General features: G+C 32.5%; 2 protein-coding genes and 1 long non-coding RNA gene across 3 annotated transcripts; all 3 read right to left on the bottom strand.

Annotated features, from left to right (window-relative positions):
* Window positions 1–37,292: 37,292 nt before the first annotated feature.
* On the bottom strand, window positions 37,293–37,873 carry LOC124911286. The gene is made up of 2 exons (XR_007096606.1): window positions 37,576–37,873; window positions 37,293–37,469 (listed from the first exon to the last, which is right to left on the bottom strand). It is a non-coding gene; the product is annotated as an uncharacterized LOC124911286 (long non-coding RNA).
* A 4,985-nt stretch (window positions 37,874–42,858) lies between these two features.
* On the bottom strand, window positions 42,859–47,735 carry LOC124911920 (probable pectate lyase 12). Its single transcript, XM_047452454.1, has 5 exons — window positions 47,369–47,735; window positions 45,090–45,616; window positions 43,779–44,158; window positions 43,279–43,481; window positions 42,859–43,198 (listed from the first exon to the last, which is right to left on the bottom strand). The coding sequence occupies exons 1-5, from the start codon at window positions 47,548–47,550 to the stop codon at window positions 43,003–43,005; spliced, it is 1,488 nt and encodes a 495-aa protein (XP_047308410.1). The 5' UTR covers window positions 47,551–47,735; the 3' UTR covers window positions 42,859–43,002.
* Window positions 47,736–56,113: 8,378 nt separating this feature from the next.
* On the bottom strand, window positions 56,114–59,909 carry LOC124911893 (ras-related protein RABC2a-like). The gene is made up of 6 exons (XM_047452424.1): window positions 59,681–59,909; window positions 58,628–58,696; window positions 57,494–57,559; window positions 57,285–57,406; window positions 56,602–56,730; window positions 56,114–56,491 (listed from the first exon to the last, which is right to left on the bottom strand). Exons 1-6 carry the CDS (start codon window positions 59,817–59,819, stop codon window positions 56,384–56,386), a joined length of 633 nt encoding a protein of 210 aa, XP_047308380.1. The 5' UTR covers window positions 59,820–59,909; the 3' UTR covers window positions 56,114–56,383.
* Between the last annotated feature and the right edge of the window lie 12,180 nt (window positions 59,910–72,089).

Here is a 72,089-nt window from a genome sequence, read left to right as displayed (position 1 = left end):
AATACGACCAATTAAGCTTCGTTAACCAATATATCTCACTCCGCCAATTCCAATCCCTCCAATTATGCTCAGTTGTTTCCACTCTTTTCGTTACCTGTACTTGTGTTAAAAGGTTATGATCAGTTATCTTTCGATAATCATTATTCTTTATAATTGTTATTAACTTATGTTTAATAAGATTCATTTTTATTTAGTAGATAAATATTATAATCAAACACATCCTTATTATAATCAAACACAAACATATAAATACAATTCTTTATATAATCAATTACACAATCATATACACTTATAAATTAAACACAATTTCGATACTTAAAAACAACACACACTTGATTAACTTAGTTAGGAATTTAGACAATCTAATTATAAAGTGAAACACCAATTTGGTTTACAAATTAAAAAGTCTAATACCAAAATATTTCTAAATATCTTTCGGTATTGAATGGTAATACCGAAAGATATGCCCATATACACTTCTTTATGTAATCAAACACAATCATATACACTTATAAAATTAAACACAATCTTTATACTTAAAAAATAACACACACTTGATTAACTCAGGAGTTTAGACAACCTAAGATAGTGATAAACCAAATTAGTGAAAAATAAATACAGAAAAGTTTAGTAAATCATTCGGTTTTAATATGAAATAGCGAGAGATTTGTTAAATATCTTTGATAATGACTTTAACACAGATTTTTTGGGAAGAGACAATAACGAATGATATGAGTATATCTTTCTCTAATACCCCATACTAACACTTTGAATTATTTTCTGTTTTTGTGGGGAAGAGTCAATACCAAAAGATATGGGTATATCTTTCACTAATAACTCATCCCAACACTTAGAATTATTTTCTTTTTATAGAAGAAACAATACCGAAAGATATGAGTATATTATTCGCTAATAACCCATCCCAACACTTAGAATTTTTTTTTTTAGGAAAGAGCCAATATCGAAAGATATGATTATATCTTTCGATAATAACCCATCCCAACACTTAGAATTATTTTCTTTTTTTATGGAAAGACAATACCGAAAGATATGGGTATATCTTTCACTAATAACCCATTCCAACACTTAGAATTATTTTCGGTATTTTTGGGAAGAGACAATACCGAAATATATGGGCATATCTTTTGTTAATAACTCATCCTAACACTTAAAATTATTTTGGGTTTTTTTTTGGAAGAGCCAATAATGAAATATATGGGTATATATTTCGCTAATAAGCAATCCCAACACTTAAAACTATTTTCTGTTTTTTTGGGTAAGAGTCAATGCCGAAAGATATGGGTATATGTTTCGCTAATAACCCATTCCAACATTTAGAATTATTTTCTTATTTTTTTGGGAAGAGCCAATACCGAAAAATATGGATATATCTTTTGCTAATAACTCATCCTAATACATAGAATTATTTTTTATTTTTTGGGGGAAGAGCCAATACAAAAAGATATGAGTATATCTTTCGCTAATACCCCATCCCAGCACTTAGAATTATTTTATGTTTTTTTGGAGTAGAGCCAATACCGAAAGATATGGGTATATCTTTAACAAATAACTCATCCCAACACTTAGAACTATTTTATGTTTTTTTTAGAAGAAACAATACCAAAAGATATTTGAACGACTTTTAGTACAATGAATATTTACCGAAATATGTATATACATCTTTCGGTACTTCCCATTCCAACACTTAAAATTATTTTCGTGTTTTGGGGTTGGGGTATTCCCGAAAGATTTATAAAAACTTTCGGTGAAAAATCATATTACCAAAGGTTTTTTACACATCTCAGAAAATACTTTTAATAACGAAAGATTTCTTTCTATCGGGACCTTAATGAAAGATTTATATATCTATCGATAAAATTTGTCGGTAAAGGTCATTTTCACTAGTGTTATGTTATTTGTATAAAATTTAAATTTTAAATAAATTAAAATAATATTGTTACAAATATAATTTTTCATTCAACAATATTATTTTATAAGAATAATAAAAGATTTCAAATAAACTAAATATATTCGATAAGTTATTTGTTAATCTAAATCCTTATAACTTTATTCAAATTATATAAATTATATTTGAAATTTTCAAATTTTGAATTTTTTTTTGAAATAAAAATAATTGAATTGAGATTTTGACAATAATAAATGTAGGGAGATTTTGACAATAATAAATAAAATAATCCAAATAACAACTAATAAAGTTACAAGGATTATATAAAATTATTTTTTTATTTATAAAATATATTTATTTAATTCCATGAAGATTTTGACAATTATAATTAATTTCTAAAAGATTTTGACAATAATAAATAAAGTGATCCAAATATCAAATAATAAAGTTAGAAGGATCATATAAAAGTAAATAAAATTATCAAATACATTGGGTCAATTTTGTAATTATTTTCATCTAAAAAATGATTTGAGATTTTGAAATCTCATAAAACAATATTTGTATTTTGAATAAAGTTATAAGGATTTGGATTAACAAATCATATATAAAATATATTGGGTATTATCCAAATCAAATGGTAGAAAAAATTGTAATTTATCGTTACTTGGACAATTATTTCATGAAAATCGATAGAATGGACGACTCTCCTGGAAGGGACGAATCTAGAAAATTGAGTTATAGTGGACTTAAAAATAAAAAATGGGATAAATTAAAAAATAACATAAAAATTATGGATAATCATAAATTTTGCCAATTTTTCTATGAATTAAAAAATTAGAAAATGAATTAAATTGAAAAAATATGAGAGTATGGCGTAATATATATATATATATATATTTTCGGGTGGACTCCCTAATATAGATTAGATCCGTCACTTGTTAAATATTTCAACGTAATAATTATTCGTTGGAAAATATTTTTTGAATTTAAACAAAATAAAAAATACTCATAAATTATAAAAAAAAAAAACACTCAAAAAACCATATCAAACAAACTTTAAAAAATAATTATTTAGACTCAATCACAATTTTTTTTTCTTCAAAATAATCATTATTCAAACAACCTTATATAAAAAAAACACTCAAATAACCATATAAACAAACATTAAAAAACAATTATTTAGGCTCATCACAACCTCTTTTTTTTTTCTCAAATAATCAATATTCAAACAACCTCATAAAAGAACACTTAAATATTCATATCAAACAAACTTTAAAAAATAATTATACCTCTTTATTTTTTCAAAATAATCAATATTCAAACAACCTATAACCTCCTTATATATAAAAAAATTAGATTACACAGCATAAAGACTGAACATAAATATATTTTTATCTTACTATTATAAGGTAGGGCTGGGCTTAAGCGCGGTCTGGCCCTTTAATGTATCTGTTCTATTTCGGAGGATGTAGACATTGTTGGCCGAACCTCGATATATCTTGTATTCTTTATTATTCGTTACCATTATATATATTTCATAATGGTAAAATTAGATTCTTTCTCATCAGATTTGGGCTCAACACTTTAGGCCTTCTCGTACTTGACTTCAACTTCTTGAACCGATGCGATCAATTAAGCTTCGTTAACCAATATATCTCACTCCGCCAATTCCAATCCCTCCAATTATGCTCAGATGTTTCCACTCTTTTCGTTACCTGTAATTGTGTTAAAAGGTTATGATCAGTTATCTTTCGATAATCATTATTCTTTATAATTATTATTAACTTATGTTTAATAAGATTCATTTTTATTTAGTAGATAAATACTATAATCAAACACATCCTTATTATAATCAAACACAAACATATAAATACAATTCTTTATATAATCAATTACACAATCATATAAACTTATAAATTAAACACAATTTCGATACTTAAAAACAACACACACTTGATTAACTTAGTTAGGAATTTAGACAATCTAATTATAAAGTGAAACACCAATTTGGTTTACAAATTAAGAAGTCTAATACCAAAATACGTCTAAATATCTTTCGGTATTGAATGGTAATACCGAAAGATTTATCAATATACACTTCTTTATGTAATCAAATACAATCATATACACTTATAAAAGTAAACACAATCTCTATACTTAAAAAATAACACACACTTGATTAGCTTAAGAGTTTAGACAACCTAAGATAGTGATAAACCAAATTAGAGAAAAACAAATACATAAAAGTTTATTAAATCATTCGGTTTTAATATGAAATAGCGAGAGATTTGTAAAATATCTTTGATAATGACTTTAACACAGATATTTTGGGGAAAAGACAATAACGAAAGATATGGGTATATCTTTCGCTAATACGTCATACTAACACTTATAATTATTTTCTGTTTTGTGGGGAAGAGTCAATACCGAAAGATGTGGGTATATCTTTCTCTAATAACCCATGCCAACACTTAGAATTTTTTTTTAGAAGAGCCAATACCGAAAGATATGAGTATATTTTTCGTTAATAACCCATCCTACACTTAGAATTATTTTTTTAGGAATGGGCCAATACCGAAAGATATGAGTATATCTTTCGCTAATAACTCATCCCAACACTTAGAATTATTTTCAATTTTTTTTAAAGAGCCAATACCAAAAGATATGGGTATATTTTTCGCTAATAACCCATCTCAACACTTAGAACTATTTTCTGTTTTTTTGGGGAAGAGACAATATCAAAATATATGGGTATATCTTTTGTTAATTACCCATCCTAACACTTAAAATTATTTTGGGTTTTTTTGGGGAAGAGCCAATAACGAAAGATATGGGTATATCTTTCGCTAATAAGCAATCCCAACACTTAAAATTATTTTATGTTTTTTTGGGGAAGAGTCAATGCCGAAAAATATAGGTATATCTTTCGCTAATAACCCATTCCAACATTTAGAATTATTTTCTTGTTTTTTGGGGAAAGAGTCAATACCAAAAGATATGAATATATCTTTCTCTAATAACTCATCCCAACACATATAATTATTTTATATTTTTTAGGAAAGAATCAATACCAAAAGATATGGGTATATCTTTCGTTATTACCCCATCCCAACACTTAGAATAATTTTATGTTATTTGGGGAAGAGCCAATACCGAAAGATATGGGTATATCTTTCACTAATAACTCATCTCAACACTTAGGACTATTTTGCGAAAGATGTATATACATCTTTCGGTACTTCCCATTCCAACACTTAAAATTACTTTCGTGTTTTGGGGTTGGGGCATTCCCGAAAGATTTGTAAAAGCTTTCGGTGAAAAATCATATTATCAAAGGTTTTTTACACATCTCCGAAAATACTTTTAATAACGAAAGATTTCTTTCTATCGGGACCTTAATGAAAGATTTATATATCTGTCGGTTTGTCTGTAAAGGTCATTTCACTAGTGTTATGTTATTTATATAAAATTTAAATTTTAAATAAATTAAAATAATATTGCTACAAATATACTTTTTCATTCAAAAATATTTTTTTTATAAGAATAATAAAAGATTTTAAATAAACTCAATATATTCACTAAGTTATTTGTTAATCAAAATCATTATAACTTTATTCAAATTATATAAATTATATTTGAGATTTTCAAAATTTAAAATTTGTTTTGAAATAAAAATAATTGAATTGAGATTTTGACAATAATAAATGTAGGGAGATTTTGACAATAATAAATAAAATAATCCAAATAACAACTAATAAAGTTACCAGGATTATATAAAAATTATTTTTTTTTATTTAGCATTTTTAATTTTTAAAAAAAGTTATAAAATATATTTATTTAATTGCATGAAGATTTTGACAATTATAATTAATTTCTAGGAGATTTTGACAATAGTAAATAAAGTGATCCAAATATCAACTAATAAAGTTAGGAGGATCATATAAAAGTAAATAAAATTATTAAATACATTGAGTCAATTTTGTAATTATTTTCATCTAAAAAATGATTTGAGATTTTGAAAATCTCATAAAACAATATTTGTATTTTGAATAAAGTTATAAGGATTTGGATTAACAAATCATTTATAAAATGTATTGGGTATGATCCAAATTAAATGGTAGAAAAAATGGTGACACTAGTTAAATTGTTTGACTCCATTGTCAAATAGGAGATCACTCAATTAAACTAACCAAATAATACCGGAAGTCGAATTTTGATATAACTCAAAATAGTACCACTAATAAAATATTGTTGTTTTAAAAAACAGTTCTTATTCATAAAAACAAAATGAGTTACGTCGGTATTAAGGATTTCAAAACTTTGAGATTTGAAAATATGTCAATTCTTATTTATAAGAAAATTGAGAATTTATCAAATTTGATGTTGAAACATAGGTATTTTATTTAAAATATTTATCTAAAGTCGATCATTTCAAACATATTTCTTTGTAAAGTTTTTAGAAAATTATTTCTAAAATTCTTAGTAACAAACTTAGACCAATTATATTATTAATTATCTCCTCAACTAATATGTTTTCAGTGATAAAAATTGAATCAATGAAAAAAAATTCTTAAGAATTTTTTATTTAATATTAATAAGTCCAAATCAAAACAAGAACTTTTTCATAAAAAAATTTAATATAAAACTTTCAACCGTCATAAATTAAATTTTATCATATATAATAATTTGTATAAAAATATGATTATCATACAACTAAGTAATAATAATGTGAAAAGAAACATACCACAAATGGATATTGAGTTGTTGACAATGGAGTTATGTTAATTTTATTGTATTTTTTTTTTTATTTGAAATAAATATTCTAAAATTTGACAGTAACAAAATTTATTATTATTATTATTTTTTTTTGAGGTAACAATCTACTCAATTTAGCCATTATTCATAAATTAATATTTAATATATAAAAACAATAATTTTCTTTACAAATAATATTTTTTAAAGGACAAAATTTATTACATTGTTTTATTTAATCATGAAACCAAGTGATAAAAACAAAATTATTTTAAACTTTTTCTAAAACTGAATTAAACTTTAACCAATTCATCATCATTAATCTAAAATTAAGCTCAAATATTAAATAAAACAACTAAGAACACATTTAGCTATACATCAACTAATTTCATTTAATCAAATATTACATTTTATATAATGATAAATTTACATAAAAATAAAAAAAATCATATACAAAATCAGTTTCTAATTGTGACTGTGACTGGTCTTCTTCTTTATTGCTCCTCTTGATATTGGCATAACTTCTTTATTGGTCAATGATATAACTAGATGGACAAAGAATAAATAAATTTGGGTTAATAATAAGCCGAATAAATAAACTGAAAATATACAGAGTTAATCTTAAACAAATAATAAAAATAAATAATATACCTGAATATCTCTTTAACTTGAGGGAGGTTACGGGTGAACTAAGTACAATCTGACAGCCATAAAAAAACACTACGACTGAAAATTTGTACAAAACGAGATTTTTCAATCTCAAAATGGTTTCCCTTTACCCTATATAAACCATCATACACATTTAACCTATTCTTACAATTCTGATTTTATTTATGTATTGAAAATTTCTTTGGATTGGAAGACCCACATAACTCTCACCTATCATTTCCTAATCAGAACTGTTTTATGAAATATTGGAACAGGGTTTTGATAGAATTTTAGAGATCTAATTATAACTAAATGATGGAAGAAGAGGAAGAATGAATGAATGAATCAGAAAGGAATTTGCGAGAGAGAAGAAAAAATGAGGGCTTATTTAAGGACTGCGCCAGAGAGAACCTAGGTAAGAAATTAGGGTTTCCTTTCATCTGTTACTAGAGATAATAAGCCCAATTGCTATTATTTGACGTCGAATGTTAGTGTTTTTATTAAATGGGCCAAACTTTGAAGGTTATTATATTGCAAATCGTAACCCCAATAAAAAAACAAATTATTGGGTCTTTTCACTAAATAAACTCAAATTTTAAATTAGGTTATCAAAATTTTAATTTGATAATTTTATTAAATTCACAAAAATATTTTTTATTTTATTTTAACTTATTATTTTAATTTTTTCTAATTAATTTATCACGTTTTAAAATTAAATGATATTTTAAAATATTTTAAACATATTTTTTTAATTAAATATTGTTTTCGAGATATACGCATTCTAATTTATCAAAATTGGTTTAAGTAACTAAAAAAATGTGTAATCTAAAAGAAGAATTAAAAAAAAAATATATGAAAAGAGATATATTTTATATTTATTTTCAAAACAAAAATCTTAAGGATATTATTTCATGTCACTAATTTGAATATTGAACGTATTTTTGTTTTAATTTGAATATTTATAAGACATGACGTATAAAATTGTTGAATGCGATTTAAATGTCTTAAAATGTATTATTTCTAAAATAATTAAGAAAAAAATGAGAATTATTATTTTAGTTTTATAAATATTATAAAATATTTGAGAGGACTATTAAAAAAAATTATATGTGATATTTTTAATTAAAATTAAACAAATTACACTTCATTTTTTTATTCTTTTATATGAAAGCTTTTGGGATTTATTTTTTCGAAGTTTTCTCCCGAAAATGAAAATTTTCATTCATTCGGATCGTTTTTGAAGTTTTCTCTCGAAAATGAAATTTTCTAGGATTCATTTTCGGGACATTTTCTCTTGAAATTTTCAATGTTTTCTCCCGAAAATGAACAATTTGAGACATTTTCTCTTGAAGTTCCCGAAAGTGAATATTTTCGGGATGTTTTCCTCCCAAAAATGAACAATTTCAAGATATTTTCTTCCGAAAGTTAACATTTTTGAGACATTTAGTTTTCTAATTTTATATGTTATCTATTTATCTGTATAACTGTTTATCTGTTTAGCGACCTTTATGATTCATTTTTTTTTGTTAATTCGTAAATAATGAATGTTGTCGATTAATTATGACATTGTAATGCATTTTAAATTTGAGTTTTGGATTATGTATAAGTGTTTTATTTCAAAGAACGCAATTTTATAGACAGGCATCAAAATAAATAAGTGTTTTACTTCATTTTTCGGAACAAAACATCCTGAAAATGAACAATTTTAGGAGAAAACAAATCTAAACAATAAACAAATCTAATCAACAAACAGATCTAAACAATATTAAATCGATCTAATAATTTGGGTAAAAATGGAAGTCAATAGAGTCTCTAAAAGCAGCATTCTACACAGCATTATTCGACTTGTTATAAGATCTCGACTAGGTAGGAAATGATCCAACTTGTAAACTGATTCTCACAGATCTGAAAAAATGGAAACACAAGACCATTAACATTGAAATAAAATAAATGTTATGTATAACAAGATTTGAAAAACGAAATACCATTAATTAGGGTTTTGGGTTGGGAGATGATTTTCGCCGAAGGTGGAGAGGTTGGGAGATGATTTTCGACAGAGTTAGAAATGTTGGGAGATGATTTTCGTTGGAGTCAAAGACAAATAATTTATGGATTATGCCGAATTTTTGGTTTGGGATTATATTTATACTACAAAATAATATATTTATTTTTTCTCTCTTGCACATGTGGCACCAAGTAGTATTCGTGTTATTGTTTTCTCTAACCTTTTTTTTGTTGCACTATCATTCCTATATATTTATATTTATATTTATATATATATATATATTAACAAAAACCCCCCTTATCTAAAACAAAACATATCGATCACTCTTCAATCCTAAACCCGACTTCCCTAGTCGTTCATTTGACTCGTCTTTGACTCTAATTTCATTTGGCTCGACGATAATCTCCTCTCCCCCGCATGGCTTTTGGCCCAATATGAGACAAAGTGGTTTGTCCACCTCCACTTTGATGCTCTTCAGGCCTCTAATACTATTGTCCTTCTTCATTTTATTATTAACGAGGAGGAGATAATTTTATGATGAAATAATTTTTTTGACGTCTTGAATATAGTTGGCCCTGAGTTTTGGGCTGTCTTAGCCCTCGGTAGAAAAAATGATTTTTGTTGTTGCCCTAGGTATAGTTAAAAAAAACGATAAAAAAATATTGTTTTTGGTGAGATTTGAACTTATAAGTACATAAATATTTTAAGTTTGTATTTATAATTAATAAGTTACAATATTTTTGTTTTAAAAATTATAAATTTATCTAAATATTTTATATGTTTTATTAAATGGGTTGCCCTGAAAAAAGAGTTGTGTTGGGCTTACCTGGGTCGGCCCTTGAAGAGAAAGTCCACGAAAAATTATTATTTGCTTTGCCACCAGAGATTAGGGCTACAAATGAGTTAAGCTACTCGTGAGCCACTCACGAGCCGCTTGGTCAAAACTCGGCTTGAGCTTGACTTTGACTGAGCTTGAGCCGAGCTCAAACCAGCTCGTTTAAAATTCGAGTCGAGCTCGAGCTCGAGCTTATATAATGCTTGTTTGATGGCTTGTCGAGCTTTTTCGAGCCTAAGTATATAATATATATTTTATTTATTTATTTAATATTAAAACTCAAATAATATATTTTTTTTCTCTCTCTTTCTTTTCAAAGACCATATGAAGGCACACAATCCATAAGTAAAACCCTAATTTCTAACATATCCATGACTCTTCATCTAACCTAATCTTCTTCATCTAATAGCCTCTTCTTTTATTCTCATCTAACATAATCTTCTTCATATGTCTTTTCTTTCATTAATCTTCTTAATTTAATCGTCTTTTCTTTCATTCTTCCTTCATTTTCTCTTCCATCTTCACCATTTATTTCGCTCACTCTTCATCGTTCTTTCACTCTTAATCTTTTCTTCATTCATTCTTCACCATTTTTTTAGCTCTTAATCTCTTATTCTCTAGTCTTCACATATTTTCACTCTTCATCTATTCATTTTCTTCTTTTTTTCGTCTTCACATCGATCTCATTGAGAAGAGATTTATAGGTAATTAAATTTATTTTCACTTTTATGATAACTATTTTTTTTGCTTTTTATTTAACTTTGATTTTTTTACCTTAAGAAATCTAGCAACAAATGAAATCTAACAACAAAGAAAGGAAAAAATTATTTTATTGGTGAAATCAGAGGTAAGGTAAGTCTTGTTCATCTTTTTTATTATGTATTAAAAGAAATTTATGTTTATATATCTTTTTTTCATGTATTAGGATAAACTTAGACTTCGATTATTCTATACATAGGTTGGATGAATATATAGAATAATAACACTGATTCTTTATAATAATAAAAAAACTAGTTATAAAAAAGATGTTTATAAAAAAAGACTAGTTATAAAAAAAACGGAAATAAAAAAAAGTTAAATAGTTAATATTTTATTTATAATAAAAGTATATTATACTTTATATTGAAAAGAGATAAAAAAAAAAAGTTAATATATTATATATAATAAAAATAAATATTATGTATATAATCATTAGTATATTATAATAATATATTACGGATAAAAATAGTTAATATAATATATATATATATATAATGTTTATTATATATAATATTGAAAGAGATAAAAAATGAATATATTTTATATAATAAAAGTATAATATATATAATATTTAAAGAGAAAAAAAATTAATATATTTATTATTTAAAGAGAAGATTTATCAAGAAATTTTGTTGTCGATATCTATCTCTTAAAATAAGTTAAATTTTAGTTATTTATTTTAACCTTTATTTTTTATATAAATTATTTTTAACATTAAACACTTCATATTATTGAATGCAGGTAGTTGTACGTGTGCTATGATTGAAAAACATGAGTTAAAAAGATTAATATATGGAATGTTAAAACAATTTTTATTGTTTTGTACTTTAATTTTTGAATTCTATATTTTAGAATTTTGATTAGTAATGGTGATTTAATGTTTTGGATTATTATGTTTTAGAATTTTGAATAGTTATGATTGTTTTCATATTTTAATTTTGAAATATCATATTTTAAATTATTAATATATGAAAGTTTAATATTTTAATTATATAAATAAATTTGGTTTGAGTTCGAGTTCGAATCGAGTTCAAGTTCGAGTTCGAGCTTGAAAATTAAATTTTTATTCAACCTTTTGATTCGAGCCGAGCTTGTAGGTAATATAGTCGAGTCGAACTTGAGCTCAAATTTATAAGCTCGTTCGAGCTCGAGTTCAAGTCGAGCTAATAAATACTTAATCGAGTCGAGCTCGAGCTTCAGCAAGCTTGAGCTCGGCTTGGCTCACTTGTAGCCCTACCAGAGATACATTGTTGTTGCTTCTTCTTCTTGTGAAAGAATAAGAAGAGGAAGACCCTCCTATAACCACAACCAACGAGGACATGATGATGAAATTTTTTAAAAAGAGAATTTGGGGTGGATTTATGTTAGGGTTTAGGTGGGCCGAAACATACCTCGAAAAAAAAATAAACTATTTTTTTACAGTAAAAATGTGACATCACTCCAAATTTTTTAATTTTTTTCGATTTAATTCATTATTTGTTTATCTAATTTATAGAAAAGAAAATAAACATACATTTATCCACTCGTTTTATTTACAATTTTTTAAATTCACTTTAAACAAATTTCAAACCCACCCAGCTCAAATTTTCAATTTTTTAAATTCACTTTAAACAAATTTCAAACCCACCCAGCTCAAATTTTTAAATCTGTCTCTAAAGAGAATTTCTTCAGAAAATGTGGTTGATTATATAGTGATTACCCACAATTAACCGATTATCCGTATGTAACAATTCCAATCGGAAAATAGAGAGACATATTGTGAATGATCTGCGAGAGAAAATGATGGCGAGAAAAATTAGAGTAGAGTCGAAGAATATTAAGTGTGCGATGAAAGGGGAGGAGTGATATTGTATGTTTAGTTTAGGATGAGATTTTTTTTTGTTAAAATATATATATATATATATATATATATATATATTATAATATTAATTAGTTTACAAATTAAAATGAAGTGTCATTTTTTCTAATAGTGTGTAATTTATTTATTTTAATTACAAATGCCACGTATAAATATTTTAACTGACATTTATGTAGGGTTGAATGTCTAACTTGTATTAAATATCTCAAACGATGAAACTTGAAAAAAAGAAAGTTAAAAGTTTCAGTTCACTCTCAACAAGGAGCACCAATATGATAATTCTGTCAAATAAAAATACTATGGGAAGAAAATTGTTCATTTATTTATGAAAAAGTTTTAAATTGTTAAAATTGTGATAGGTAGAGCTTCATTTTACCCCCAAAGTTCGATTCATATTTAATAAAAACACGAACCAAATTTGAGCCGCAAATAACAGTTGGGACAAAATAAATAAGTTTTAAAATTAAGAATTGAGTTCTAAATCATTGTAATTTATTAACCCAAAATTGCATATTTTTAAAATAATATTACTTTAGATGTTGCATTGACATTAAGATGCATGACTTGTAGGTTGATTTTGTTCTTCAACTGAAATCATTTCTTTACACATGTTTTTCTTCTTCTGAATCATGCTTTTCTTCTATTTGATCTTCCTTTGAGGTGAACCTTAAAATCCGTGGAATCTTAAGATAATCATTTTGGGATATTCTTAATTAGGTTGTTATTCTAATTCTTGGTAAAGACATGTTATCTTTAATCCTCGCTAAAAATAATTATTAATACCATAAATAATGTAGTTTAGTGAAAAGGAACTATCCATTCCATTACTACAACTAGTTACAATTTTGAAAGTACATTAATCAAAATTTAGAAGAGTGGAAGAAAAAAAATTAAATGATAACCATCTATCTTAATCATGTTTTCAAAGTGTGACAAATTTTGCATCAAAATCTTGGATACGTTGAGAAACATTAAAACTCTTGTATATGTTTAGGGATGCCAATTGGGCGATGTGAGGCGCGGAATATATTTACCATTCCTGCACCGTTTTTATTTCGAGGATTTTTTTAATGTTATCCCCGCCCTATTCAGTTTTGTTCGATTTCGGGAATCCCCGCGAAAAACCGTTTTAATAAAATATTTTTAAAACAAATTACAAAATAATATTATATAAACCAATTTTTAATATAATATATAGGGTGATATATTAAAATTTTTATATTATTATAAAGAAATAATTATAACTCTTATAAAATATAGTGAATAAATAAATATATTAGAGATTTAATAAATTTAATTATGTTTTATAGTGTTCGGGCATAATCGGGGTGAGATCGGGGCGGAGGACACAAATATCATCCCTGCCCCATCCCCGTTCGGTTTCGGGGAAAAACCGTCTCAAATGGGACAATTCGATTTAGTTTTTGCGGGGCGGTTTTAAATTTTCATCCTTATATATGTTAAATCATTTTTAATGGAGATTCAAAACAAGAATGCTAGTATGTCATACAAGTTTGAAGACTATATTTGGATTAAAAAAAATCATTATAGACAAAAACTCAAAAAAGTAATTTACTACCTCTTGAGGTGTTGAATGTGAAAAAGCATAATGAGAGGAAAAAATCTAGTTTCTCGAATTCAAGTAAGAATGCAAAAACCTCGAAAGAAAAGTGTCATCCAATAATTACAAAATATTATTCAATATTTGATTAGAAAAATAAACTTAGAATGTTACTTCTTTCAATATGGTTTACAAATGATGTTATTCTTCAACTAACCTCAATGTGTAAAGTTATTCAAGTTATCCAATATGTTAATTTGATCACATCCCACATAATATTAGATTTAACATTCTTCAATGTTCAAATTAAGCCCAATTAGCACACTGACAAAAGTGTAATTTTGCAAAGTTATCACAAATTACAAACTCAAGAACAAATAAAAAAAATAGGGCAAAGGTTAATTTGCTTCTCCACCAAAGCCCTTCTTGCTACTACAACATCAACTTAGATATGGCAGTGTTTTTATAGAGACAAAGCAACAAGACAATACAACATAGCCGAACAATTGTCTCGTGGCGAAGCATGGCTGCCGAATATGTCACTATCTTTTTCATCTTCCGATGATTCTAATATCACCCCACCACCTTCACTTGTTATGTTTCCATCGGAAGTCCATTTCCATAGCTTGTTAGTTCTGAAATTTATATATAGAAATTGAGAAATCAGAAAAGGGTTAACCTGTGGCTAAGGCTACTAGCGTTCAAAGTGAGTTGATCGATGAACGAAGCGGATTTGGTTGGGTTTTGGGCTAATATTTTATTAGAGTTTATATATTGTAATGGGCTTAGGAGTAGAAGTTTGGTCTTTTGGATTTTGGTGTACTCCTATTAATAGAGACATTGTAACCCAGGGTTACTTTTGGACCATTAGTCCATGAAAATCAATATAATTGACGATTTCCCGAGTATGTATGCATTGTTTGTTGAACCTCGTTATATCTTGTGTTATTTATTATTTTTTATCATTATATATCTATATCTTCTTTTATCGTGTGTTTAGATTAGATATTTTATCTACAAGTTGTATCAAAGCATGTTTTAAGAATATTTATCATAATCTATTTGTAAAGATATGACGGACACCCTAACCATCATTGAAGAAGTTGTTGGATATTTTTACTTTTGTTGAAGATTGTTGGTTATTTGAGAAAACGATATTGGTTGTAAAAGGATTAGCCACTGTGAAGATTTGAGTTGAAATCTTCAATTGATAAGGAGATGTTAACGTTCGTTAAAATATTTCTTAATTTTGGGTGATGATTTCTTGAGAAGAAGAAAGAAGAAGACGATGGGTCTTTTATTCTTCTCAAATGCGCCAATGGGTGCAAGTGACAAAAAGTCGTCGTGGAGGCAGCGACAATAGAATGAAGAAGATGAGATTGAAAATTGTAGTTGAAAAAGGAGGTGGTGTGCTTATCCAATATTGTTGATTGTAGAAGACAGTTGATGCAACATGTAAAGGGTTTTTTGATTAAAGTAGGTGGATTTAATGTTCGTTTGCAAGAGTGTGGTTTTGATATGTGTGTATAAGGGCCGAATTTGGAATTGCATCAAACCTTGTGAGTATGTTTTGATTGGCAATCTCGGTAAGTGCTTGTGTAAAGTTGTGAAGTGGGTGTTGATGCCTCAAGGGTTCTACCAAAAATGGTAATTTATAAGGTATGAGTTGAGGGTGCACTAATCATATATATGGTTTGTTAGATTCTTTCTATGCAATATTTGGCTAGAAAAATGTGGAGAACAAATGATACATCTTCATGTTTGTTGAAAATTAGTTTGAGGTTTTATTATAACCGATTGTTGTCTTGGCATACATGAGTGACATTATTTCACTATGTTGAGAGTTTTGACTTGAAGAAATTCTCGGTTAAAATGAGTTTGGAGAGATTATTCTTTGGAAAACGGTTATTGAAGAAGTCAAATTAAAAGAGAGGTAAAGAGAAAATCTAGCATCAGATTTTTGTCTATTGCCGCGCAGGCTTCATCAAATTGACGATTGGAGATTCAAACGGAGATCGATTGCGCTAAAATTTTGTTGAGAGGGTTGATAACTCATTCCTCTATATTTTCAACTGTCGGATCAAGTTTAGACGTCTCGAAGTTTGTTTTTCTCGGGCTTAAAGTGTCTTCCTAATGTTAGTTTTATTTAACTTATTTGGGACCAAAAAGTTTGTATCTTTTTGGTTATGACCTTTTTATCTTATTGGAAAAGCTAATCAAGATGAAGACGGTGGTGAGATTATGTGCTTTACTTTTGACAAAAACATGACCGAGTATGAAAAGTTGTTATCAAAATGGTGTTTATCAATGACAACTTTGTCGACATGTTGATGGAGCAATTCTTCGGGTCAAATTACAAGATTTCATTGAGTTGGCGGGTGATTAAGGATTGACACAATTCCAGTTAACGCATAATTTGAATGAAAGACCGGGAATATGAAGACTAGTGAAAGACACTTATAAGTTGAGGTGGAGACATCTATAGAGCAACTTTTAAACGAACCAAGAAAAATCATTGGATTATCTTCTAATGTGAGAAGATAAATAAAACCTTGAGTGAAATTCCTAGTCATGAAAAGGGGGCTAGATGGGAGACTCGGATAATTGGAATGTGATGATTTTGTTACTTCTTTTGTTCTATATTAATCGTCTATTTATTTTGGATCATAGTTTAGATTAATGAGATGTTTGATTTTTCATCTTATTGATGAGATGATTTAGACATTGAATGAGATTTCTAGTCATGAAAAAGGGGTTAGATAAAAGGTTCGATCAATTCAAATGGAAGGATATTCGATTTCTTTCAAAGAAACTATTGATGATCATTTGAAACATTGGTGAAGATAATTGAAGAGAGATTATTAATTTGGAAATAATATTCTTGGATTGCTATGCTTTTTTGAATTTAAGAAACTAGTAGATTGCAAACTAATTTGTTAAAGGAGAATTATGAGGTTCAAATTGGTTGAGTATGCAACGTTCAAGGGAAGATGGGTGACAAATATTTTTTCAGATCTTGAGCTAGAGAAAAGAGATGTTGTGATAACCTAATTTATTTGTTATGAAGTGGACGATAAAGGTTTGTCTTGGGTCTTCTCTTTATTGATCGATATCGTATTTTGAGGAGTAGGCGATGAAAGTTCGTTAAGGGTGTTCACAGTTTTCGATAGATATCTGACTTTTGAAAAAATAGACGATGAAAGTTCGTCTTGGGTCTAATCAATATTTTGGTTTCAGTCGATTGTTGGACTTGAAAAATAAGACACTCAGTTTGTGTCAAACAAATGTAAAGATTATTTTAACCTAATAAAGAATTGTTAATTCTAGTTTCCGCATATGTCAACGGGTATGAACAAAGATTGGGAAGAGTTGTTGAATGTCTCTCGTCATTGAAATAACGTGGTTACCCAAATTTATTTGGTGTTATAAACTCTAAGATTTTATCTTTTAAGGGATTTTGAGTGGAAGTTGAAGTATAATGATTTATCTCGTGAATGGCTCGAGTAGTGAAGATTGATGTGTGGCTCATAACTTTTTGACGGCGCGATAAACGTGATGGTGAAGATTGTTATTCTTCTAAGGGCTCTTGAGTGGAAGTGAAGGTACGAAAAATTATCTGATGAATGGCTCCAGCAAAGGTGAAGATTGAAGTGTTGAACCCACTTAATTTTTTGATGGCTTGACTTTTGTCATGGTGGAGATTGATGGGTACGACTCGTGTATTTCCTAAGGGGCGTGAAATTCGTCAAGGTGGAGATTGTTGAATTTGTAATTTATATATCACTTCTCAATAAGCGCTGTATTCGCCCAAGATGGAGATTGTTGGATTTGGGGCTCATATTTTATTAGAGTTTATATATTGTAATGGGCTTTAAGTCTTTATTGGGATTATGAGTACTAATTTAATCTTTTGGCTTTAGGAGTACTACTATAAATAAAGATGTTAGGATCTAGATCGCCGCTGGTGAACCGGGGGTTGGACCGGTTAGCGGTTCACACTCGAAGGGTGGTGGTTAATCCGGTTAGAGATTAACACCGGGGTTTCAATACTACACAACCTGTCACAAACCCTTGAACTAAGTTCAAGCGCGGAAGAGGTTTGCTTTCAGATTGAAGCGGCACGCTAGTTTGATAGACAAGGCCGGTTTCGGATGATGGAGATTTAGAAATGGTGGGTCGGTTTTGGTAATCTGGATATTCGGTATGGTTAGTATAGAGTCGGTTTGGAGCGGTGTGGTTAAGTTAGTCGGTTAGATAATGAAGCCGGCAGAAAGTAAATAACAAGACAGATTTTATGGATGTTCGGAGATAAAACTCCTACGTCACCCCTTCCTCTCGAAACCGCGAGAAGGATATTCACTAAGGAATACAAGTACAGGCCGATCGAGACTTATTTCCTGCTCGATAACACTCTTACAATTTACACCGAAATTGTAAAACAAACTTTAACTTTCAACACTTAGGCTTTCTAAAACAGCACACTCTTATCACTTGTAGTAAATGCTCTTAGCGCTATCTCAATATCACACTGTTGTCCCTTGATGTCCCGCATTTACTCTTCTGCAACTGCCTCCTTTTATAGGTGAAATATACCAACGGTCATATTTCACTTCCTTGAATCTGATTGGCTGAGCAGAGGTGCAGTGATTCAGTGTTTCAGAGGTTCAGACCTGCGGTCGTTTCCTCAGACCTGATGGTCAACCTCAGACCTGGTGTTCTGTCTCAGACCTAGCGGTCTGTTCTTCCGGTGTGTAAGACAAACCTGCCGGATTTGTCTTTTACTTGATGTAGGCACTGTTTGTTGGACAGTTGTCTGTACTTGGAAGATTTCCTTTCTGTCTTATCCCGAAGTGGAAGGATCCGGTAGTACTGTCTTCTGCAGCCTACAGTCTTTCCTCAAACTTACATGAATATGGAAGTGTTCAGTCTGTTCCTTTGGTATCGTTCTCAACAGATACCCGAATTGTCTTCTTGTACTGGTCGGTCATTTGACTTGGCCGAATGTCTTTTGGTAGTGATGTAACCGGACTTCTTCCGGTTATTCTTGTCTTGTGGATGATCGGCTGTTTGATGATTCCGGTTTTGAGCTTTGGCCGATCCTTTCTTTGTGCGGTCACGTTTCGAATACTTTTGATCGGTTTGGTAGCTTGACCGGTTAGGTTTCTTTAGTCGGTTCTTTTGTTCATCCGGTCCGGTTCCTTGTTCCTGCATGGAAAGTTTATTTAAATTAGGTTTATTTGAACCGGTCTTATTTTATCTAACAATTTCTCCCTTTTTGATTATTTTATTTAAAATTATCAAAATTATGTAAGTTTGCAACCGTAGGCCGGGTGTTTTGTTTGGCCGGATTTTTGAAACTGACTTGGGAGAATTTTTCGAAAAATGTTTGAGAAAAATTTTGGAAGAGTCTTTATCTTTTATCTTATCAATTTCTCCCTTTTTGATTATTTTATTTAAAATTATCAAAACTAAGTAGAAATGCAAAATAAGGCCGGATTCAAAAATAACTTTATATTTATATATATAGATGACCGGAAAAGACAAAATATATAGAAATACTAAGGCTAATAAGAAAAGAAGGATAGTCCCTATTCAGAGTCCGTGAGTTCATATATGCTCTTCTTCTTTGGTTGCTGTCGACCGGTCGGTTCGGAAGATCGTCGTCTTGTAGACCGAGACCGCAGTTGTGCTTCGACTTCATCTTCGATTGGGTCGTCCTGCTGCGATGTACTTGGGATGACCGGTTCAGAGACCTCTCTGAGCAGCTCGGCAATCTGAACCTTCTTAAGGGCCTCCTTTTTAGGAGCTTCCCTCTTCCGCTTTTTCGGCGCTGAGGCGGAGGCGACCGCCTTCTTCTTCTCGTTTTCCTTTGCATAGCCTTCCAGCCTTCCAGCCTCCGTGTCTCCCTTTCCAACCGTTCAGTATCCTCTGCTGCTAGAGTGGCCACTTTTTCGGCAAACCCTGGGAATATGGCCTCTCCTCTTTTAATTTGCGCGGCTTCCTCTTCCGCTTCGGTCAGCTGAGTTGGGCGCGGTGCCTCCTTATCTTTTCCTGCTTCGGCATCCAGCGCATCTTGGACCCTCTTAGCTACTTGAGCATCAGCCGCTACAGCCGCGGCGTCCGCGTTCACCTTAGCCCTTAGAACTTCGGCCATTTGTTCGGAAAGCGCCTTCACTTCGGCCATGAGACTCCCATTTATCTTCTCAAGTTCGGAGACCCGGGTAAGTGTCGTGCCGATCAGATCCTCACTCATCGCATTCAGCCGTTGATCGGTATCTCTCTCAAGCCGGTCGAGGTCTTCCTTTAACTCGGAGGTCACATCCTCCAGAATTGTGGTTCGCTGAACACATTTATCTTGCTGATCCGCCACGTCCCACAGACCGTTGCCGAGGTCTGAGAGCCGTTCTTGATGGCTTTCCAGTAGATTCTTTGTGATGTCGGTGAATTTTAGGGCCGAATCAACTATCCTGCCGGATCTATCTTTGAACGGCTGAACCGCGGTCTCGTCGAACTCTTTAATGCGGTCTTCAACCCATTCTTTAGCAGCCCATTCTTTAGTAAGGTCTGAAGCGGTGACTTCCGGTGGTGGGGGAGGTGATTGCTCCGTGAGATTTGGATCGGCTCTTTCACTGGATTCTATCGGTGCAGCATTCTCTTTTGGAGGAGTTGAACAGTTGACCGGAAACCTTTCGATCTCGGGAGCAGTATAAACTGGTACCTGCATTCGGCTGCATATGGCTTCCAGCCGCTCGACCTCTTGAGTTAGTTCCCCTTTGGCTTTTTCAAGCCTTGCTAACACCCGCGGTGCTACGGTGTCCACCGTTTCCATCTTGTTGAGCTCTTCCTTAATTTTCCGGATTTTTGTCTTTAGTTTCCGAAGTTGAACCTTCGGTAACAAGAGACAGGTTCGGTGTTGTACCTCCTGGAGTGTGTTGGAGTTCGTAACGGTCATCATCAGTTCCTCCACTTCCTCCAGTCTGTTCATGCATTCCTCATCTGTGTGGCCCGGTAGGAGTTGTCTATACGGTGTATCAAACCGGTGCTCGTGCCACTCCAGGTATAGTTCTTCAACCGACTCGGCTTTTCTTCTGATGCTTTGAAGGAGTTTCCCAGTTAACCTATCGGCCTCTGCCTCTTCGGCCTCCTCCCTCTCCGTGTCGTAGCCTTCATCATCGGCTTCTTTATCAACCTCTTCTCCACCCTCGGTGGTCTCAGGGTTGGTGTTCGGTGCGGCATCCTTAGGGCTCTGGACCGAGCCGTCTTCATTGAGGACCGTTCTATCATCCTCCGTCTTTTCGGTGTCTGTTCTCTCAGAAGCCCACTCCTCATCTTCTGTGTGCCGAGGTGGGTCGGAGAAGGTTATCTTTTCTTTTCCTTTGCCTCCGGTCTTTGCTTTGGCCGGGGCATCTTTCTTTGCGGCTTTCTTCTTTCGGCCACCTGTGGAGCTGGGGGCCGGCTGTGTTCTTTCAAGGAATTGCCTTGATCTGATGAGGCAGCGTGTTGCTACCGCAACGCCGGGACCGACGTCGAGATTTAGGTGGAGGAAGATTTTACCGAGTGGCACGGCATATCCCCACGACCGGTTTGAGTCCGGTTTCACCATGTCCATTAGGTTACTGAACACCGATCTTGCCCAGTTGACCTCTTTTCCCTCCATCAGACCGATCAACATCTTGATTTTGTCTTTGGTGAGGTTGCTGAAGTTTCCTCCCCTCGCCTGAATCGCCCTTGCGAAGATGTCACACACCGGGATTAACTCCGGCTTCAACATTTGTTTACTCCCGGATGTTGTGATCGGCTTAGTGGTTGCCGATAGAATGTGGCAAGCCGCCTCAAAGGTGTCCTGCTCTATTTCTGCTGTTGCATCCTGGCCGGTTGTTGGGAGATGCAAGCTCTCGGCCACCAATGCTTCGGTGATCTCTATTCGTGAACCGTATACAGTCGCGGTGATCTTGTCGTAGGCGACTCTTGCGGTTTTGAAGAACTCTTCGACCGCATCTTTGTATATAATATGGGGACCGCCGAGGAAATATCCCAGACCGGTTTTAATTAGCCGGTCAATAACTTCCTTCGCCTCGGGCGTACCATTCAACCGGATTTCCTCGAAATCCACCTGAGAGTAGAGTCTGAACAAAGCCGAATCACGCCCCATGTTTAAGAATTTGAGAATGTGAGAGAGAGAACCGCTTCAAAAGAGTTAGAAAGCTTAGAGAGAGAAAGTAGATTCGCGTGAGAATGAAATAAAATGACCGAAGGTCCCTTTTATAGATGCGGTTTGGAAGCCCAACCGTCCCATCAATAATGGGAGGGAATTTTCCCTCCAAAATGGAAGAGGCGCCAAACTATGGGCGGTAAAACAAAAACGGGGGGGCGGCAATTTTGGGCGGGAGATTTCCCTCCAAAATCTTTTGCTTATGTCATTTATGACGCACTCGTTTCTTTGAAACCGATTGATTGAACGGTTTCTAAGTTCAATTGGTTATTTAGAGTGTTAACAAATTAGGCAGATTTCATGTGACCGGAAAAGAACGCGGTTATAGTTTGAAGATGTGACCCGGTTACTTAGATAAATGTTCAAAGAATTAAGAGGACACGGTCATTTAAACTGAAATGATATTAAAATTCAAGAAATAGCAGAGAAAGGAAACCGATATAAGATTCGGTACAGAGATAGGCATAATGTAAAGTACAGCCTATTGAAAAGACATTCTCCAGATTCGTTCTATTGCCGAATCCCTGTCGAGGATGTTTGAAGAGGAAGCCGGTGTGCCCGGTCCGAACTCTGGTCGGTACCCAAGAATCAGCTTGCTGATATGCGGTGCATACCCGAGACCTTTCTTGGTCAGCACCATATTCTTTAGGTTTTCCCATATGACCGATGACCAGTTGATGGCCGATTTGCAAAGAATGTGAGTCATGATGTTGTAGGTATTCCTAGAATACCGTTGATTAGGTGATTGACACAGAATTGACCGGGTCACAATTTCGAGCAGTAGCTGACCGTGACTAGCAAGTTGGGTTTTTGGCCCAAAGTGTTCCACCGGAGAGGGGGTGGCCGATAGGTATTGCGCGGTTTCAAATCCCGCAAGGTCCTGAATAGTCGGAAAGTCAGAGAAACCTTCAGTGGGTAGACCGAATAGTGAGGCAAATTCAACCTCATCGATCCAGAACGTATGGTCTCTGACAGTAGAGACGATATACTTTCCCCTGATGCAGGCGCTTCGAAAGAAGGCCTTGACATCGTCTAGAAGAATAGGACCGGCCTCTTCAAGAAATGGTTGAAGACCGGTTTCAACGAGAGAGTCATACATGAATTTCTGCTTAGTAGTACAGTCCCTCTCGCCCGTGCAAGAGTTAAAATCAATGCTTAGGAAGTTTCCCAGAGTTCTGCTCGGCATGATTTCGGTATTGAGAGAGACGAAATTCAAGAATATCAGAAGTGAGTTTGTGTTTTTCGGATGTGATAAAATGAGTAGAGGATGGCTCCTTATATAGGATCGGTTTTGGAGGGAAAATCTGAGCATTGATGGTCAGTTTTGTTTTATTAAGGAAAGGAATCTTTACCTTTTCAAGGCGCATGGGGAAGTGGCAAATTGCAAAGCCCAAGGTAGGTGTTAGTTGGGAAGTAACCAGTTTGGTTGGAAATTAAATGTGCGGGTGGTTGGGGGTTATCTCATTGATTGGAATTATCTCATTAAATGCACTTGAACATAACCGAGATTAATTAGATAGATGCCGAAAATAACAGAGACAATGCCGAAAATGGCATAAAGAGCGAACATGAAGTCAAGAAAGACACAAATAAAGCCGAAAGAGACATGGATAAAGCCGAAACGATCAAACTTGAGTTGGTTAAAAATACACCCGGTGCATGAAGCAAAACGACCGGGTGCAAGAAGGAGTGACTCAGGGTGCATAGGGGTTGACATCACCGTTGTGGCGGTTTCTTCTACTCCAAGCCCTCTCGAACCGCCTATAAAATGGGTCGGTTACTTCTTTGGTGAGCACCTGAGCTTGGTTCAAACCTTCGCCGGGACAGGTTGGGACTCCAAGCTCCTACAAGGAGACAGCTTAGTTGGGGGATGAAACCGACTGATCGGATGTCGACCATCCAAGTAAGGATGTCAAAAAGCACTCTGGACCAGTTTACCGGTGTGCCGGTGATTATAGCCGCCATCATGTTGAAGTTCGAGACACTGTAGGTATTTGTGACATCCCTTCCAAAGATGCTCTTACCGAGCACATCATTTAGAAGCTGATATTCAGCTCTCAAACGCGATTTTGCTCCATGGTCTTCAACTGGTTCGTCAGATCGGGAAAAGGCGATGGAGACCTCGGCCTTTACATCTGCCGGAATGTCTAGATCTGTTATCCCGTGTCTTGGCAGGCTAAGACACCGCGCAAAGTCCCGTTCGGTGAAGTCAAAGACAATGCCTCCCACTTTGGATTGGATGTGGGTTTCAAAGTGGGGGTGCCCCTAAACACCTTTGCGTGGTAGAAAAATTCCAGAATGGATTCCGGATAGATAGTATGTTTATCGTCTAGGAAACACTGAAGGCCGGTTTCCTCTAAAGACTTGATCATCTTATATATCTCATATTGATCTGTGGTTGAGCAGGATAGAAAATCAACCTGAAGGATGTTTGGAAACTGAGACATTTTTGCCTTAGTGAGAGGATGTTGTTTTGTCTTGTGAGTGTTGTGGTGAGTGTTGGCTTCACTTAAATACTAGTTTAGGGACTATCCTATTGTCCAGGCATTAAATGGGATGATGTCTATTAACTGCAGGATAAAAGATATTGCATAAAATAGGCATGTTTGCAGTCTAGGTGTCGGTCATAGGCCTGGACTGTGAAAGATATCAAAAGATCTTCACGTCTTTTTAGGCGCGACCATTTTGCTTTGAAAGGGCAATGTCTCAGAACAGATATCTATAAGCATTGATAATTATTCCACTACTGTGTGAAATTCAAATAATCTAGAGTGACTTGCTTCCGAACCGGTCAGTCATCAGTTGTTCATCCCGATGCGGTTATTTGATGCATGCATCAAGTAGCCGGTCGGTTTACTCTGTCTGAAGAACTGGGCGGTTCTTCCATAGGTCACCCGAAAATTTAAAATTCAACAGTTTAGGAGGAACTACCGGTTTTGTCTGTCCGGACCGGTTCCCTTTAAGTATCCTTAGGAAGGATCTGACTGATGTCGGTTAAACCGAGAGTAAGTCTGAATTGAGAGAACTTAGCTTCCTGTAGAGGCTTTGTGAATATATCGGCTACTTGTTGATCAGTCGGTACGTATTCCAGCCGGATATGCTTCAGTGTGACATGTTCCCTGATGAAATAGTGCCTTATATCGATATGCTTGGTTCTGGAGTGGAGAACCGGATTGTAGGTGATTGCTATGGCACTCGTGTTGTCACAGAAAATCGGGGACTCTTCGGCTATGACACCGAAGTCCTTCAGCTGTTGTTGGATCCAGAGGAGTTGAGTGCAGCAACTTTCGGCCGCCAAGTATTCAGCCTCTGCAGTGGATGTGGCCACAGATGTCTGCTTCTTGCTGTGCCATGAAACGAGCCGGTCACCAAGGAACTGACATGTTCCGCTGGTGTTTTTTCTGTCAATCTTACATCCTGCATAATCTGCGTCTGAGTAACTTGTTAGATTGAAGGACGAGTCCTTTGGATACCACAGACCGACATCAGGTGTGCCCTTTAGATACTTCAGTATCCTTTTTGTGGCTGTGTAGTGAGATTGTTTTGGATTTGCTTGGAATCTCCCACAAACACCAACTGCAAACAGGATGTCCGGTCTACTCGCTGTCAGGTATAGGAGGGATCCGATCATGCCCCGGTATGCAATCTGGTCTACCGATTGGCCCTCATCATCCCTGTCCAGCTTAACTGATGAGCTCATTGGAGTAGCCGCCGAGGAGCAGGTGTCCATTCCGAACTTCTTTAGTAGCTCCTTGGTGTACTTAGGTTGGCTTATGAAGGTTCCTTCCTTGAGTTGTTTAACCTGAAGACCTAGGAAGAAGCTTAATTCTCCCATCATACTCATTTCAAACTTGTCAGTCATCATTTTTGAGAACTTATCACATAATTTAGGATCGGTTAAGCCAAAAATGATATCATCTACGTAGATTTGAACAAGTAGGATATGTTCCTTCTTTTCAAATTTGAACAATGTCTTATCCACTGAACCGATGGTGAAATCATGTTCTAGTAGAAATGCGGTTAGTGTATCATACCAGGCTCTAGGTGCTTGCTTTAGACCGTATAAAGCTTTGTTCAGCCGGTATACATGGTTTAGAAATGCAGCATTCTTAAAACCGGGTGGTTGTTCAACATACACTTCTTCACGTAGGTCACCGTTCAAGAATGCACTCTTAACATCCATTTGAAAACCTTAAAGTTTTTGAAAGCTGCAAAAGCAAGAAAAATTCTAATAGCTTCAATCATGGCTACAGGAGCAAATGATTCTTCAAAATCAATGCCTTCTTCCTGTTTGTAGCCTTGTGCCACTAATCTGGCTTTGTTCCTTGTGACCAAACCGTCCTCATTGAGTTTGTTTATGAATACCCATCTTGTTCCTATGACCGATTGGTCTTTCGGTCTGGGAACTAGGTACCAGACTTTACTACTCTCGAACTGGTTCAGCTCTTCTTGCATTCCCAAGATCCAATCCGGATCTGACAATGCTTCATCTATTCTTTTCGGTTCAATCTGGGATATAAAGGCTGAGTTAAAATATCCTTCCAGAAGTTGACTCCTAGTTCGAACAGGTTCTGAAGGGTCACCTATAATTTGCTCAGGAGGATGTTTACTGTTTCTTCTGAGATTCAGTTCAGGAGTGTCTACCAAATTACCGTTAACTTGACCAAGGCTAGACATGTTGGTAGGCTGACCGAGATTGTCAGACCGACCGACTTCCTCGGATTGGACCGAAGTGTCAGCTTCCTGTTGTGGAACAGCTTGATCCGGCTGGGTATCAATATTACCCATTTGGTCATGGACAAACTGCCTGAAGACCGGAGTCTCATCTTCACTATCAGAATGAATATCGTTATTTTCCAATATGTTGTGTAGATCAAAGCATGAAGCAGTATTGCTTTCAACCGATTCATCGAAAACAACGTGAATTGTTTCCTCCATGGTTGCAGTTCTATTATTGTATACTCTATATGCTTTACTTACTGCCGAGTACCCTAGCATGATGCCGATATCGGTTTTTGCATCAAAAACGGTGAGTTGGGTTTTACCATTTATATGAATATAACATTTACAACCGAAAATCCTGAGGTACTTGAGTTTGAGAACTCTGTTAAAATAAACCTCATACGGCGTTTTGTTGTGAAATCTGTTTATTAAAGAGCGGTTTTGTGTATAGCATGCAGTGTTGATAGCCTCAGTCCAAAATTTCTGAGCAATGCCGGAGTCGGCTATCATGGACCGTGCGGCTTCCTTGAGAGTCCGGTTTCTTCTCTCGGCCAGGCCATTTTGTTGAGGAGTCCTAGCACTAGACAATTCGTGTCTAATGCCGGATTCATCAAGATATGCAGTTAATGTACTATTGGTAAATTCGGTACCTCGATCACTTCGAATGCTATTAATGCGAGTTGATTTTTCATTTTGTAGACGCTTAAGAAGTGTAATCAGGTTTGATACGGTTTCACGTTTAGATGGTAGAAATATTACCCATGTATATCTAGAATAATCATCAATAACTACCATGGTGTAGAGCATACCTCCTAGGCTAATGACCTGAATCGGTCCAAATAAATCCATATGAAGGAGGTCTAAGCATCGGCTAGATTGAATATTTCCTTTACTTTTAAAAGATGACCTAGTTTGTTTACCCATTTGGCATGCTGAACAGACCTTATCCTGGTTAAATACTATATCAGGAATGCCTTCAACTAGCTTTTTACCGCGAATGTAGTTTAAGGTTTTCATGTTTAGATGGTTTAGTCTCTTGTGCCACAGCCAGGTTTGATCAGTCTTAGCTATCATGCATATACGATATTCTATTCTGGTTTTCCAGTCTACCTTATAGATGTTACCTATCCTATTTCCGGTTAGTAGTACGATACCTTGAGAATTCTTAACTAAGCATGCATGTTTAAGGAATTCTACCGTGTATCCAGCATCACACATCTGACTAATGCTAAGTAGGTTAAAACTTAGGTTTTCAACTAAAAGTACTTTATCAATAGTTAGGTTACCATGGACAATCTTACCCTTGCCCACAGTTTTACCTTTTGAGTTGTCACCGAAGGTGATTAGAGCACCGGTTGCTGTTCTGATATCGGTTAACAAATTGCTGTTTCCGGTCATGTGCCTGGAGCAACCGCTGTCCAAGAACCATTCGGAGTTTCCTAGCCGTTTCTTTGGATCCTGCAAAATGTACATATTTACAACTGTTTGGTACCCACATTTACTTGGGTCCACATGCGATTAGTCCCTTAGGTATCCAGACCTTGATAAATCGGACGGTCTTCTTTGCTAGGGTTTTAACTGTCCTTTTGGCACTCGGTCTCGTGTATTTCGGTTTTCCTTCAAATGTCCTAAATGGTGATGGTCGTTGATTCGGTGATCTATGGTTTGACCTACGGGGTTCAGGAAAGGCTTTCTTATGTCTGAGGATTTCGGCCTTTCTTTTCACAGGGTCAAGCCATGAATCGGTTGGACCAACATAATCGTATTTTAGCTTTTCTTCCCTATAATATGCGGTCTCCTCTTCTTCAGCGGTACAGGTGCTCTTAAGAAATTTTATAAAGGGAAGGTTTCCTCTTGTAAGCCTTGCTTTCCCTATGGGTTTTCGGTCTTTAGATCTATTCTCTGTGTATCCTAGGCCACGCTTACAACGAGGATGCCTGTAGTGTTTATTCATATTCTTTACTATATCGCTAGATCTCTTATAGGCGGCCATCTTGTATTGAAGTCGAGCATTCTCTTCCTCAGTTAGTTCTCTAGTCGGTTCACTAGATTGTTCGATCTTAGGATCTAATTCAGTTTCTAGAGTATGGGTATCATTAGGTTGTATGGCCTCCGGTTCAGGTATGATAAGTACCTCTGGTTCTGTTAGAATAGGTGCTATGGGATCGATTCTAATGTTGAGATGCTTAGGTAGCATGGTTAGTAGGTTCTTATATTCTTCTACCATGTCATTCAATGCATTGTATAATTCATCTTTAGTAAATTCTTCACAAGGAGAGTCAAATACATGTTCCTCATTTGCCATGAGACATGTAAGTTCATCGTCACTGTCACTGTGAGCCCATAGACTTCCTCCATCGTTGGCTATCAGTGCTTTCGGTACTTCACTTCCTTCACCGGTTTGTTGATAATTGTTTCGGTCATTCTGATATTCCGGTTTCTGGGTATCCCTCCTCGGTTTCCTGCATTCCCACTTAAAGTGTCCTAAATAGTTACAGTTATAACATCTTACATTGGATTTGTCACCGTAGTAGTTGTTCATAGGTTGGCTTTTTTTCATGAACCTCCCAAATTTCTGTGCAAGCATTGCCATGGCATCCTCAGTGAACTGTTCGGCGGTTTTGATAGGTACGGGTGCAGGAACCGGTATCGGTGCAGGTGCAGGAGTAGGTGCAGCCGGTTCTGTGGATGTGATTAGTGCTCTGGTTGATGTTGAGGCCGAGACTTCCTCTTCAGTTCTAGATTTCATCTCGAACTCATATGCCTTGAGATCTTTGAATACATCGTATAGTTTCATCTTACGTAGGCTCTTTGACTCCCTCATTACCATCGTTTTTATGTCCCAAGCACTTGGAAGAGATCTCAAAGCTTTCATGACTACCTCTTTGTTCTCATACTTCTTGCCCAGAGTTGCTAGTTCATCTAACACACCAGTGAACCGGTCACTGTATTCCTTCATAGATTCTCCTGGTTTCATTTTAATGCTCTCAAACTTCTGCGTGGCCATCATTACTTTGTTCTCCCTTGTTCTTTCATTTCCTTCAAAGATCTGGATAACCGTGTTCCATGTCTCCTTCGCGGTTTTGCAATCTCTGATCTTGTAGTATGTGTTTTTGTCCACGCTGTTGGAGATTCGGTTTCTTGCATGGTTATCCAGGTTGTTTCTTCTCCTATCTTCATCCGTCCATTCCTTTCTGTCTTTATCAATGAATATCGGTCCTTCGGTCAGAATGGACTCCATTTCATCATCCAAGGTAACTAAGTGCAGGTGCATGAGTGCCTTCCAGTTGGCAAAGTCATCACCTTCTAGCATTGGGGGCCTATCTTGATACATGTTTGCTTGAGTATTGAAACTAACTGCTCTGATACCAATTGTTAGGATCTAGATCGCCGCTGGTGAACCGGGGGTTGGACCGGTTAGCGGTTCACACTCGAAGGGTGGTGGTTAATCCGGTTAGAGATTAACACCGGGGTTTTAATATTACACAACCTATCACAAACCCTTGAACTAAGTTCAAGCGCGGAAGAGGTTTGCTTTCAGATTGAAGCGGCACGCTGGTTTGATAGACAAGGCCGGTTTCGGATGATGGAGATTTAGAAATGGTGGGTCGGTTTTGGTAATCTGGATATTCGGTATGGTTAGTATAGAGTCGGTTTGGAGCGGTGTGGTTAAGTTAGTCGGTTAGATAATGAAGCCGGCAGAAAGTAAATAACAAGACAGATTTTATGGATGTTCGGAGATAAAACTCCTACGTCACCCCTTCCTCTCGAAACCGCGAGAAGGATATTCACTAAGGAATACAAGTACAGGCCGATCGAGACTTATTTCCTGCTCGATAACACTCTTACAATTTACACCGAAATTGTAAAACAAACTTTAACTTTCAACACTTAGGCTTTCTAAAACAGCACACTCTTATCACTTGTAGTAAATGCTCTTAGCGCTATCTCAATATCACACTGTTGTCCCTTGATGTCCCGCATTTACTCTTCTGCAACTGCCTCCTTTTATAGGTGAAATATACCAACGGTCATATTTCACTTCCTTGAATCTAATTGGCTGAGCAGAGGTGCAGTGATTCAGTGTTTCAGAGGTTCAGACCTGCGGTCGTTTCCTCAGACCTGATGGTCAACCTCAGACCTGGTGTTCTGTCTCAGACCTGGCGGTCTGTTCTTCCGGTGTGTAAGACAAACCTGCCGGATTTGTCTTTTACTTGATGTAGGCACTGTCTGTTGGACAGTTGTTTGTCCTTTCTGTCTTATCCCGAAGTGGAAGGATCCGGTAGTACTGTCTTCTGCAGCCTACAGTCTTTCCTCAGACTTACATGAATATGGAAGTGTTCAATCTGTTCCTTTGGTATAGTTCTCAACAGATACCCGAATTGTCTTTTTGTACTGGTCGGTCATTTGACTTGGCCGAATGTCTTTTGGTAGTGATGTAACCGGACTTCTTCCGGTTATTCTTGTCTTGTGGATGATCGGTTGTTTGATGATTCCGGTTTTGAGCTTTGGCCGATCCTTTCTTTGTGCGGTCACGTTCCGAATACTTTTGATCGGTTTGGTAGCTTGACCGGTTAGGTTTCTTTAGTCGGTTCTCTTGTTCATCCGGTCCGGTTCCTTGTTCCTGCATGGAAAGTTTATTTAAGTTAGGTTTATTTGAACCGGTCTTATTTTATCTAACAAAAGACATTGTAACTTAAGATGGCGTTTGGTACATTATACTATTTATATAAGTATAAGTTGTAAAGAAGTATAAATTGTATAAGGTATTAAGATGTATAAATTATATATATTAGTAGTGTTTCGTTAGAATGATAAAATAAGTATAAATTATATAAGTTTTATAATTTTATGTTTGGTCGATGGTATAAGAAAATATTAAAAAGAATAAAATATTTTAATAATTATCTTATTTAATTTTTATTATTAATTATATTTAAACTAATAAAAATATATTTAATTATCATAAAAATATTTTTAAAAAGAAATAATAATGCTATATGATTATATAATTTTTATAAATATATGATTTATTATATTTAAATTCCTATAATTAAATAAATATATCAATAATTAATATTAATAAATATATAATCATTAAATCATAAATTAATTAATGAAAATGAATCATTTGTTTAAGCCTTTCATTTTATTTATTTTCTAGAAATACTATAAAAAACAAAAATTTTAAAAATAAATAATAATAAATATTTCATAATTTAGTTTAAAATATAAAAGATAATAAACTAATAAGTATTTAATATAAGAGATAATAATTATAATTAATAATAATATTATTATTTTTTATATATTAATAATTATAAAACAAACATTAACATTCTTTTAAAAAAAAATAAAATAAAATTTTAACTAATAAATTTATAAAATAATTTAGTTTTAAAATAATAGTAAATAATAAATACTCAAATTAAAAAAAATAAAACTTAATAATTAAAATTTAATAAGAGATTAATTTATAAACTAATAAAGTTAATTTTAAAAAAATATGATTAAAAAAATTAAAAATTTAATACTTGTTGTAACAGATATAAGGTAGTACTATTTTTAACCCTTTGAAGGTATAAGTTATATCAATAATTTAACTGTTAGTATAAAACTAATAACCAAACATCTATATAACTTTACTATAACTTTACTATTAGGATAGTTATATCATCTTAAAAGGGTAATACCCACTACCAAACACCACCTAGGGTTACATGGACCATTATTCCATGAAAATCAATATAATGGACGACTCCTCAAGTATGTAGGCATTGTTGTCCGAACCTAGTTATATGTTGTGTTCTTTATTATTTTTCATCACTATATCTCTATATCTTTTTTTATCATGTGTTTAGATTAGATCTTTTCTCAACACATTTGAGCTCAACACATTAGGACTTCTCGTACTTAACTTCAAATTCTTGACCCGATGCGACCAATTAAGCCCCGTTAACCAATATATCTCACTCCGCCAATTCCAATCCCTCCAATTATGTTCAGTTGTTTCCACTCTTTTCATTACATGTAATTGTATTAAAAGGTTATGATCAGTTATCTTTCGATAATCATTATTCTTTATAATTGTTATTAACTTATGTTTAATAAGATTCATTTTTATTTAGTAGATAAATATTATAATCAAACTCTACGCACATCCTTATTATAATTAAAAACAAACATATAAATACACTTCTTTATATAATGAATTACACAATCATATACACTTGTAAATTAAACACAATTTCAATACTTAAAATAACACACACTTGATTAGCTTAGTTAGAAATTTAGACAATCTAATTATAAAGTGAAACACCAACTTGGTTTACAAATTAAGAAGTCTAATATCGAAATATTTCTAAATCTCTTTCGGTATTGAATGGTAATACCGAAAGATATGTCCACATACACTTCTTTATGTAATCAAACACAATCATATACACTTATAAAAATAAACACAATCTCTATACTTAAAAAATAACACACTTGATTATCTTAGGGGTTTAGACAGCCTAAGATAGTGATAAACCAAATTAGTGAAAAACAAATACAGAAAAGTTTATTAAATAATTCGGTTTTAATATGAAATAGCGAGAGATTTGTTAAATATCTTTGATAATGACTTTAGCACAGATTTTTTTGGGGAAGAGACAATAAAGAAAGATATGGGTATATCTTTCGCTAATACCCCATACTAACACTTATAATTATTTTCTGTTTTTGTGGGGAAGAGTCAATACCGAAACATGTGGGTATATCTTTCGCTAATAACCCATCCCAACACTTAGAATTATTTTCTTTTTTTTAGAAGAGCCAATACCGAAAGATATGAATATATTTTTTGCTAATAACTCATCCCAACACTTAGAATTTTTTTTGGAAAGAGCCAATACCGAAAGATATGAGTATATCTTTCGATAAAAACCCATCCCAACAATTAGAATTATTTTCTATTTTTTTTTTGAAGAGCCAATACCGAAAGATATGGGTATATCTTTCGTTAATAACCTATCTCAACACTTAGAACTATTTTCTGTGTTTTGGGGAAGAGACAATACCAAAATATATGGGTATATCTTTTGTTATTTACCCATCCTAACACTTTAAATTATTTTGGGTTTTTTTGGGGAAGAGCCAATAACGAAAGATATGGGTATATCTTTCGCTAATAAGCAATCCCAACACTTCAAATTATTTTATGTTTTTTTGGGGAAGAGTCAATGCCGAAAAATATAGGTATATCTTTCGCTAATAACTCATTCCAACATTTAAAACTATTTTCTTGTTTTTTTGGGAAAGAGTCAATACCGAAAGATATGGATATATCATTCGCTAATAACTCATCCCAACACATATAATTATTTTATATTTTTTAGGAGAAGAACCAATACCAAAAGATATAGGTATATCTTTCGTTATTACCCCATCCCAACACTTAGAATTATTTTATGTTTTTTGGGGAAGAGTCAATACCAAAAGATATGGGTATATCTTTCACTAATAACTCATCTCAACACTTAGGACTATTTTGCAAAAGATGTATATACATCTTTTGGTACTTCCCATTCCAACACTTAAAATTACTTTCGTGTTTTGGGGTTGGGGCATTCCCGAAAGATTTGTAAAAGCTTTCGGTGAAAAATCATATTACCAAAGGTTTTTTACACATCTCCGAAAATACTTTTAATAACGAAAGATTTATTTCTATCGGGACCTTAATGAAAGATTTATATATTTGTCTGTAAAATTTGTTTGTAAGGGTCATTTTTCACTAGTGTTATGTTATTTATATAAAATTTAAATTTTAAATAAATTAAAATAAAATTGCTACAAATATACTTTTTCATTCAAAAATATTTTTTTTTATAAGAATAATAAAAGATTTTAAATAAACTCAATATATTCAATAAGTTATTTGTTAATCAAAATCATTATAACTTTATTCAAATTATATAAATTATATTTGAGATTTTCAAAATTTGAAATTTGTTTTGAAATAAAAATAATTGAATTGAGATTTTGACAATAATAAATGTAGGGAGATTTTGACAATAATAAATAAAATAATCCAAATAACAACTAATAAAGTTACCAGGATTATATAAAAATTATTTTTTTTATTTAGCATTTTTAATTTTTAAAAAAAGTTATAAAATATATTTATTTAATTGCATGAAGATTTTGACAATTATAATTAATTTCTAGGAGATTTTGAAAATAATAAATAAAGTGATCCAAATATCAACTAATAAAGTTAGGAGGGTCATATAAAAGTAAATAAAATTATTAAATACATTGGGTCAATTTTGTAATTATTTTCATCTAAAAAATGATTTGAGATTTTGAAAATCTCATAAAACAATATTTGTATTTTGAATAAAGTTATAAGGATTTGGATTAAAAAATCATTTATAAAATGTATTGGGTATGATCCAAATCAAATGGTAGAAAAGATGGTGACACTAGTTAAACTAGCATGTATCTCGCACAAATGCACGAGTAATAATATAAAAACTGTAAAAAAAAAATATTAAGGTAATTTTTATGGGCGGGTCAACCCAAAATCCAACTCAAGTATTCATTTACTCTCACATATATCAAAATTAACCACAGCTCTCGACCTGACAATCCGGACACTTTAAAAATTAAGCATCATTATATATATATATATATATATATATATATATATATATATATATATATATATATATATATATATATATATATATATATATATATTAGTTAGTTAAAAAGTTGAACTTATATTTTTAAAATGTCACGCGTTTATCAAATTTTGGGTTGAATTTAAATTATAAAGTGTTATTAGTCTAGTTGGTTAAAAGGTTCTACTTATTTTGTTAGGTTGCAAGTTCGAACCATACTTATAGCATTTTTAATTTTATTTTTAACCGTTTTAAGTTTACGGACGGTTCAACCCACAATCCGACCCAAATATCCATTTACTCTCACATATATCCAAATTAACCACAGCTCTCGACCCGGCAATCCGGACACTTTAAAAATTAAGCATCATTATATATAGAGAGATTGTTTGACTTGATTGTCCAATAGGAGATCACTCAATTAAACTAACCAAATAATACGGAAGTCAAATTTTGATATAACTCAAAATAGTACCACTAATAAAATATTATTGTTTTAAAAAACAGTTCTTATTCATAAAAACAAAATGAGTTATGTGGGTATTAAGGATTTCAAAACTTTGAGATTTGAAAATATGTCAATTCTTATTTATAAGAAAATTGAGAATTTATCAAATTTGATGTTGAAACATAGATATGTTTTTTAAAATATTTATCCAAAGTCGATCATTTCAAACATATTTCTTTGTAAAGTTTATAGAAAATTATTTCTAAATTTTTTTAGTAACAAACTTAGACCAATTAAATTATTCATTATCTCCTCAACTAATATGTTTTCATTGATAAAAATTTAATCAATGAAAAAAAAAATTCTTAAGAATTTTTTTATTTAATCTTAATAAGTCCAAATCAAAACAAGAACTTTTTCATAAAAAAAATTAATATAAAACTTTCAACCGTCATAAATTAAATTTTATCACATATAATAATTTGTATAAAAATATAATTATCATACAACTAAGTAATAATAATATGAAAAGAAACATACCACAAATGATTTAGATCTTAACCCAATGGATATTGAGTTGTTGACAATGGAGTTATGTTAATTTTATTGTATTTTTTTTATTTGAAATAAATATTCTAAAATTTGACAGTAATAAATTTATTATTATTATTTTTTTTTGAGGTAGCAATATACTCAATTTAGCCATTATTCATAAATTAATATTTAATAATAAAAACTATAATTTTTTTTTGAAAGGACAAAATGTATTAAATTGTTTTATTTAATCATGCAACCAAATGATAAAAACAAATTATTTTAAACTTCTTCTAAAACAAAATTAAACTTTAACCAATTCACCATCATTATTCTAAAATTAAGCTCAAATATTAAATAAAACAACTAAGAACACATTTAGCTATACATCAACTAATTTCATTTCATTTAATCAAATATTACATTTTATATAATGATAAATTTACATAAAAATAAAAAGATCAAATACAAAATAAGTTTCTAATTGTGACTGTGACTGGTCTTCTTCTTTATTGCTCCTCTTGATATTGGCATAACTTCTTTATTGGTCAATGATATAACTAGATGGACAAAGAATAAATAAATTTGGCTTAATAATAAGCCGAATAAATAAACTGAAAATATACAGAGTTAATCTTAAACAAATAATAAAGATAAACAATATACCTGAATTATCTTAAGCTAAGTACAACTCTTTTTCTCTTTAACTTGAGGGAGGTTACTGGTGAACTCAGTACAATTTGACGGCTATAAAAAAACATTACAACTGAAAATTTGTACAAAACGAGATTTTTCAATCTCAAAATGGTTTCCCTTTACCCTATATAAACCATCATACACATTTAACCTATTCTTACAATTCTGATTTTATTTATGTATCCAAAATTTCTTTGGATTGGAAGACCCACATAACTCTCACCTATCATTTCCTAATCAAAACTGTTTTATGAAATATTGGAACAGGGTTTTGATAGAATTTGAAATATCTAATTATAACTAAATGATGGAAGAGAGGAAGAATGAATGAATCAGAAAGGAATTTGCGAGAGAGAAGAAAAAATGAGGGCTTATTTAAGGACTGCGCCAGAGAGAACCTAGGTAAGAAATTAGGGTTTCCTTTGATCGTTGCTAGAGATAATAAGCCCAATTGCTATTATTTGACGCTGGAATGTTAGTGTTTTTATTAAATGGGCCAAACTTTGAAGGTAATAATATTGCAAATCTTAACCCAAATAAAAAAAAATTATTGGGTCTTTTCACTAGATAAACTAAAATTTTAAATTAGGTTATCAAAATTTTAATTTGATAATTTTATTAAATGGACAAAAACGTTTGTTATTTTATTTTAACTTATTATTTTAGTTTTTTCTAATTAATTTGTCACGTTTTAAAATTAAATGATATTTTAAACATATTTTAAACATATTTTTTTAAATTGAGTATTGTTTTCGAGATATATGTCTTCTAATTTGTCAAAATTGATTTAAGTAACTAAAAAATGTGTAATCTAAAAGAAGATTCGAAAAAAAAATATGAAAAGAGATAGATTCTATATTTATTTTCAAAAAAAAAAACAATCTTAAGGATATTATTTTGGGTCACTAGTTTGAATATTGAAAGTATTTGTGTTTTAATTTGAATATTTTTAAGACAAGAGGTATAAAATTGTTGAATGCTATCTAAATGCCTTAAAATGTATTATCTCTAGAATAATTAAGAAAATAAAGAGAATTATTATTTTAATTTTATAAATATTATAAATTATTTGAGACTTTTATTATAAATATGTTAAATAGGACTATTAAAAAAATTATATGTGATATTTTTAATTAAAATTAAACAAATTACACTCATTTTTTTATTCTTTTATATGAAAGCTTTTGGGATTTATTTTTGAGAAGTTTTCTCCCAAAAATGAAAATTTCCATTTATTTTCGGATCGTTTTTGAAGTTTTCTCCCGAAAATGAAATTTTTCGGGATTTATTTTCGGGACATTTTCTCTTGAAATTTTTATTGTTTTCTCCCGAAAATGAACAATTTCAAGACATTTTCTCTTGAAATTCCCGAAAGTGAACATTTTCGGGATGTTTTCCTCCCAAAAATGAACAATTTTGAGACATTTTTTTCCGAAAGTTAACATTTTTGAGACGTTTATTTTTCAAATTTTATATGTTATCTATTTATCTGTATAATTGTTTATCTATTTAGCGACCTTCATGATTATTTTTTGTTAATTCGTAAATAATGAATGTTGTCGATTAATTATAACATTGTAATGCATTTTAAATTTGAGTTTTGGATAATGTATAAGTGATTTATTTCAAAGAACGCAATTTTATAGACAGACATCAAAATAAATAAGTGTTTTACTTCATTTTTCAGAACAAAACATTCTGAAAATGAACAATTTCAGGAGAAAACAAATCTGAACAATAAACAAATCTAAACAACAAACAGATCTAAACAATATTAAATCTATCTAATAATTTGGGTAAAAATGGAAGTCAATAGAGTCTCTAAAAGCAGCATTCTACATTATTCGACTTGTCATAAGATCTCGACTAGGTAGGAAATGATCCAACTTGTAAACTGATTCTTACCGATCTGAAAAAATAGAAACACAAGACCATTAACATTGAAATAAAAAAAAATGTTATGTATAACAAGATTTGAAAAACGAAATACCATTAATTAGGGTTTTGGGTTGGGAGATGATTTTCGCCGGAGCTGGAGAGGTTGGGAGATGATTTTCGACAGAGTTAGAGATGTTGGGAGATGATTTTCGCTGGAGCCGAAGATAAATAATTTAAGGATTATGCCGAATTTTGGGTTTGGGATTATATTTATACTACAAAATAATATATTTATTTTTTCTCTCTTGCACATGTGGCTCCAAGTAGTATTTGTGGTCTTGTTTTCGCTAACCTTTTGTTGCACTATCATTCTTATATATATATATATAACAAAACTCCTTATCTAAAACAAAACATATCGATCACTCTTCAATCCTAAGCCCGATTCCCCTAGTCGTTCATTTGACTCGTCTTTGACTCTAATTTCATTTGGCTCGACGATAATCTCCTCTCCCCCGCATGGCTTTTGGCCCAATATGAGACAAAGTGGTTTGTCCACCTCCACTTTGATGCTCTTCAGGCCTCTAATACTATTGTCCTTCTTCATTTTATTATTAACGAGGAGGAGATAATTTTATGATGAAATAATTTTTTTGACGTCTTGAATATTGTTGGCCCTGAGTTTTGGGCTGTCTTAGTCCTAGGTAGAAAAAATTGATTTTTGTTGTTGCCCTAAGTATAGTTAAAAAAATGATAAAAAAAATATTGTTTTTAGTAAAATTTGAACTTATAAGTACATAAATATTTTAAGTTTGTATTTAGAATTAATAAGTTACAATATTTATGTTTTAAAAATTATAAATTTATCTAAATATTTTATATGTTTTATTAAATGTGCTGCCTGAAAAAAGAGTTGTATTGGGCTTACCTGGGTCGGCACTTGAAGAGAAAGTCCGCGAAAAATTATTACCTGCTTTGCCACCAGAGATACATTGTTGTTGCTACTTCTTCTTGTGAAAGAATAAGAAGAGGAAGACCCTCCTATAACCACAGCCAGCGAGGACATGATGATGAAGTTTTTTAAAAAGAGAATTTGGGGGTGGATTTATGTTAGGGTTTGGTTGGGCTTAAACATACCTCGAAAAAAAAAATTTATTTTTTTACCGTAAAATGTGACATCACTCTAAATTTTTTAATTTTTTTTTATTTAATTCATTATTTGTTTATCTAATTTATAAAAGAGAGAATAAACATATATTTATCCCCTAGTTTTATTTACAATTTTTTAAACTCACTTTAAACAAATTTCAAACTCACCCGGCTCAAATTTTTAAATCTGTCTCTAAAGAGAATTTCTTCAGAAAATGTGGTTAATTATATAGTGATTACTCATAATTAACCGATTATTCGTATGTAACAATCGGAAAATAGAGAAACATTGTGAATGATCTGCGAGAAAAATTAGAGTAGAGTCGAAGAATATTAAGTGCGCGATAAAAGGGTAAGGGGAGAAGTGATATTGTATGTTTAGTTTAGGATGAGGTTTTTTTGTTAAAAAATATATATATATATTATAATATTAATTAGTTTACAAATTAAAATGAAGTGTCATTTTTTTTAATAGTGTGTAATTTATTTATTTTAATTACAAATGCCACGTATAAATATTTTATCTGACATTTATGTAGGGTTGGATGTCTAACTTGTATTAAATATCTCAAATGATGAAACTTGAAAGAAAAAAAGGTTTGAAATTTCAGTTCACTCTAAAAAAGGAGCACCAATATGATAATTCTGTCAAAGAAAAATACTATTGGAAGAAAATTGTTCATTTATTTATAAAAAAGTTTTAAATTGTTAAAATTGTGATAGATAGAGCTTCATTTTACACAATTCAAAGTTCGATCCATATTTAACAAAAACACGAACCAAATTTGAGCCGCAAATAACAGTTGGGACAAAATAAATAAGTTTTAAAATTAAGAATTGAGTTCTAAATCATTGTAATTTATTAACCCAAAATTAATATTACTTTAGATATTGCATTGACATTAAGATGCATGACTTGTAGGTTGATTTTGTTCTTCAACTGAAATCATTTCTTTACACATGTTTTTCTTCTTCTGAATCGTGCTTAAAGACGAATAAGATTCTATTTGATCTTCCTTTAAGGTGAACCTTAAAATTCGTGAAATCTTAAGATAATCATTTTGGGATATTCTTAATTATGTTGTTATTCTACTTCTTGGTAAAGACATATTATCTTAAATCCTCGCTAAAAATAATTATCAATATCATAAATAATGTAGTTTAGTGAAAAGGAAATATATATATATTTCAAATCTTAAAAGTAACTATCCATTCCATTACTACAACTCGTTATAATTTTGAAACTACATTAATCAAAATTAAAAAGAGTGGAAGAAAAAAATTAAATGATAACCATCTATCTTAATCATGTTTTCAAAGTATGACAAATTTTGCATCAAAATTCTTGGATATGTTGAGAAACATTAAAACTTTTGTATATGTTTAGGGATGTCAATGGGGCGGTTTGAGACGGAGAATGCATTTACCATCCCCGCACCGTTTTATTTTAAGGATTTTTTTAATGTCAAACCCGCCCCGTTTTGTTTTGTTTGATTTCGAAGAATTCCCGCGGGGCACCGTTTTAATAAAATATTTTTTTAAAAATTACAAAATAATACTATATAAACAGATTTTTAATATAATATATAGGGTGATATGTTGAAATTTTATATTATTATAAAGAAATAATTACAATTCTTATAAAATACAGTGAATAAATAAATATATTGGTGATTTAATAAATTTAATTATGTTTTATAGTGTTCGGGCATAATCGGGGTGAGATCGGGGCAGGTAGGGGGTGGAGGACACAAATACCATCCCCGCCCCATCCCCGTTCGGTTTCGGGGAAAAAACGTCCCAAACGGAACAATTCGGTTTGGTTTTTGCTGGACGGTTTCAAATTGCTATCCTTATATCAACAAATGCTAGTATGTCATACAAGTTTGAAGACTATATTTGGATTAAAAAATATCATTGTAGACAAAAACTCAAAAAAGTAATTTACTACCTCTTGGGCGGTTGAATGTGAAAAAGCATAATAAGAGGCAAAGATCTAGTTTCTCAAATTCAAGTAAAATTGCAAAAACCTCAAAAGAAAAGTGTCTTCCAACCATTACAAAATATTATTCAATATTTGATTAGGAAAGTAAACTTAGAATGTTACTTCATTCAATATGGTTTACTTATTTCTTCAATTAACCTCAATGTGTAAAGACATTCAAGTTTTCCTAGATGTTAATTTGATCACATCCCACATAATATTAGATTTAACATTCTTCAATGTTCAAATTAAGCCCAATTAGCACATTAACAAAAGTGTAATTTTGCAAAGTTTATCACAAATTACAGACTCAAGAACAAGATAAAAAAAAACAGGGCATAGGGTTAATTTGCTTCTCCGCCAAAGCCCTTCTTGCTACTACAACATCAACTTAGATATGACAGCGTTTTGTATAGAGACAAAGCAACAAGACAATACAACATAACCGAACAATTGTCTCGTGGCGAAGCATGGCTGCCGAATATGTCACTATCTTCTTCATCTTCCGATGATACTAATATCACCCCACCATCTTCACTTGTTATGTTTCCATCGGAAGTCCATCTCCCTAGCTTGTTAGTTCTGAAATTTATATATATTTCAATTACCAATATATATAGACAGAGTTGAGTAGAAATTGAGAAATCAGAAAAAGGGTAAACCTGTGGCCAAGGACGCCTGCGTTCAAGGTTAGTTGATCGATGAACGAAGCCGATTTTGGCTCAACACTATAGGCCTTCTCGTACTTGACTTCAACTTCTTGACCCGATGCGACAAAGTAAGCTCCATTAACCAATATATCTCCTTCACTCCGCCAATTCCAATCCCTCCAATTCTGCTCAGCTGTTTCCACTCTTTTTGTTACCTGTAATTGTCTTACAAAGTTATGATCAGTTATCTTTAGATAATCATTATTATTTATAATTGTTATTAACTTATGTTTAATAAGATTCATTTTTAGTTAGTAGATAAATATTAAATGACACATCATTTCCTACAAATTTCTTGTCAATATTAAATGACACATCATTTCTTACACATCGTTTTCAAACTCTTCAACGGTTTAGTTATGTATTTCAACATGCAAACCAACCAAACCAATCATTTTAGTTTTCTTTTTTTGAATTGTGTTTTCTCTATTAGATAGAGTTAAGTATATTACCTCCTTTGCATAAGGATTAGAAGGAGCAATGTATCGATTTCCCTGGCTATTAATGGTGGGATTGCCCGAACCGCCGATGGCATACATTTCCCAACGGGTGAAATCATTATTAACTACGTGAATATAACCGCGACGACATCTAGGCATACGCTGAATAAGATTCCGGCCGAAATGGTTGAAGGAGATTGTCACTTGCATGCCGGAGTCGGGCAGGTAATTGTCGCTGTGACCCAATAACATCACTTCGTTATGGTGAGAAAAGAAATTGTTGGAAATTGTTATGGCCGTCGATCCCATTACCACGTCTATTAGACCATCTTTACAATGTGACAGGGAACAATGGTCTATCCATATATCTCGAGATCCAAATATTGATATCCCTGTTATAAGTTAACACAAACAGAAAAATATTGTTATTTGAGGCTGGTTTTCACAAAATAAAGCTGGAATTTTAAATCATGTCACATCTTATTCAAAATATTAAATTTCAATCATTTAAGACTTTCTAAAAAAATTAAAAAAATAGTAATTCTCTCTTTTTAGTTTTTTTCAACTATTTGTAAAATTAGTATATCTTGACAAAATATTAACTTTAAAACACAAATACATTCAAATTGATATTCAAATTGATATTGATAGACCATAAACAAAGTTAGATGGGTTCAAAATTATGTGAAAAATAAATAATCTACAAACATTCTCATATCACAAATTATTTTAGTCACTCAAATAACATTTTTGAAAAAATACAATTTAAAAAATAAATATATCCAAAATGTTTCAAAATATTGAAAACGCATTCAAATGGAGTGGAATTGAAATTAAAAGGAAAAATATTATTAAATATATTAATATGTATATAATTAAAATATATTTTTAAATATTATTTTATTTAAATCAACGTCAAATAAGATATTGCAAAAAAATTATAAGTTTTAAGTATATTAAAAAAAAAAATCGTCCAAACCCAGTTTCAACTTCGAAACCCGCAAACCAAACAAGGTTAATTATTTCCTTTACAAATATAACAAAAACTAATTAGAAAAATGATATATTATAATACAAAATTTGTTCTTTGAAAAATACCCAAATGTCAAAATTTTAAATTTTAAACCCTATTTGTTAAACACAATCTAAATTTGAGCCTCAAATAGCAATTTGTTTTTTCATGGAGTGGGTCCAAAATAATAGAAAATTGTGTGTTCCTTTCAAATAGTCAAAAAAGAGAATAAAATAGATGTCATTAGCTAGAAATATCAAAGATCCTAATATTTGGAATCCAAAAAAAAGTTAGAAATTGAGAAAAAATACCATCTCCGTCGGATAACGTTCGCCACCCAAAATGTGTCGGACTGGATCTTATATTAGTTTCGCCCGATTGATAACAATGATGAATATGAATATTATGAATAATCACATTACTAATATATTGCAACGTTATACAACCGCCGCCAGTAATATGAACATCGACCCCTCTTCCATCAACCGTCTTATAACTGTTAAATATCAACTCTTCCTTTAATTGGATCGCCATGTTCGACGAAAAAACGATCCAAAGAGGTTCATCCTGGATCACGGCGTACCGGAGTGTTCCTGGTCTCGGGTTAACCGGGTCGTGGTCAGATGAGTCAGTTACTATGTAGTAACGGCCACCTTTACCACCTAGTGCGTATTGACCGAACCCGATTGAACAATCAGCTAATCGCTGGCGGTTTAGTTGCCAATGTGGGTCGCACCGCCAACAATCGTCTATCGGGTTACCCGTTGTGCATGAACTCGATCGGTCTGTTAAAAGTCGCCTTCTTTTAGACATAATCGACATCGAAACGTTCACTCTTCTGCATTGCATGGTTAAAGTTAAACAATGTTAGAAATTTAACAAATAAAAAACTCAAATAACCTACCTTCTCATCAAAATCATTTATTTTAATAAAATCAAACAACAAAATAAAAAATTAAATAAAACCCAAATTGTGACAAGACCTTATTATAATATTTAACCCACCTAAATTAAGTTAGGTATGTTAATTAAATATAATATAAAATTTTTAATATTTTCAATATAAATTACAAATTAAATAAATATAAGAATAATCTTTTTATGCCTAGGTACCCAAACTTCTGGGTGACCGTGTATAAACTTAATAAAAAAATTAATAATAATAATAAAATACTAATGCTTTAAGTTGTATTTAATTATGAATGTTTAATTTTTCCAAAATCAAATAATCACTTAATTTTAAATTATTAAGTTAAAGTAAAAATGAAAAGTAAATAAAGAGGAAAGGGAGATAGATGATAATTCATTCATAGGATGCTGAGACACCAGACCCCAACGGTGGTCCCTACCTCAAAAGAAGCCATACATGGAGCCAATAAATAAAATCTAATTGACAAAAATACCCATAAAATGTTTCTTAGGCCTTGTTTGGAACTAAATTAGAGTCCCAAATAAAGACTCTCTCCCTAGTCCCTATGCAATTGTTTTCCCTATGCAATTGTTTTTCAAAACAAATGGACTCCTAACAGGCCCATATCTAGATTAGGGTTTGTAAAGTAAAAAGTATTTTATATATAATGATAAAATAATATTTTAATTAATAAATTATTTTTGATTATATTCAAAGCCTTACTACTTACCTTAGGGCTGGTTTTTTTTCAAGGTTTTTCTCTAAAATACCTTATTTTGATAAATATTTTTAAAAAATTAATATTTTGAGTTAAATTACAAAAATATCCTTATATTTTAGTTTTTCTTTTTTTAGTTAATAAAGAATAATTTTAATATTTAAATATATAAAAAGAATGATTGGATGATTAAAACTATTAATAAAAAGATAGTTGAATTTTGAGATAAAATTTTATAAATACTAACAAAAACATACATCAAATGAACCCTTAGTATAAAGTTTGGTTTTTATATCTTTTTCATTTTTTCTTTTGCTCATATATACACTTTAATGTATTAATATATTATCATATGGTTTGATAATGTACTATTTTCAACCGTGCACTTTAATTACACTAGTGGAGTAAATGCCTACTCAATACTCATAGCAAACCTAAGGACTGGTTTCATCAAATAATTAAAAAAATTGTTTTGAAAAATCCTAAAAACTTAAATCAATCAAAATTATTTTTAAATAATTCCTTATTTATTCAAACAAGGTCTAATATAACATAGTACAGTCAATCAATCTTAATATCTCTAAAATAAAACAGTACAGTCAAGTCCAAGCATCCCTTTTTCATGTTCAAGTAAAATGACAAAACTTAAAAAAGCAAATGTAATGTTTTATTTGAAAATCCCTTCCATTTTTTTAACCAATACTTATTTAAGAACTATAAAATGAACTTAAATCAAATAAAATAAAGAAATAAAGACCAGATATAAACGACCACTGACGATAGACAAGAAAAAAAGAATGCGGGACCAATCGGAGCGAGGGTTGTCTCTCTCCAACAGAAGAGAGAGAGAGAGAGTGATAAAATGAAGTGAGAGAATGAATGAATAATCATGATGAATGAAGAATGCAAGAAAAAAGGAAACCCATTAAGAAAAAGTTGATATTTTTGAAAATGAAATGTACCTCTGTAGATCTTGAACAACGGATTCAGGGTCTGGGTGTTGGCCGGGTAGTGTGAGATTGAAGGGCGGCGCCGCCATTTCCACGGCGGCGGTTTGAAGTAATGAACTGAAAAGTGAGAGAAGCAGAATGCAGGTTCGCCGGAGCAACATTGTTCTATCACTTATCATGGGTCGGCCGGCCATTTGTGTGTGTGAGTGTGTGAGAGAGAGAGGGAGTGAGCTAGGGGGAAGAAGATAAACCTGTAAAAAAAGGTCTTTTCTTGCTCAGACTACCCAACTCATCAAACAGACCTATTTATTTGTGAGGGCCATGATTTATAGAAGAAATAGAGTCTGTTGATACTCCGTTTGTTGGGTGTTAGGGGGAAAGGAAAAAGATAAGGAAAAGTAGACAGAGTTAAAGGGTTGTTTGGTATAATTTATAAATATTGAGAAAATAAAAACTAATTTATTTTATAATTTTAAAATCAAAATAAACAACTTATTTTGAATGTTAGGTGAAATCTTTTATTTGTTTGAAGGTTATTTAAAAAAATTTGGAGTTTGTTATTTAAATAAATTGAATTTATTTAAAAAATATTTAGCGTGAGTACTTAAAAAATGATAAAATAAATTTATATTTGGGAAGTAGAGTGTATTTTAATAATTTGATTAATAAATTGGGTGATGTGATTGATGAGAGAATGAATAAAATGATATTAGATTATGGTTGAATTTTTAGATAAATCGAAATTTGATTTATTTAAATAATGTTGATTAAAAAGGACTTAAAGTATATTTATTAATATTTAATAATAAAATAAATTTAGTTTTTTTTAACTGTGGGGGATAATTTTCTATTAGTATTTAATTTCGTAACGTGCGGATAATTTTTGTTGGGTGTTTTCTACTGTGCATGGATTTGTGATTTCTAACTTTAAATCTTTTTTTTCAATGAGCTTGTAGAGGTGACAAGTATTTGGGATCTACCTATTATTTTTGCGGGGATATGAATAAAATTAAGGTTTCTACCAAGAAAAAGGGTACGTAGACTTACAAGGCATATGATTGAGTTTTCGAGACAATCAAAAATCTGGAGCTCATTGACTTACCTTTGGAAGGAGGGAAATTCACATTTAGATGAGGTAACGGACATGATGGGAGTGTACAATCCCGCATTGATAGATTACTTGTGAGTAACTTGATTTTTCGTTGTGTTTCTTTATATATTTCTAAAGGTCTTACCATGTAGTTGTTTTCATCATCGTCATATCCTTATTGAGCGGGGGAGGTGGTTCCAACTAGTCGTCCTTTTAGATTCAAGAATAAGTGGTTGACTAGAGATGATTTTAACTCGAAGGTGGAAGGGTGGTGAGAGAGTGAGGTTGTGTTTGGCTCTCCATCCTCTAAGGTATGTGGGGGCGACAATAATTGATTATGATAGTGATAAGTTCCCCAGGAGCAACGTTTTACTTTGGTTTTTTTTAAATGTTTTGGAGTTCCTTAAGGTTGATATTAAGGTGGATATGAATCATTTCTACATATTTTTATCTTTTGAGAAAAGTTGGAATTCTACGTTGATTGTCCTAATTTGTAGGCAGTCAGAACTATCGACGTGAAGAATTTACGACCCATTAGTTTGGTTACATCATTTTTTAAGATTATCTCGAAATATTTTGCAAATAAAATGTGTGGAGTTTTGGGTACGGTTATCTTTGGAAATCATATGTCTTTCATCAAAGGTCGTCAAAATTTCGATGCGGCACTAATCGCCAATGAGTGTATTGAATCGGCTAACTATAAAGGAGATAAATATGCTTTTGTCAAACTCGATATCGAGAAAGAATATGATCATGTTAATTGGGAGTTCCTTTTTTATAATATGGGTAGAATGGGTATGGGGGAGAAATGGATCGGATGGATTAGATTTTGCGTATCAACTGCAAAATTCTTTGTTATCGTGAATGAGAGCTCTCATGGTTTCTTTAAGAGTTCAAGGGGTTTAAGACAAGGGAACTCTTTTCCCCTTTCTTATTTGTTATTGTATAAAAGGGATTTCTAAAATGATATCGTTTGCCGAAAATGCGGGTTTGTTTCGTGGGGTGGAGTGTGGTGCGTGATGATCTTCGTTCTCTATGTCTCACTTATTATTTACAGATGACACTCTTTGCATGATTTAGGCTACTGAGAGAAATATCAAGTACCTTCGTGATATTCTTTGGTTATTTATAGCATGTTCGGGACTGCGTATTAATTTGGGTAAGTCTGATATCTTCTTCTCTAATTTAGTTTCGTATAGAAGAAAAATTACATTGGCATGTATTATGGGATTTAAAATTGGGATTTTTTCATCTACGTATCTCCAAAGCTTCTTGGGACCCGATCATCAATAAGATGGAGAGGAAGCTTCTCATTTAGAAAAAAAATAAGATGATTTCTAAGGGGGTCGTTTAGTCCTTATCAATAACGCTCTTTTTTCAATGTCAACTTATATGATGTCTCTATTTATCCTCCCAAAGTATGTGGCCGTGAAGATGAAGATAATTATGTGTAAATTCTTATGGGATCGTCTGATTCATCATTTTCTTATTTAGTGAGATGGGATAAGATTAAATTAATAAAAGAGCAGAGAAAATTGGGAATCCGCAATCTTATTTCTTTTAATAAAGTCTTATTATCTAAATAGTGTAGTAGATTTGCATCTAAGCAAGAGAATATTGGGGTTAAATTGATTAAATGTAAATATGGTTAGGATAAGTCTGGTTGGTTTACTAGGAATTCTTATAGACTTGTGGGATGTAACATTTGGGGTGATATTTATGCCATGTAGAAGGTTTATCGGGAATATTCGATTTTTATTGTGGATGATGAAAGATTGATTAGTTTTTGGGATGACACTTGGTGTGGTGGTAAATGTTTGGCAAAGATTTTCCTCGAGCTTACTTTTTTATTTATATTTGTAGAGATACATCGATCAAAGATATATTTGACATTTGGTCTAGTGGTTTTGTTAACCGTATCAGATATAGTAGAAGACTGGACAATGAGAAAAGCATGTACAATGATAGACTTTTTGTTCATGGTTAAAAATAATGGGTTAAACTCGTCTTCTTAGGATTATATACGGTGGCGTGATCTGAATAATTTTCATGTGGGACATTATTACACTTTGTTCAATAAAGTTAGTTCGATTGATTTTTGTTGGGAAAATTTATGAGAGTCTAAGATGCTTACCAAGATCTCATTTTTGGTTAGAGTGTTATTCACGACATATTCTCAATGCCGATAGATGTTTGACATATAATCTAGTGGTTTTGTTAACCGTATCAGATATAGAAGAAGAATAAACAGTGAGGAAAGCATGTACAATGATAGGATTTTGTTCATGGTTAAAAATAAGGGGTTAAACATGTCTTCTCGAGATTCACATGTGAGACATTGTTACATTTGTTCAATAAAGTTAGTCCGATTGATCTTTATTGGGAAATTTTATGAGAGTCTAAGATGCCTACCAAGATCTCCTTTTTTTGGTTGGAGTGTTATTCACGACGGAATTCTCATTGACAGTAGATGTATGAAAAAAAGGCATGATTATTGTGAGTCGTTGTCGTATGTGTTACTAAGAAGTTGAGACGTTTCTCATCTACTTTTACATTGTCACGTTATTGCAAGTATATGGAGTCTTTTGTTAAATTTGACTATAATACAATGGGTTATACCGGACACCGTTAGTAGCTACATGGAGGCATGGATTGGGGAGACTAAAAATGCGAGACTTGGCATATAAGTCGTTATACCTATAATTTTCTGGTGGACTATCTAGTTGGAAAGAAATTGGAGAACTTTTAACAATGAAAGTAAGTCGTTAAAGATTATTCATAATGCCATTATCATGATGATATCGGAGATTAGATTCGAAAAATCTATGAATTCGTGTGAAAATCTTATTGCTCTTTTAGAAGATTTTCGGGTCAATTCATTATTCTAATGGATTCAATTTATACATAATTTTTTTTTCATGTTATGTTTTTATCGTTGTGCTTAACGACCTTTTATTAAATAAATTATTTTCAAAAAAAAATAATAATAAAATAAAATAAATTATTATTTTTATATAAAAAAATTATTATAGTTAATAAATTAAATAACATAACATAATAGTCATAAAGTATATTTTGATTAGGATTGTAAAAAAATAAGCATTTAAAAAAAATATAATTTAGTTAACAATGCTATAGCTTGTTTGTTCTTGGTTATTTTTTTGGATTTTTAAGAAGTTTTGTTTGATAAAAAAACTATTTGTATTTTTAATTTGTTTAATTATTAAAATATCTTTTATATTTAAATTTTAAATTTAATAAATATTGAATAAGAATATTTTAATAGTAATGTGATAATAAAAAAATAAAAATAAAAACTATATCAAATGCTCTGATCTAATTTGATTTTTAATTATAAATTTTACATTTTGATTAGATGAAAAAAAGTAATTATTAAAAAAAAAGTAATATAATAAGAAATTATTTGCATTAAATCCAAATAACTACGGTCAAACAAGTCATATTAAAAAATATATATATAGTTAATTTTAGCTACCAAATAAACGGCTCTGACATATTTGGTATGGAGTATTCAGATTCAGTCTCTCACATAAATTATTTTTTATTAAACTATTTTTAGTCACTAATTAAAAAATATATATCTTTATTTTTTTTTTAACATTTTACTATTAAATTTATATATTTTTCAAAAAAGATTATCAAACATAATTTTTTTAAAAGACCATTTATAATATTGGTTGATAAAAATGGAGAATTGTTTTTCTTATTTAGATTATGTTAAAATGAATAATTACTTATAATTAAAAGTGACAAGAATAGTATTTACAAGAGTAACAAGACTAATGATTATATGTTCAATTTTTACTAAGAATTTTAAGTTGAAGTGGTGTTAGATTGATATAGTTTGTATCTTAATTAATTATTCATATACATATTTTTATTTTGTTTTCTTTACTATTTATAAATATTATAAAAAAAAATACATCAAACAATGCCTAAATAACCACTTTAAAATCAAATGAATAAAAAATCTTCCAAGTAACTCAAGATCAAACAAGGAATTTATGTATCAAAAATATTTGTTTGATAAGATCAATTGGATATATACAATAGAAATGTGTGTTTTTCTCAACATAAACTATTAGTTTTTTTTTATTGAGATTTAGCTAAGTACAAACTATAACTCTAAATACATCAACCAATAGATCTTAATCCATTCACATTCCTTTACCAAACACAAATATATTTGTTTATCAAAATAAATAGATTTGTATTCATAATAAATTTGTAGCATATTTAAGAAATAAATAAAGTTTTAAGGAACATTTTGATCCCATTGAATAACTTTGGAGGATAATTTAATATTTTTGTAATCCAGCTTTAATGTCCGCAATTAACTCATCTTTCCTAAAACACTCTCCAAGGCCACTGTGTACCCTTATTACATGCCCTTTGTCTCCATTAGAGGGGAAAGAAGAAAAAGATATATAACTATGTTGTTTTTAGTACATTAAGCAAAAGTACTTCAATGATCTTTCATAATGTAAACTTAATTATAAAAAGGTATTATTAGTAATAGTATCTTATAGAGAAGTTTGAGATACATATTGATGTTTGATTTGATCTTTATAAGGATGGAGAAGCAACATTATGATGCATTATAAAAAGGACTCATTTAGAAGTGGGGTACCTTTGGCATTAAGTTGTGGGGTCTTCCTTAGAATATACTCATAGTAATAGATGCCCTCTTTTATTTTCAATTTTTTGGAATGTTTGAATAGGTGATGTAGGAATTAGGATGTATTCATTGATAAGAAATGAAATGACCTAGGTTTTGGTGGTGATTTTCAAAGCAAATGTTGATATGGAAAGGGGATCTATGTAGTGTTGTATTGAATTTAAGCCCTTTAAAAATATATTGTTTAATCTCCTCTTATAGTCTAGTGGTAACAATATGGGGATATATCAGCATTCTCGAGGTTTTAGGTTAAGTCCATTAAGTGGCAGTTTATGCGTTGGATTTGATCGCACCCAAAAGAGAAGCGGAATGATCGTTCTAAAAAAATATATTGTTTAGTAAATTTGTATGTATCCAATTTTTTTTAAGCTTATAATAGATTTGTAGTAATTTTTAGATAAACTACATACATCCTATCATAAATTTAATTATCTTAGTGCATTTAAATATATATATATATTAAGTTTAATTTTTTTTATTTCCATCTCTAATTCTAATTTATAAATACTTTTATTTACAATTATTTTCAAAATTGGTATGTTCCATTGATTATTAGTTCAATCATTGGCTCTTTGAATGACTGCAAGAATTATTTTCAATCTTCTTATTTAATTGAATTAGTTATATTTATGGTTTATACTTGTTATTTCTTTTTATATTAGCTCTTTCCCATTCCACTTATTATCTCTGAACTCCATTAATAATCTAAAATTTTGACAAAGCTAAACTAAAATAACTTATTATTTATGTAGATAATTCAAAATTGAACAAGACCTACATTATTTTAAGTGAATTATTCAAAATTATTTTAAAATAAATCATTAGTTTTATTCATTCCATTTATCAATATGAACATCTCATAATAGGATTAATTCGGTTTATTTGTTCCAACTTATTTTTAAGTATATTTGATATAATTCAGCTTATACTCAACTTATTTATTTTAATTTATACATTTAAATGCAAAATATATTAGATTATAATTTGTTACATAAATTTATACAAATTATTACGCAAACATTACAACCGAATAAAAAGTGCCTCGTCAACTAACCTATCAAAAATTAACTTTATATTATTTTTAAATTATTAAATCTCCAAATAAATCGAAGCGCGACGCTGACAGCTTAGATTGATTTTTTATGGTCCTTTTTATTTATTTATTTATTTTTTATCAAAAGGTAATACATTTTTTTTAATAACTTAATTAATTAATTAATTAAAAATTAAAAATATCTTTATTTTATTTTTATAATATTTAAATTTTAAATAAAAAAATTATTATACTAATTCAACTCATTAAAATTTTAAATGACTTTTTTTTATTAAATAATTAAAAAAAAAATCAAATAACCCAACATCAAATTCCAAATGTGATGATTTAAGAAATACAGTGACCAAGACTTTGGTCTCCAAACTAGCTCTTGGTAGGGTCCACATTTTGACAATTGGACTTGTAATTGAGCTCCACATCTTTTTAGGATCCATTTGGTTTTCTATTTTAACTGCATGCGCATTCCCACTCAAATGGATTTTTTAATGCTAGCTAGATTTCTAGTTTATTTCTATATTTTATCAACGGTTAAATTTTAGTATGTAAGAGTTTTCTTAAATATATAAAACTCGAGATACAAATAATTCAATTTTTTAACTCTCGAGGTGAAGTGTTTATCTCAAATCATGATCAAACTAATAAACTTGTTTGATTTTTGATTAGGTAGAACAAACGGTAAGAATAGAATTAGAGTTTGAACGAATAAATATTATTAAATTTATTAATATATACATAATTAAAATATATTTTAAAATATTATTTCATTTAAATCAACACTTCAATAATATATTTTAAAAATAATATAATTTTAAATAAATAAATAATCGCCCAAACCAAGCTTCGGGAGCTGGGCAAACCAAACACGACAAATATTATATGTTTTTTTTCTATCTTTAGAAAATAAAAGTTTTGACAAGGTGAGTAGTTATTTATTTACTTTTGTCTTCGATAACATGACTCGTTTCACTTTTCAACGATCAGATGTTGTATTTTTGTTTGTGCGAAATCCTATTTAATAGAATCAAATTTGTCGTATCCAATTTTTTTAATTCGAATAATACACTCATAACATTTGTGAGTCGTAGTTAATTTTCTAAATTTGTGTTGATTTTAACCGTAAAGGAAATGAAATTTAATGTTATTTGAATTCATCTTTTATTTGGAATCTCTATAGTAGATATCCTGCTAAGAGAACACAAATTTGTTAAGACCATCTCCAACCCTCAACACCATTTTGAACTCCAAAATATAGTAAACATCACATCAAACAGTAATCCATCTCCAACCCAAAAACCCATTTCCAAACTCAAAAGAATATTCTCAGAATATTCTTTTTTATACCAACTTTTTAACTTTACTAATATTATCTATATACAACTTTATAAATTTAACCCTAATCTTTTCTTATTTGTTTATGAAACAAAATTTAATTATAAATTAACAATTCATACACATAAATATAATTTAAATAAATAAATTATTAAATTATTAAATAAATTATATATAAATATAAAAAGATTATATATTAAAGATAATTAATATATAAAGTTAGAGAAATATTTAATATAAAAATAAATAAAGAAATCCTTAATTAAAAGAAACACAAAAGTTGGAGGACATGATTACATTTTATGCCTAATTGCAGTGATGAATAGTAGTACGCCAAATTTGCCGGCTTCTCTCTCCATATTTGCCGGATCTGCAAAATGCCGTTGGGAATGTCGTAGGGTTGGAGCAAAATGGGCTACTGCAAACCCATTTTGCAGTAGGGTTGGAGATGCCCTAAGAAATCACAAAAAAACATGGCAAGATTATTTGAATTTTTTCTATTATTTTTTGAGTCAGTTATATAATTTTTAATATATTTTTTATAATTTTTTTTCACATGTAGTCCTTATTTAAGTTCAACTCTCTCACAGAAAAATGTCATTTGAAAATAATAAACAAACGCCAAAGCAAAATGCAAGCAACTTGTTACTACAAGTGACAAAAGAAACAAACAACTTTACAAGGCAAATAAATTAAAAAAAAAATCACAAAAAAGCCATGCTTGCTACCAATAACAAACTCATGCACACTAAAATATTACAAAAAAAAAAAAAAAATCACAATATACATCACCCACAACAGGTTTACTTCACAAGCTCCTTAAACCAATGTATGTTCTTCAGCGCTTCGAAAAATTTAAAAGCAACAACCTCGGTTAGCACTTTGTTGTTCTTGTCTTTGTTTTAAGATATTTCTCTTTCCCACGCTCGAACCTTCTTCCAAAAGACTAGGAACCTCCATTATCTGGTGTAAGAAGAGCGCACAAAAATCATCTTGACCAGTTATGATTATTCCCGGGAAGTAAAAATATTTAAAGAAAACTTAGAATCAAGAAATCGAGTTTACTTTCTCACCTTTAGTGCAAGTTCTTCAAAACATTGCTCTACCTTTTCTCGGGTTTTAGCGCTGCACTCAAGGAATAAACAACCATGCTCCTTTGCAAGTGCTAGTCCTTCTTCTCTGCTTACTACCCTTTCTGATTCCTGTGAACAAGAATACAAGATTTTGAGACAAGAAACAATAAGATGATCCACACACATATCATCTGAGTGTGGATCCAAATGGACGATCCATCCCATGTCTAGGTTCAAATATGCCTAAAAAATAGGCGTTTGAAGGTGTATCCAACCAACTACACCTTTCATACCAAAGTATATGAATATGTATTCAAAAAGTGACTCGATACTAAAGTGCTTCCAAATAGGTTCTATGACCAAATGGCTCGATGTGTATTAGAAGTCAATACATTTCAAGTGGACACACAAAATTGCATCCAAATGAATCTCTTTTGGTAGCGGGTTATATCTGAACTTAGTGGGTCATAAAATCCAGATGTAACCAACTGCACATTTCAGACCAAACGTATATGGATTTGTATCCAAAAATTTATCAGTGATTTCTCAACTAAAACAAATAGGTTCATTTACTGGCTTCTATGACCAAATGAGCTTGATATAAAATATAAATCGATCCATTTCAAGTGGACACACATAATCGTGATTTTTTACTCAAAGTTTCAGTAGTGCGAAGAACTCACCCTATCAACTTTATTTCCAACAAGCATCTTGACACAGTCCTGATTAGAGGAGTAAAGTTCGATTTCTTTGGCCCATACATCCGACAAGTTTGTAAAGGTTTCCCTTCGCGTCACATCATAAACTGTAAATAGTAGAAATATCTCAAGGCATCAAACACGGTGTAATGTGATGAGACAAATATGCAGAAGCATCATCCTCTTTGGCTTACCAAGAACAATCCCTTGAGTTGCTCTGTAGTATGAGCTGGTTAATGTCCTGAACCTTTCCTGTCCAGCTGAAGCATATATATGAATGATGAGCAGCACACCAAACTAATCACAATTCATGATAATACTTTGAAAAACGATTATATTTTCCTAAATGATGTTAGAAAATGTATATCATACCTAGAGAAAAATAGTTAAGAATTAAATTAGACTTAAGAGTTTACTTTTTGGAGGAAACTAGCACAACCCCTTTCAATTAGGGCATTCTTAGTGGGAATCGAACCTAATAAGTTAATCATGTTGCGATATACAGAGTAGAAGCTGGAGAAAATACACCAATAATCAGAATAACCAGGTAAAGAAACACTCAATACTTATTGGCATTTGGCACTACATCATCCCAAGTCATGTTTGGGAAAAGCCCGAATAATGGTACTTATTTTTGTGATAATCTGTATGTTGGGTATCTTTTCCTTTTGTCTATTTGTTTTATAAATAACTTTGCCTTGTCAAGGTTATGAAGCTGACTTCATTTGGAATATGGTTGGAGGGGAACCAGGGTTAATATATACCATCCTTCATGAGTACTCTAAATTATTATTGTACATTATTTAAATATAATATTCATAAAATCAGTTTACTGTAGATGTTTGGGTGTGTGATTGCTTTTCAAAAGTATTTACCGTAAAAGGTTGTTTGAGATTTCTTCATTTCAGATTATGAAAAGATTGGGGGTTACATGTTTTGGGATTTAGTTAGAGAATCACAAAATGATGTTAATATAATTGAGAGTGAAGGATGATTTTCTTAAAACACGGTTGAAACTATCGAAAGCGAAATGAGTGAGGATTGTACAGAGATTAACGAAGGCAAGGTCAAGCTTGAGAACTAATTTCTATATAAAGATCCTCACTGAATCTACAAGGATGATATGGTTTATAAGGGAAAAGGTATATCAAACCCAACGAGAATAGTGAGTGTTCAGAGTGGATTCTGGCAATCATTTATAAGTTCGTTTAGTTTTCTCAAATCGTTTTTATTTTATTTTGCGATAGAAAACAATCTAGAATATTGAAACATGTTAATAGAATGAAAATATCTCGAGAATAAAGATGAGGTTCTTGCCACTCACTTACCAGTATCCCAGATTGTAAGCTTAATCTTTTTGCCTTCAACTTTGAAATGCTTGATTTTGAAATCTACACCTGTTTAAGAATGAAACAACCAAACAAGGTTATTTCTTCATTAGATTCAAAATCTAGCATGTCATTATAGTATAATCATTTAAAAGACAAATCATGAAAATGAATCAAGAAGACAAGATATGGGTTTTCATTTGATAAGGATCTTCACTGTAAATTCATCTTAAAGCTATTCACTTCCAACCAAAATTTATTTTTTGAAAGAAACAAATCAAGATCAAATGACTAGTTTAATTAACAACATTCAAATTGAAAACAAAGTATAGATATAATGTTAGTATTATTAGAAGTCACATTTACAATTCTACTAATATAACTCTTTTTCTTTTTTGAAACATTAATAACTTCTAATAATACAAACAAAGTCTATACAAGTCATGAACATGTGACCCTAACTCAACCATCAAACCACGATGAATTGATAAATACCCAAGTCTTGAATAAGTGACCTAACTCAACAATCAAACCACATTGAATTGATACATTTTCTTATGAAGTGTACACAGTTTGTATTAGTAGAGTTGTCAAACATAAATCAACCATCAAACAAAGTTGAATTGGTAATATTAGGTTGTCTTGAAGTTGAAGTAAGACATTTTGTTTGGTCCATCAAAACCACTTTTTCCCATGTTGTTCCAAATTAGTTGTTACACAAAGTCTACTAGAATCATAAACTAGTGAAAAGGAAGAATCCAAAGACTAAATGTCTAATCCTATAGAGATTCTCTAGCTATTAGCTTATGCATTTGTCTCTATCCAATCCAATCATTTGGGCATAAAAAAAACCCTTAAACTAATCTGGGTCTTTGATTGATTGATCTCATTGAAGTAGCTATCTATCTATATACCCATCTAGCTCCAAGAGAAAGAAACAAGAAGCTAATCAAAACCCTTTAATGTTTAAAGCAACAAGATCCAATAAAAGAAGAAGAGTTACAAGAAATGTAGGTCTGGTAAACTAGAGAAGAAAGAATTGGAAAGTATTACCGATGGTAGGAGAAAGATCTTCAACAGAGCTTGAAATGAAACTAACTAGAAGACTGCTTTTGCCGACAGCAGAATCACCGATCAAGAGGATCTTGAAAGAAAGATCATGGCTGTTCGCCTGTCCAGAAGACGAACCCATCAAGGATGAGGTGTCCCACTCTCTCTATCTCTCTCTCAAACCCTGCAGTTTTTCTATTTCTTTTCAACAACAAACGGGTACAATGACAACTCCATATTTAATGAATGAGAACAAAAGGTCATAAAGAGGAAAGCCCATATGGGTCACTGTCTCATAGATATTAGATGGAAAGAAAGATTTAGAAATCTTGTATTACTTACTAATGATCAAAGGTTATTAGCTTAATAAATTCATTTTACACCCAAAAGAAATCATTCATAGATATAGATAGATAGATACATCAACCCAAAAATGGAAGAATCGTAATTAATTTAATTATTGGTGTGAAGTCAAGATAGAAGAAAAAGAAAGGAAGGAGCTTTTGATTGGATTCAAAGATAAAATCTTTGTCTGGTTTTATTACACTCCAAGAAACCAATCCCCCGGCCGGCCGGTAAAGAAAGCCGCCAAATATCGGAACTTCCCTAGATTGTCTCTTCTACCTTCATATTTGGTGCCTTTTATTTTTATATATGTTTTCATCATCCATCAACTTTGTATTACAAATACTAGGCTTTTCAAGAACAAAAAAATCGAGAAAATCGATAACCAAACTAAACTGATAGCTTATTAGGAAAATCGATAACCGAACTAAACTGATGGCTTACCAATTTTATTTTACCGGTTTATTGGTTAATCGGTTCTAACTGTAGTTATAATTTGTTATCGGTTAGACGGTTTGATTTTCGGTTTAATTATTTTTCAAACGGTTTAACCGGTAAATCCGTAATAATTATATATTTATATTTTATAATTTATATTAGTTATTTTTGTGAATATTAAATAGATTATAAATAATATTTAATAATTTATATATATTAAAAAAAATCAAATTTATATAAATATTAATAAAAAAAAGAGATTTTAAAATATATTATATTATTAAAATAATATAATATATTATAACTTATTTTTAAATATATCTAGAAATATTATTATAATATATTATTATTATATTATTGTAATAATATAATATATTATTATTATATTATTGTAATAATATAATATATTATAATATAGAAAAAAATAGAATAACAAACTAGGATTACTCAAACAAGAATTTTTTAAAAAATATCCTTCAATAAATTTAATACTTATTTTTAAAATTTAATTATTGATTCAGTTCATTGACTAGAATTAGTAGAATCAGAACAGGTAAAATTGATATAATACTAATCGGTTAACTGATTTATAAAATAAAAATAAAACTAGACTTTACTGAACCGGTTCAACCCTCTTATATTACTTCATAAATTAACCTCCATTCCATACTATTAACTTTTATTATTTATTTTTCAAAATTAATTTCCTACTGATTATTAGGAATAGTTTATTAGATGGGTGCTCAGTAAACAAGGTTAAATTAGAGTGTTTTTTAAATTTGATTGATAATAGACATTCAAAATAACATACATCTTGCTTTTTTTTTGGGCTGGGTTTGATGATTTTGATCTTTTCAAATAAGTAATCTCTCTTATAAAGAAAATAATTATTTTAAATAAACTTCTCATCATAATAGTTAGGCAAATAAACTAGGTGGCCCTCAAATTACTTTTATCGCTTACTTTTAACTCTTAAATTATTTTTGAAAATAAATCACCTCTCAAACTTCCAGAAAGGATCACTAAAAGCCTTTCAATCAATTTTTTCGTTAAACATAACGGTTTTAACTAAAAGCCCTCTAACAATTATGATAGTTTACTTTTGACATTCCAACTATTTTGATAGTTGATTTTTAACTCTTGAATTATTTCTCTCTAAAACTATCAACATATTCAATCTTGACTATTTTTTATTTTATTTTATGACCAAATTTGAAGATAATTTGTTCTATTGCAATCTATCAATATTTTTTTTTGACAATTACAATAAAGTTTTAAACAATTGCAAATTCCTATTTTATTTTATTGCTTTATACAATTAGATAAAAAAAATATGAATGTGATTAAACAATTGCAACATCAATATCAGACAAATAATATTCATTAAAAAGTACTACAAACATCAATAATCATCTTTTACATTATGCAGTTAAAAATGCAAAAAACTACCGTTTAAAACATAAAAAACAGTAACACTACAATTAAGAAGACAAAACATTGCAGTTAAAAAGACAAAAAAAATGCTCTTATAGTTTATAATATTCATATACTAAGCCCTAAAATATTGATTTGCACATCATCATCTGCTTCATGCTCTGCTTTTGGTTAGTCACTGCAATTAAAAAAAAAAGGATTGTAGTTAGAAAGACAAAAGATCTACCATATAATGTAAATACATTCAATAAATTAAACAAATCTACTTACATTATTGGTTCTCTACCTTTTAATGCTCATCATTCCTCCTTTTACTCTTACAAGTTTTAGCATTGTGACATGAGTTTCCACACTTCTTACAGTGGATGATCACATACCTCTTCAACTTTTTTCCATAGTCTTTTCTCTCGTCTGGTTCTTTTCTTCTTGCTTTCTTGGATCTACCTGGCTAAACCACACAAACGGGAGGATCCAACTGCAATCCTAATGATGAAGTTGGCCATATATCTTTACCATTGATTAGGTATAAGACGTGATGGTAAATAATTCTTTTCTATAACACTTGTCAACACATTCATGCACTTTTAGGCCATGTTGCTTTAAAGAAATTATAGAATGACAACATGGTAATCCTGATAGCTCCCACAATCCACAACTACATATTTTTTCCTAAAATCAACAACAAACTGATGTCCATTAGGCCCCTTAACCTGGTAGCTATCCACACCATTATAAATTGACCTCCACTTAAAAAATTCTTTTATCCTTTCTTCTATAATGTTCCTAATTAATGGTCCAGTATGATGAGGATACCTAGACATGCTATCTTTTTTTCTCTGCATTCTTTTCATTAAAAATTTTCTAATACCTTCCATTAAAGAAAGGATCGATTTATCCCTCATCTCAAGTATATGGGAATTGAAAGACTCACATAAATTGTTTGTCAGTATATTGTTGGGTTTTGCAATAGCAAAACTATGGATCTTCTTAGAAATCAAACCTGTAACAAATCAGTTTCCAAATCATCTATGACGAACAACAGATTTACTAAGAACTTAAATAGCACAAAGAAATAAACGACAACACAATATACATGGTTCGGTCAAAATCGACCTACGTCCACGGGAGGGAAAAGTTTCACTAAATTAAGCAAATGTCAATAGTAGAAACTTACATGCCCTGCTCTCAAATGAAAGAAGTGATTACAGTAGGAATGATTGGAATCCTCCACAATCAAAAGCTCCCCCAACCTCTCACTCTGGATCAACCAAGAATAAGAAGAAGTAGAAAAACCCTAGATCTGTTCACTCTCTCTCAACCTTACTGTGTTATGAGAAAAATACACAAAAAAGTATTTATACTCTAACCCGTTTTCATAACAGAAAACCCTGACCCGTATACTTGGAATTTAAAACTCGCCCGCAATGGCAAGGAACACCTCAACAATTCTCTCCCTTTCGAGCCATGAGAGAATGTTGCTATAAACATTCATCATCGTGACGCTCCTGCAAAACCATTCCGGCTTTGGCACAACATATCTCATGCTTGCCTCTTGGCAAGCCCTTTGTCATCATATCTGACCCGTTCTCATCTGTATGCACTTTCTCCAAGTATAACTCCTTCTTCTCGAGCACTTCACAGATCCAATAGTACCTTCTTTGGATGTGTTTTGAGCGTGAATGGAAACTTAGAGTCTTGCTCACATGTATAGCACTTTGTGAGTCACTAAACACCACAAACCTGTCTTGTGTAATGCCTATTTCTTTCAACAATTTTTTCATTCATCTCATTTCCTTACAACATTCAGTAATGACAATATATTCAGCTTCTGTAGTAGACAAAGCAACACATTTCTATAGACGAGACTGCCATGATACAACTCCTCCTCAAAAAGTAAACAAATACCCTGAAGTTGATCTCATTGTGTCAATATCACCACTCATATCTGAATCAGAAAACCCTTCAACATGTGACTTTCCAGTACCATAACACAAAGCGTATTTGGAGGTCCCTCGAAGGTATCTCATTAGCCATTTAACCGCTTCCCAGTGTGTCTTACTGGGATTTGAAAGGAAACGACTAACTACTCCAACCGCATGAGCTATATCCGGTCTTGTACAGACCATTGCATACATTAGACTGCATATTACTAAAGCATATGAAACACTGCACATTTCTTGTTTTTACTCTTCATCCTTGGAAGACATATTCTTGTTTATTTTCAAGTGTGTAACCAATGGACATGCAACTGGTTTTTCCTTGTCCATACAGAATCATTTTAGAATCTTCTCAATATATCTCTCTTGAGACCGCCATAACCTTTTCTTCACCCGATCACGAATGACCTGCATTCCAAGAATTTGTCTTGCTTGACCCAAGTCTTTCATCTGAAAAGACTTAGCCAAATCTTTTTTCAACTTGACAATCTTGAGCTTGTCTTTTCCTACAATCAGCATGTCATCAACATATAGGAGAAGTATAATAAAATCATTAGAAACAAACTTTTGCACAAAGACACAATGATCTGTAGATGTCTTCATGTACCCATGGATGGTCATGAACGACTCAAACTTAAGATAGCACTGCCTTGGTGCTTGCTTCAAACCGTACAGACTTTTGACAAGTTTGCACACATTGTTTTCCTCACCTTTCTTATTGTAACCTTCAAATTGCTCCATATAAACATCTTCATCCAAATCACCATGAAGAAATGTAGTCTTGACATCAAGTTGTTCAACCTCCAGATCCATACAAGCAACTAGACCTAACACCACCCGGATAGAAGTCATCTTCACTACCGGTGAGAAAATCTCATCATAATCGATTATGTGCCTCTGACCAAAACCTTTGACAACCAGCCTAGCCTTGTATCTTGGCTTGTTATCATCACCTTCTTGTTTGTTCTTGTAACCTATTTATTTTGTAATACTTTTCTATTCTTTGGTCTTTCACAAGTTCATATGTGCCATTTTTCAGCAATGACTTCATCTCTTCATCCATGGCAGCTAACCATTCTTTTTTATGAGTATCTTCAAGAGTCTCCTTATAATATATAAGCTCCCCACAATCAGTTAGAAGAACATACTTTGTAGCAGGGTACTTAGAACTTGATATTTTCTCCTTAGTAGACCTCCTAAGTACCTCTGTTTGTTGATTCTATTGATCTACATCTTCTTATTGAACTTCAAAATCAGTCTCAATATTATCACCAAGATCAGTTTCAGTATCAGTATCATTTCCATGGCCTACAGCTTAACCCTGAGGAACATCATCATCATTATCTGAGTCTGAAACTATATGTGGCATTGTCTCCTCCTCAACATCATGAGACAACTCAAGACCAGAAAGATCACGTATGTATGCATCAAGTTTTTTACCATCTTCAAAATTCTCAATAGCCTAATCTTCAAGGAATACCACATCTCGGCTTCTCAAAACCTTCTTGTCAACTAGGTCATAACACATGTATTCCTACTTTTCATCACCATACCCCAATAATATGCATTGCCTGGTTTTGCATTTAGCTTAGACCTCTTATATTTTGGAACATGCACAAAAGTTCTACAACCAAAAACACGTAAATAGTCGTAATTAACATCTTTACCTGACCAGACGCTTTCTGCACACTTATTATTCAATGGCTTGGAGGGAGAACGGTTGATCACATACACTATAATGCTCATAGATTTAACCCAGAAATTCTTAGCCAACTTGGCATTGGAGAGTATACTCCTCATCCATTCCAACATTGTTATGTTCATCCTCTTTGCCACACCATTTTATTGTGGAGTCTTGGGCACAGTCTATTCATGTCGAATACCCTGCTCTTTGTAATAATCATCAAATGAGCCTATGTACTCTCCCCCGTTATCTAACCGCGCCCTCATCAGTTTTCTTCCTGTCTCTCTTTCAACTAGCTTGTGAAAGACCTCAAACTTTGTTGCAACCTCATCCTTGGACTTTATAGCATATGCTCAAACCTTCCGAGATGCATCATCTATGAAGGTTACAAAATAGGAAGCACCACCTATGGATTTAATCTTCATAGGACCACAAACATCTGTATGGACCAGTTCAAGGACATTCTTTTTTAGTTTCACTTTCGACTTACTGAAGGAGACTCTATTCTGCTTACTCTTAAAGCAATGCTCACAATTTTCAAGATGAGCATCCTTGAGATTCAGCAACTCATTCCTCTTGATCAAAACACTCAACCCCTTTCACTAATGTGACCTAGTCTCTTGTACCACAACTTAGAGGATGACTCCATCAAAACAAAATATGTTGCATCATAGACAATTTTCAAATTTGTCTTGTATAAGGAACAACATTTCTTACCTCGTGCAACAACCAATGAACCTTGCTTAGCTTCCATGCTCCACCACTAAAAATATTATGGTAGCCTCCATCATCGAGTTTACCTGCTGAAATCAAATTCATTCTCAAATCAGGAACATGTCTTACATCTCTTAATGTCATGAAGCAACCCATGTTTGTCTCGATTCTAACATCACCGAGACCATCTATCTTTGACACACCGCTGTTACCCATGCGAACCTCACCATAATCATCAGCTTCGTAGGACTGAAAGTAACCTTTGTGTGAAGTAATATGGAATGAGGCACCTGTGTCAACAATCCATGTTGTTTCATTTGAAGATGTGCTAAGATAGGAGTCTTGACAGTTAGAAGCATATGTCAGTTCACCATCTAAAACATAAGCAAATGTATCTACACTCTGTTATTTCTTTTCTCTGGGCTTCATCGTACCCTTCATTTTATCATTTTTAAATTTCCAGCACTCATTTTTCCAATGACCCATTTTGCCACAGTAATGGCAAGCATTATCCTTCTTTGGAGCTCTAAACTTGCTTCTAGACTTGCCCCTACTCGAACCACTTCTATTATCCTTTAATCTTCTTCAATCAGTCACCAACATATCAGACTTAGAGAGTTTATCCCCCTTTCGATTCTCCTCATCAAGTAAGGAACTGGTGACAAATGCCATGTTGACTTTACCATTTGGTGCTGAGTTGCTGAGAGTGATAATAAGTGTCTCCCAATTTGCAGGCAGAGGTCCAAGGACTAAAAGTGCTTGCACCTCATCATCAAAGTTTATCTTCATACTACTCAGTTGATTCAAAATATTTTGAAATTCATTCAAGTGCTCAGCAATTGATTTATTATCAATGTACTTTAGATTCACCAATCTTCGTACCAGTGCTGCTTTATTCCCTACTGACCTCCCAGCGTAGAGAGCTTTAAGTTTGCTCCACACATTATACGTCGTAGTCTCGTTCTCAACATGATGCATAACATTTACACAAACCCAGGAACGAATAAAGCTGCAGGCCTTTCTATTTGTCTTTTTCCAATTAGCCTCTTTTGTAGTCTCAAGTCAAACACCCTCATTTTCAATTGCTTCATTCAAATCATCTGAAACTAACAAATCACTAATAATCAGTCTCTATTGCCTGTAGTTTGTACCATTCAGACTCACCATATCAGGTCTAGATTTCTCCGTTATTACTGCCTTAACAACTGACAAAAATCCCAGCAAAGAAACCAGTTGATCTCCTCTTTGAATTTCGTTAAGTAACCAACAGAGCACTCTGCTCCAATGTTAAAATAGATAACCAATCAATACTGCTCTGATACCACTGTTGGGTTTTTCAATAGCAAAACTACGGATCTTCTTTGAAATCAAACCTGTAAAAAATCAGTTTCCAAATCGTCTATGACGAACAACAGATTTACCAAGAACTGAAATAGCACAAAATAATAAACGACAACACAATATACGTGATTTTGTCAAAATCGAACTACGTCCACGAGAGGGATAAGTTTCACTAAATCAAACAAATGTCAATAGTAGAAACTTACATGCCCTGCTCTCAAATGAAAGAAGTGATTACACTAGGAATGATTGGAATCCTCCACAATCAAAAGCTCCCCCAACCTCTCACTCTAATCAACCAAGAACAAGAAGAAGTAGAAAACACCTAGATCTGTTCACTCTCTCTCAACCTTACTGTGTTATTGTTAGGATCTAGGTCGCCGCTGGTGGACCGGGGGTTGGACCGGTTAGCGGTTCTCACTCGTAGGGTGGTGGTTAATCCGGTTAGAGATTAACACCGGGGTTTCAATACTACACAACCTGTCACAAATCCTTGAACTAGGTTCAAGCGCGGAAGAGATTTGCTTTCAGGTTGAAGCGGTACGCTTGTATGATAGGCGCTGTCGGTTTCGGATGATGAAGATTTGGAGATGGTGGGTCGATTTCGGTAATCTGGATATTCGGTATGGTTAGTATAGAGTCGGTTTGGAGCGGTATGGTTAAGTTAGTCGGTTATGTAATGAAGCCTGCAGAAAGTAAATAACACAACAAATTTTATGGATGTTCGGAGATAAAACTCCTACGTCACCCCTTCCTCTCGAAACCGCGAGAAGGATATTCACTAAGGAATACAAGTACAATCCGATCGAGACTTATTTCCTGCTCGATAATACTCTTACAATTCACACCGAAATTGTAGAACACACTTTAGCTTTCAACACTTAGGCTTTCTAGAATAGCACACTGTTATCACTTGTAGTAAATGCTCTTAGCTTTCGTTATCCCAATGTATGTCACTCGATGTCCCGCATTTACTCTTCTGCAACTGCCTCCTTTTATAGGTGAAATATGCCAACGGTCATATTTCACTGCCTTGAATCTGATTGGCTGATCAGAGGTGCAGTGATTCAGTGTCTCAGACCTGCGGTCGTCTCCTCAGACCTGATGGTCAATCTCAGACCTGGTATCCTGTCTCAGACCTGCCGGTCTGTAAGGCAAACCTGCCGGGTTTGTCTTTTACTTGATGTAGACACTGTCTGTTTGGACAGTTGTCTGTACTTTGAAGATTTCCTTTCTGGCTTATCCCGAAGTAGAAGGATCCGGTAGTACTGTTTTCTGCAGCCTACAGTCTTTTCTCAGACTTGCATGGATATGGAAGTATTCAGTCTGTTCCTTTGGTATCATTCTCAACAGATACCCAAATTGTCTTCTTGTACTGGTCGGCCGCTTGACTTGGCCGAATGTCTTTTGGTAGTGAAGTGACCGGACTTCTTCCGGTTATCTCTATTATGGATGATCGGCTATTTGATGAATCTGGTTTTAAGCTTTGGCCGATCCTTCCTTTGTGCGGTCACGTTCCGAATACTCTTGATCGGTTTGGTAGCTTGACCGGTTCGGTTTCTTCAGTTGGTTCTCTTGTTCATCCGGTCTGATTCCTTGTTCCTGCATGGAAGGTTTGTTTAAGTTAGGTTTATTTGAACCGGTCTGAATTTATCTAACAATTTCTCCCTTTTTGATTATTTTATTTAAAATTATCAAAATCATGTAAGTTTGCAACCGTAGGCCGGTTGTTTTGTTTGGCCGGTTTTTTGAAAAAGACTTATAGAATTTTTCGAAAAATTTTGAGAGAGAAGTTTTGGAAGAGTCTTTATCTTTTATCTAACAATTTCTCCCTTTTTGATTATTTTATTTAAAATTATCAAAACTAAGTAGGAATGCAAAATAAGGCCGGATTCAAAAATAACTTGTATATATTTATAGGTGACCGGAAAAGACAAAGCGTATATAAATACTAAGGCAAATAAGAAAAAGAAGGATAGTCCCTATTCAGAGTCTGTGAAGTCATAGGCACTCTTCTTTTTCTTCGGTTGCGGTTGCCTGGTCTGTTGGGAGGATCGTTGTCTTTTAGACCGGGACCGCAGTTGTTCTTCGACTTCGTCCTCGACTAGGTCGGCTTGCTGCGAAGTACCCGTAGTAACCGGTTCAGAGATTTCATTGAGCATCTCGACTATCCGAACTCTCTTAGGAGCCTGCCTCTGTCTCTTCTTCGGTGCGGAAACGGAGGCGGCCGCTTTCTTCTTCTTCTCGTGTTCCTTTGCAAAGCCCTCCAGCCTTCGTGATTCCCTTTCCAGTCGTGCGGCATCCTCCGCAGCCTGACTGGCCACTTTCTCAGCATACCCTGGATATAAAGCCTCGGCTCTTCTTATTCTTTCGGCTTCCAATTCTGCTTCGGTCAGTTGAGACGATCGCGGCGCCTCTTTATTTTTGCTAGCTTCGGCGTCCAGCGCATCCTGGACCCTTTTAGCCACTAGAGCATCAGCCTCTATAGCCGCGGCATCTGCGTTCTCCTTAGCCTTTAGAATTTCGGCCATCTGTTCGGTGAGTGCCTTTACTTCGGCCACGAGATCTTCGTTTTTCTTTTCCAGTACCGAGACCCGGTCGATTGTCGTGTCGACCCGTTCGAAATCCTTCTTTAAGTCCGAGGTCATACCTTCTAGAGTTGTGGTTCGTTGAACACATTTTTCGCGCTCACCGGCCTCTTCCCACAGTCCGGTGCTGAGTTCTGCTAGGCGTGCTTGATGTTGATCCAGAAGCTGCTTTGTCACGTCGGTGAACTGCAGGGCCGAATCAATTATGTTGTTGCATCTATCCTTGAACGGTTGAAACTTGGACACGTCGTGTTCAAGTACGCGGTCATCAATCTGCTCCGATATTGATGCCTCAAACTTTTGAAGTCGGTCTTCAATCCGCTTCGAAACTGATGCTTCAAACTCTTGAAGTCTGTCATCAATCCATTCTTTAGGAGGGACTGAGGCGGTGACTTCCGGTGGTGAGGGAGGCGCGTGCTCGGTGGGATCAGGATCGACTCTTTCATCGAGATTTAACGGTGCATCCTCTTCATTTGGAGGTTCTAATTGTGCCGCATCCTCTAAGTTCGGTACCTCAACTTCCAAGTTTGGAACCGCAACTTCTAAGTTTGGAACCTCAACCTCTAAGATTGGTGCCTCAATCTCTGAAATCGGTACCTCAACCTCCCTTGGAGGTGTTGGACAGTTAGCTGGGAACCTGTCGATTACCGGAGCAGTGTAAACCGGTACTTGCATTCGGCTGCATATAGTTTCCAGCCGCTCGATTTCTTGAAGTAATTCTATTTTGACTTTTGCAAGCGTTGTCAACACCCGCGGTGCTACGGTATCCACCGATCCCGTCTCGTAGAATTCTTTCTTAATTCTCCGGATGCGCTTTCTTAGATTCCGAAGTTTGAACCTCGGTAACAAGAGACAAGTTCGGCTCTCTACCTCTTGGATTGTGTTGGATTTTGTGAGGCTCAACATCAGGTTCTCCACTTCCTCCAATCTGTCGTAGCATTCTTTTCCCGAGAGGTCCGGTAGCATTTCTCTATATGTTGTACTGAACCGGTTCTCATGCCACTCCAGATATAAATGTTCAACGTCGTCGGCTCGCTGGTTAATGCCCTGAATAATTTTCTGGATTAATCTATCGGCCTCTGCTTCGTCGGCCTCCTCCCTCTCCGGGTTGTAGCCTTTATCATCGGCTTCTTCACCAATCCCTTCTTCACCCTCGGTGGTCTCAGGATTGTTGTTTGGTTCGGCATCCTCTGGGCCCCAAACCGACTGACTATCGTCATTGACCGTTCTATTATCGGTCCCTTCTGTTTCGGTATGCTCAGAGGCCCATTCCTCATCTTCTGTTTGTTGCGGAGGGTCTGTGAAGGTTATCTTTTCTTTCCCCTTTCCTCCGGTCTTTGCTTTGGCCGGGGCATCTTTCTTCGCGGCTTTCTTCTTTCGGCCACCTGTGGCACTGGAGGCCGGCTGCGTTCTTTCAAGGAACTGCCTTGATCTAATGAGGCATCGATTGGAGAGAACGGTGCCGGGACCGAGATTGATTTTTAAGTGGAGGAATATCTTACCGAGAGGCACGGCATATCCCCACGACCGGGTTGAATCCGGTTTCACCATGTCCATGAGGTTGCCGAACACTGATCTTGCCCAGTTAACCTCTTTTCCTTCCAACAGACCGATTATCATTTTGATTTTGTCTTTGGTGAGGTTGCTGAAATTTCCTCCCCTTGCCAGTATCGCCCTAGCGAAGATGTCACATGCCGGGATTAACTCCGGCTTCAGCATTTGTTTACTGCCGGATGTTGTGATCGGCTCTTTAGATGCTGACAGAGCGTGGCAAGCTGCCTCAAAGATTTCCGGGTCTATTTCTGCCGTTGCATCCTGACCGGTTCTTGGAAGGCGCAGGCTTCGGCCACCAAATCTTCGGTGAGCTCGATGTGGGAACCGCAAACCGTTGCAATGATTCTGTCGTAAGCGATGGTTGCGGTATCGAAGAA

This window comes from Impatiens glandulifera, chromosome 8, assembly GCF_907164915.1.
Source record: "Impatiens glandulifera chromosome 8, dImpGla2.1, whole genome shotgun sequence".
NCBI lineage: Eukaryota > Viridiplantae > Streptophyta > Magnoliopsida > Ericales > Balsaminaceae > Impatiens > Impatiens glandulifera.
This window is presented reverse-complemented; position numbering and strand designations above follow the sequence as displayed.

Excerpts from the sequence above, each read along its gene's own strand:
- LOC124911893 (XM_047452424.1), bottom strand. The coding sequence starts at position 59,819 with ATGGGTTCGTCTTCTGGACAGGCGAACAGCCATGATCTTTCTTTCAAG. Across the intron at positions 57,407-57,493 it reads AACTCAAGGGATTGTTCTTG|TTTATGATGTGACGCGAAGG; the intron begins GTAAGCCAAAGA and ends TACTATTTACAG. Across the intron at positions 56,492-56,601 it reads TTGAAGAACTTGCACTAAAG|ATAATGGAGGTTCCTAGTCT; the intron begins GTGAGAAAGTAA and ends TTCTTACACCAG.
- LOC124911920 (XM_047452454.1), bottom strand. The coding sequence starts at position 47,550 with ATGGCCGGCCGACCCATGATAAGTGATAGAACAATGTTGCTCCGGCGA. Across the intron at positions 45,617-47,368 it reads GTTGTTCAAGATCTACAGAG|AAGAGTGAACGTTTCGATGT; the intron begins GTACATTTCATT and ends CATGCAATGCAG. Across the intron at positions 43,482-43,778 it reads CTAATCCTTATGCAAAGGAG|GTAACAAAAAGAGTGGAAAC; the intron begins GTAATATACTTA and ends AGACAATTACAG.